Raw genomic sequence first — 54,618 nt, forward strand, 5'->3', positions numbered from 1 at the left:
ATTCTCTCTAAATTGGCATGGCAATGTCACAGATGCCACTTCAAATGAGGTTTGAACATATATTCATTCTGTAGCTCATTGGCTCATGTTAATCCTCTCCATTTGCCACTTGTCAGAGGCAAGTGTCATTGAGCGTTGCCATCACCGCACAGTATTTCAGCCTTACAGTAACTCATAGAAGACGAGTCAGTCTTTCAATCAGGCAGAGGTTTCAGATCAGCTTAAACTTTTCTGGCCATTGATTAGATAATAAATGATGCCAGAAATGTATCCAATTTGGCAAAATATGAAGGCTTTGTAGAATGATGTATAGCTCAAGAGATGTGGATGTGGTTTACGTATCCTCAAGCACTGATGGACTTCTCCACACAGATATAATAAGCAGCATAAGGCAAACACAGCCATAAAGCTGAGCATCCTGTGTCCTCACTGGGCTATACTGTAAAAAAAAAAAAAAAAGTGCATTACCACACTGTCAACTCTTGTTTTTAAGGTCCAGAATGAAACTAAACTTTTAAGCCCACTTGGACAATCTGCTGATGACGCTCAAGTGATGTGGTACAAAAACACCAGAACAGCTACTAAATGGACCGTGAGGCGGGATTATTTTGTCAGCTGTTCCCTGATTGTTCCTCTGATTGTGAACAATCCTTGTTCTGCTCATCCAACATCACACAATGCTTTCATCATTACACTTATAGAGCTCACCAGCTCCACTGAAAGGCTGCAGGGATGTAGGTGAGAGAGACTAATCAAGTTCAACCTCAAGATATCACACGGACATTGTGAAACAAATCTCGTTAAACATCATACCATATCTCTACATCATCCCGAGATACACAACCTGCACGTGCATGCATGCAAAAGCTTCAGAAAATTAGAATTTTTGAAATGTTGTGAAGCCTGTGAGCAGGTTCAGGCTGACGACCATAATGCGCTTTTACACTCATTTGACAAACTATCCTGGCTGCGACATACTGTAAATCCAACGCACCCCTCTGCTGGAGGCGGTCTGTTTAAAAACCCGTCAAAGCCCCGCCCACTCGATTGTCGCGGCTGCTCACCTGCGAGGACAACAGGTGTGCTAAATGCTGTAAAGCAACGGCCAACTCTTGCTGCTTCGGTCCACACAGTGTAAACATGTCACTTCAGGACTGTTTGCTTCTGGTTCTGAAATCGGCTGAAGGTTTCCCTGGACACTTAAAACTGGAAGTAGTAGCCCTGTAGTTGCAAATTGGGATATTGGGATTACGTCACATCGCATCATCGCCTGGGGTTTACGCTACAGCTTCCCTTCATCAGTGTAAGTGTTTGCTGCTCATACTAGCATATTATGAGTTGTTTGAATGTAGTAACTTGAAGTCGTGATGCTGTTGAGCCTGAACATCTGACTTTGTTGTCTCTGTTGTGTGTTTCTGCTCTTGTGCTGCTGCTGCTGCTGTGTACAATGTGCAATATTTTCGTTGGCATTGTTTCATTGGTATCTATGGTTATTTTCCTGGTTGTTATTTGCTACCTGCAATGTGTTGCCTCCATGCTCTAGATTTGTCGCAGTGAAAATGAAAACTCACATTTAATGGGTTGAATTGTCTATAGTCTATAGTACAGGGTTTACTTGTATGTTGGATTTAGGGATGTAAATATTGTTTTGCAGCATTTATTCCTGTAGTAATGGTTTCTTGTGAAACTACTTTATTGTCACGTTGTCACTTTCTAGACTGTACTTACTTTTAAGTAAAGCATTAAACATTTAGACTCAACGCGTGGGTTATATGTCAGCTTGGTTTATTATTTTTAGCTGCATCTAACTGATCTACATTATGCCTCATGCTGCTGCTAAACCCAGCTGCACTCATTTCCAATTTGAAGCTTACACTATATCCATGTGTAATGATCATCTGATGCTTATTTAGAATTTATTATGTTCATAATTGTCTGCTGCATAATGTATGTGTCTTCACCTGCTGCTGCGTACCAGGTCAAGATTTTTCCTTCTCAATTTACTAGACGGTATATTCCCATCAATAGTCGGAGGTGCTTTGTTGGATAATAGCCACATGACGGCTGGATAGATGGTATCAAAGTTGATGGCGGGCTCTGTATTTAATGAGATATTCAGTGCTTTACTACGGTCACTCTTTCAATCTCCGCTGTGCTGAGCTTGCTGTATTTGTGGGGAGTTGGGAGGGAAATATTACATGTACAAATATTGACTTTGGATATAATATGTGTTCCATGTGATTTGAAAGACGGCCTCAAACTGTAAAACTGAAGCTGTATGTGTTTCACTCACGTATTGCTTCCTTTATTCATCCTTTATTTTTGCAGTTTATTTATATAGCTATTGGCCAGTTTAATCAATCTCATGCACTCCAACCACATGAACCAAAATGTTCACTATGTCGCCTCAAACCAAACAATGAAGTAGTCAACAATCCTCACATTTTTCATTCTTTTGAAAACAAAAGCAGCTGGCAGCTGCCTGTTAACTGTTTAAATGTTGTCACCAAAGTGAGGAATTGTTGGCAGGTCATATCCTGAGATTAGACATCCCAAAAGACAAATGTGCAGTTCAGGCTTTAGACTTCACTCTCGGCATGAGATGAACACACAAACGCAGATCGTATTTTCTGCTACAACAAACATTCTTTCCCATGTTTTCACCGGCGGCCTCACGCACTTGATTCTGCTCCTCGGTTCCCCTGAGGAGCATATTACAGTTAGGTCATGTGATCTCTCGCTACTCATCATCTTCCCTTTGATGAACAAATGAAAATCCTGCGCCCTTTGAAGCATTTTTTTGTGCCGCACGCTCAGGCAATTAATGCGTACGTGAAAAGCCAAAGCGAGAATAGATGAGACACGATGACGAGGACACTGGGAGGAAACGGGGGACGGGTTTCAAGCTTCATCACCTTTTTCCAGGTGTCTCTGCCCGCATGATTTCATCTGTGAACTGCAATCAACTTCCGTAATGAAATAAGTAATTAACATATTATAATTGTGCTACAGTTTGATTTGACAGAAATCATTTTCCATATCTAATACTATGCTAATTTAATCTGTTCTTCACTCGCCAACATGACCTTTTGTGATTAAGTTTCATGGCAGATTTCTTCTGTGTGTGTGTGTGTGTGTGTGTGTGTGTGTGTGTGTGTATGGGAGGGATTTATTTTAGAGACTGAAAATGTACAGATGTTAGTTTATTACAGCAGATAGTTTTTTTTTTTTTTAAAAACAGCTTTTATGAGTGGAAGACTGGGAGATGAAGTAGCTGAATATTCCTGTACGTTGAATATTATCTCCTCCACTGAGTGTACATTAATCAAACAGTGGATTAGAATGAGGTTGGGATCGGTATCCGTGCAGACTCTGACCTTATTAAGCAGGTCAGGTATTGGCTGTCTTAAATGACAGACATTAAATGCAGTGAATTTTTGTCGGTGTTGTAAAATTCAGTTACGTGTTTCCACCATAAGTTGCATTTGTTCTGTCATGGTGGGCCACTGTAATGAGTTAAAGCTACAGCTGATGCTGTCTCATCAAACCAGCAAAAAAAAGTGCAGCGTTGGGCCTTTACTGTGAAACCAGAAGTGACAATGCCGCTCATGGTTTGCAAATGTTAACAAAAATGGGGTGAGAAGGGGGAAAAGTATGGAGTGAATTGATCTCAAACTGGTCACATTATATGTATTACATGATCTACAAATGAAAAATAAGATTTACAAACGATTAGTGCGTGTTCCAATCTACATACAGATATCAGTACATTTTAACTAGTTAGTTTTACAAATGCACACATTACAATCTGAGTAAATATAAATATTTTACATACAGATTTTTAACTTCATCTTCAAAGATCAGATACTTTTTGCTTGTATACCAATGTCAGAAAATATTTGTGAAATTATTTTATAATTAGCACAGTTTTATAAACTTGTGTGCATGGATCGCCTGATGCACAGGTGAAAATGATCAGATCTGCGAAGTTTGTTTAAAATCTCTACGTAAAATATTGCTATTTATTGATTCGATTTTAATGTGTGTATTTGTAAAACTATTTTACACGTGTTTAAATTGCTTGGTATTTCTGAGATTAACTGGCTTAGAGAATCCAAATCCAGACACGAAACCAGACAAATGATTTGGTTGTCTTTGTTTTGTTTGTTTGTTTTTTGCTTTTTTTGCCACAAGCTAAACAAACTATAACAAAAAAATGTTTTTCCAAATGATTTGTAAGAATTTTCTAACAAATGGACAAATGATTTCATCCTGCCGATAGGTGCATCCGATCAGAACAGAATTGTCCTTCTGGAGGGCCATTGCAAATCATGAAATTATTTTTGTCGTCAAAACAGATATTCTGCAAAAGAACCCAATTTTGTCACCGATACAAAAGCTAAAAACACAAGATGCAATGTGACTACATCTTGAATATTGGTGGGGCTTCCAGACAGCAGCAGAGTCCCCTGCCTCTCTTAAGTCCACTCCTCCGGGCTGAGAATCAAACTCCTCAGACGCCGCTATCTCCAAGAAAACAAGCTGCCTTCAGCTATCAACACACTAGCAAACATACTCACGAGAGACCGGAGCTCTGATGATCACATGAGACTCCAGCTATCATGATCACAAGTTTTCATGTTCGTAAGATTTACCCTCGAGAAAGAGCAAAAATAAATGTAATTTTACGTAATTACAAAAGGTCAAGCCGTCTGTGAGGGATGCAGGAAGTGGAGGGGAAGTAATCAGAGCAGCAGTCTGGCATTAGGAAGACTGACAGAGTATGTGCCAGCCAGTAACGAGACAGCGAACCGCAGAGCTTCTTGTTTTGCTGTATGATGGCTCCAAGGCCTCGGGGTGCACTGACAACATTACCATACTTTTCACCTCCTATATACAATACTCGTGTCATCATCGCCTTGGTGTGGCATCGCCCATTTGAGACTTGACACTGTTGCTATTTTAGAGTGTCACTTAAGGTTTCAGGCATGAGCTTATTAGTTCAATCAGACTCAGTGCGGCTGCTTAGTGTGTGCCAACTTAAAATCAAATCTGAGCATGTTGCACTTGAATGCCAACTTCTCCCCGTGTGGCGCCCGCAGTTAAGTGTAGCATTTGATTTCTTAGAGTAGAAGGTGGTTTACGGCAGTCACAGTGACGGATCTGAGAGGAGACTTTTAATTTAATGTTGTTCGGGGGGGAAAGTGTTGCATTTTTAGGTAGATTTCTACATTGCAGCGAGCAGGAGTTTTGAGGTAATATTCGTATTACTGAGGCACTAGTGTCTGATGTTGTCATGCGCAGTCTCACTGTCCATTTTGATTTGTGTCTGCTTAGCGTTATTCCCCAGGGATTTCCTTTACTGCCACAATACTTCCTTTCATCTTCCCCGTTTCTCACTCTCCACTTTTCTGCAGTCATCACCACAATCACCACCTGGCTTTTGATTCTCATGTGAATACGACCAAGCCAAACAACTGAGGTGAAAATAGATTTGTTTTGTTGCTGAGGCAATGAGCTCCAGTCAGCAGGCACATGATGTATTTTTTTTGTTAAAAACTGTGAAAACAGCTTGATTTTATGTTCTCACAGGGATGTCCATGTCGTGTTAAGTTCTCCTCTACATTCTGACGGAATACCTGCAACAAGGTGTATGCCATGCACCATTTACTTTAAACATTTCAATGTGTTTAATAACTGTAACATAAACCAGATCAAAGCATAATTACAGTAAATGGCCTTGCTTTAAAAAAAGAATAATACAAAAATCAAAAATCTGTGTTTAGGTTTTCATAGAATCCCAAACACAGCATTATTATTTATGGACTTTATATCATTTATAAACTTACCGACCGCATTGTTCAGGACACTGGAGGCCTTTGTGTTCTTCTTAAAGAGCAGCCTGACATCCCACCAGGTCAGAATTGATATGCCAGTTATAGAAGGAAGATTGAATATGATATCAGAGCAAAGTGTGGCTATGTACGTGTTCCAAACCCAACTACTGCCTGTAGGTGTGACTGACAAAATACTAGCGCACCAAACTAGGGCTGCAACTAACAGTTGTTTTCATTCTATTTTAATTTGCAGGTTATTTCCTCAATTCATAGTTCAGTCTGTAAAATGTAGGAATTGGTTCATCCCAGTTTCCTAGAGTCCATAGTAAAATATATAATTTTATCTGACCAACAGTCCCAACCTCTTAAATCATCAAATATTACTTTATATAATATATTTTCCCTTGAAGAAATTATATAAATAATTGAACGATTAGCAAAATGTCTGCCAATTATATTTCTGTCAATCAATTAGTCAACACATTTTTTCAGCTCTCCACTAAACTAAATATGAAATGGTAAACAGGGTGGGATTGCAACCAAAACCCATTTTCTGTCCATGATAAAGAGTCAACCGGAGACAAAGTTATGTTACATTATAATTTACAGTTTGAAATGTATGACTCACTGACCATTTTAATCCTGTTTGGTTTCCTTTCATTTTGCTTTTACTTTAAACTTAAATGTAAAACTGTGGTGGTTGTAGCTCAGTTTGTAAAGTGAGTTATTAATCACAATTCACAATCTCCTTCTGTGTCCTTTGTATCAAAGAGTCTTTAAGAAAGACATTAAATCCTGTATTTCCCCCAGAGTATGTCTAAAAAAAAAAAAGTGTGTCTCCATACAAAAGTATCTGCCGAAGGACTATAATGTAATCTAATATTTTCAGCGTGTTATTGCCCTCTGCAGCGGTGAGAGATCTGCAGCTCAGATGGAGTCGTTTGGAAGATAGTGGAGACGGCTGCTCTTTATTTCCATCAACTACTGCAAAACATGCCGGCTAAAGTTCGACGCCACTGGACTTGAACTGTTGATGCGGTGTGTGAAATGCTTTGCGTCCATTATCCAGACTTCATTTTGAATTCGCATTATTGGCAATGTCAGAAAAACAGGTGCAAGCCAACAAGCCAATCAGCATTTGTCAACGGCAGAGCAGAAAGATCTTCTCCAGCCAACTGTAAATGTGTCTATTTCACTCCATCATACAAGTGGATATTTCAACAATTCATTGATTACGTAAGCAGCATTAACGCAGAGAATGAAAGGGAAAATGAACATATTATGCATTTATGCTCCAGTCCATTTCACATGCTAAATCATATTGTTGATTTAAGGGAGCAAACATTATGCTCTGATGGATCCTCAAACTGTCAGAACAGAGAACTGTAAATATCTCCGCATTCACAAGTTGAATGTGTTGGCATCAATCAAGCGACGTATTCACATCAGTGACAACATGTTAAAGCATCTGGCACGTTGGTGATCAAGAAAACAAAAGGTGTTTCTGAATATATACACACCAAAAAGAATAAATACTGTGCTATGTCACTTTAAATTTCATACCTTGCAGTAGAACAATGCATCGCAAATGGATCATTACATAAGACATACGACAATTTATGTCTGTATTGTATCTATTTTATTGGAATTTTATTTTTTTTTCTTTTAAGTACAGTGTCAAGCACAGAGTTTGTGTCTGGAAAGAGAAAAGATCATCCGTTTGGCCTGACAAAAGCTTGTTATTCTACCCAGCACTCAATCGCACAACATCCCCATGAAAAGAGGATGATGCTGGAGAATCCTCCTCCTTGCTGCTTTCCCCTTCCTCGACCTCTGATTCTCTCTCTCTCTCTCTCTCTCTCTCTCTCTCTCTCTCTCTCTCTCTCTCTCTCTCTCTCTCTCTCTCTCTCTCTCTCTCTCTCTCTCTCTCTCTCTTCCCCCCCCCCCCCCCCCTGCAGTGTGTGTGAGTGGTATCCATCTGTCAGTTGTCAGTGCCAGGGAGTGATACAGAGAGCTGTCACTTCTCGTCAGCCCGCATTGGTGAGGCCTTTTGCAGCTGCCCTGCCTGACTCGGGGCCAGAGGAAGTGTGTGTTTCTGTGTTTGTGTGTGTGTGTTGAGGAAAAGGGAGAAAAAAAGACAGAGAGAGAGAGAGGAGCAGAAAGGAGAGAATGGTATTCAGGAGGCAGTAAAGCAATTAAACTGGAGACAATTGAAAGGAAGCTGGAGAGAGATTGGAACCAGTGCAGGATACGCAACAGATTGTAAATATCACATTACCTTAATATGCTCACCACTGTATCACTATGTGCTCCACAGGACATGTAGTCATCCATGACCTTTATCAACCTCTGTTGGTGACCGACGGGAACTACAACAGCCTTCAGAGAAACCCTGAAATAAGACGGGAACACTTTGCATCTTTTTAAGGATGTTAAAAGATGAGGAGTCTTGTTCGCACACCTGACATTTCTTTTGTGCAAACATACCCGATTTGAATTTAATTTGAAATGCATTGTTAGCCTAATGTCTCCTGGCTTCCGTTGAGATAATACAAGGAAGCCAATGTATTAATGGACCCACAGAAAGTGATAGTACACTGAATACATGTAATGCACTGACTCTATAAAATTACTCTGAACACATAATTCCTTTATGAACTGATGTAAATGGTAACAGTAACAGCTATTTTATCTACGATATCCCTTCATAAAAATTGGCCGGTGCAAATGAGAGTTGAGCAAATTTAGTGTAACCCATGATTCTCAATACTGTTACGTGAGCAACAGGTGGAAGTGGAGACTGAAATTCCACTGGTTAGTTCTAAAGAGATAAAGTTAGAGTTTTTCATAAGCTCCAGGAATTATGGATCCAGTGGAACCAAATTAGGAATTATGCAAATTAGCCCTAAAACGCATAAAAACAAACAAACGACCGAAAACATTTGAGATGGATGCTTTCAAAGCCCGACATCTTTGCACTTTGCGAAATACATAAATCTTCCTCATTTTTACAATCGTATGATATGACGTCTTTGTTTGAACCAGCAACAGACGGAACTGAAGACGGACAGAATTAGTGATTTGTCCGTTTCACCTCTATTTTGCAATTTAATAAAAACAGCATGGAAACAGACCAGTTAAGTTAATCAATGATTTATGCTGAAAAGATCCTGCTAGTGTCACATGTTACTCAATCATGAGATTTACTCTCTTCTCAAAAATGATAAACTGTGTACTTTCTGTACATTTGCTCCAAATATGTCCCTACTGAACATACCCTTTACAGGTCTTGCACTATAAAGAGACCTTTTCCCCTGATGCGCGTTATTCATCACTGCACTGAGTTCTGGTTGTAAAAACTCAGTTGCTCCGATTGTAGTGTGTTCCTGCAGTGTTACCAAATGATTCATAAACTCTGCTGAGTCTGCACTTTGCCTGAATGTGGACATTTTTCTCCTGAAACGTTCTCCACAATAGCGCCGTTCTGAATTATAGCGTTGCTGAAGGTGGCAATCATGTTGCCAAATTAGTCATCCTAAATTTGACAAAAAAGGATAAAGTACAGAGAACGACAACAAGGGTCTCTCTCTCTCACAGAAAAGAGCTTCAGCTGTCCATGCACTGCTTTATGAATTCAGTTGGACTGCACATTTCTCTCTCTGGCTCACTGAAATGCACACAAACTCTCTCAGTGCGAATGCAGATCAATACAACTGTGTTTTAAACTCTATCATATCAACACGGAAGCTGCTGCCGCAGCTGCAGATTGTCTTTGTTTCTTTATTGAGTTATTTGAAATGACTCAACCGAGAGATGAAAGATAAAGTGAAAGAAAGGCTCTGCTCTTGGATCCCTCAACACTACACAGGACTCGTCATGCTCGTCATTCCGATGTTCCTGGAGGTCGCTTCCTCTGAAAGGCTGGGAGGGAAAGAGAATATTCACTGATGTCAGAGCGTAAAATAAAATCACTTCACAATGTAAGATGGAGCCATTCACATATCATTATGTTCCTGTAAACAAACATTTGTCTTGATTTACTCGCAATATCTTCCAAAAAATGACTGAGCGAAGGGTCTAACATGAAAATAACAATACGCCTACAAGCACTCAAGCACTCAAGTACAGCTGTTAGGAAAGAGACAGTACAAAGGCACACAGAGTAGGATTTTCCTCAAAAATCAATGTATAGAATCCCTCTCAATCACCAAAGTGTGTGGTGGTGTCTGTATATCTGCAGAGACTCTGCCCTCTGCCTGTATATTCTCTTTTGTTGTCATTTTGCTGTTTTCGAGACGTCTCTGGGCAGCAACCTCTACTAAAACGTAGCGACCAGGTGCCAGATCGAAGCACCTATCAAAGAGGAAGCAATGAAAATGGAAGACGAAGCGCAGAAAAACCCCACAAATATAGCGAGGCGAAACACCAAGCGGACGACTGGTCCAAAACGAACTGAGAAAATAAAAATGAGATCAGATCAGATGAAATAAATACTGAATGCTAAGTAGTTTCTAGTATTTTATTGATCTACCATCAAGCATGTAAAGTAATGAGGAACGGTTTCGTCAATAAAACTCTTTTTATTGCCAACTAATAATCACTTTCCCACCAGAGCAGGGATGAACAAAAACAAATGCATCTATCCTCATAATAAAGACAATTATGTTGCTTGTTCACATGATTTTACGGCCTGTGTCCCATGTTGCACATGAAAACAGCTTTGGACTTTTTTTTTTTCCCCCAACAGATGCCAGACTGTGAAGTTACTCTAAATGAAGACGTGATAAACACGAAACCTAATAAACTTGTCAATGTCGTCCCATTTTTAGAAAAAGTTAAACACAGCACACTTTGTTCATTTTCAACTAATAAATATCTTCAGCAGCAAAGTATAAATGTCATCTGAGTCATGCAGCTGTTGCCAAGAGAGAGTGGTGTGAACAAGTCAAGGACTGATGCTAAATAGTCAAAGACGTATTGTTGTTGACTGTGTGTGCAGTCCTGGATGGCTCATAATTCAAAGCATGCTGTATCCAGCCTCAGAGTCATTTTCCTCGACCAATAATGCTTTTATTTATATGCGGGTCCTCCGCTCAGTATGGAAGAGCTACTTTAAAGTATGTTGTTTCAGTGTTTTCCTTTTCCCCACAGCAGGAACCTATTGTATGACATGCCTTTTATACATTATTGTTGCTTTAGCTGTGGCTGACGTTCAGCAAGCTTTTAACCAGGAAGTAGGTCTGAGCTGAAAACGTCCCGCTGCTGAAAGCTTCTGATTCATGGGACAATTCATTCATATGTGCACTGAACACCTCTATCACCAAGTCAGGTAGTTTAATTCCTTTAAAAGTATTCTGATTGTCACGTGAACGTTCATTCGTAAACCGTAGTTGGACAAAATACAATTTTAACTTCAGAGTGACTTACTATCTTTTCATGGAGCTTTCAACCACGTCTCATTGTCTTGCTCAGTGGTTTGAGGAAATCCCATCCTCTAAGGGAAATGTTTGATGCTGTTGTGAAACTTATTTTTATTTTTTTTTCAAACGGAGTCTTTAGATTCAGCTGAAATATACAGAATCATGTTTGTTTTTTTATTCTGGTGCATCAGATGCCTTTATTAGCTGGCAGTCGGGAGATGACAGGAAATGACATCTAACAAAGGACTTGAACCAGGAATGTTGTGGTCCATAATCACCACCTTAACCGTCGGGCACCAGGGCCCAGTGTGTCCATTTTTAAGATATAATATTCTGACTGAAACTAATTGACTTATCACATTCAATCTCTTGAGCCTCGGGAATTTCATTTTTATCTCTGATGTATGGTTAGTCTATAAAATCACTCACACCATCAACATCCACAAAATCCGGAAGAAATGGAAGTCCCTTCCTTCAATATCCAAACTTCCCCCGATTTTTATGAAAAATGACTGAAAATGACGTTAAAACGGTGGTTAAAGGAGAATCAAGAATACAATCATTTATTTTAATTTATGAACTGTTAACTAGTCAAACAACCTCAACTGTTCTATAAATCCCATATGCATCCTGTCACTATATACATAGTGAACAGTATTTTGTAATGCTTGTTGTATGTATGCATTTATATGCTGCTTATGCATTTTTATCTTAGTAAGTAAGTACTTCTCTGGATTTCTCTGATCCAAGTATGTCTAAGAGTGTGTGTGTTTGTGTGTGTGCCTGATACGTGACATTAGCAGGATAAATAAAAATCAAATGTTTCCAAACAAGAAAAACATTGCACACCTTTTTTAAGAAAACTCTCTTCAAAGCTTCACCGCCAAAGCTAGAAATTCCTTCTTGAGGCATCAATGAAATCAAAAACAACAAACATCACACTTATGCTCCTGTTTAGTAACTCAAATGTTGTGTTTTTATGCTTAAAAGGAGCTATGCTCAGACTCTAAAAAGTTTCAAAGCACAAACGGTGTAAGAATGTATCCGTTTTTGTCTTTCTAATCTTGGCGTGCTCAAGGCAGACGCTTGCAGAGTTTGTTTTTCCTGCAACGTGAATTTCTGACAAAAGGTTGTCAAATTGTGACAAATCGCTTTACCCTGAATTTACCTCGTTTTTGTTGGGTTGCGCTAGAAAGAGAGGATTTAAACTAAATAGTTAAAGTTTTGCCAGAAATAATAAATACTTTTATGCCATGCTCTGATGCAAACATTTTGATTATACCAAGTCAAATGTATAGTTACAAATATACCACCACCATAGAATAGACAACATTAAAAAAAGATATACAGCTAAAGTTTATCATGCAACAATGTGGAGTTTAGTGATTGTTGTTAATTGTTGTAACCATGTTTTTACAAATGCTCGTGGTGGTTGTTTGTCGACAGCGGAGGTTTTTAGACTCTGTTCCAGACGATGCCGACACACCACCCAGGAGAGAGAGAGAGACGGAGAGAGATGCGAGGAGCTCTTGCCCTATATAGAAGTCCCCGAGGGAAGGGTTGAGAATCTTTGATTCTCTTTGAGTAGGCATTTTGTCATGTTTTATATCGTTCAACTAATAAAACACAAGTCCTTGACTAAAGACTTGGACTCCCTCTGGATGTCTGCTCTACATTGGCAGCAATTGTTTTCCTTAAACGCACTCCTCCATCTCTTCCCACATCGGCACCTAGCCTACATAATGCACGAAACATGTTCATATACCATTAGTTAGGAATATGCTCATGTGAATGATGCCATTTCTTATTTCTTATTTACTCAAGTCTTTTTTTAGCTCGGAAAGATCTGAAAACAAACTCACTGAAGACATTTCCAAGAGAGTTAGTTACTTTTTAAACATAAATCTCCTGCTCTAATGATGTCGGGGGGGGGGGGGGGAATAAGACATTTAAAGTTTTTGAGGGGAAAAAAATGTACAGTGCTAGTTGTACTAGAACAAGACTAAGAGTTTAAAGCCATGCTAGCAGCTTTCTGAGGTTATGTTTAGGGTCAGCTGTGCTTTGAGCTACATGCTAATGCCAGCATGCTAACATGTTCATAATGGGCATCGTTGACTTGGCTGATCTTTTATCCGGAACACCTTTTTAATCTTTCCCATATTTACCGTCTTAGCTTAGCGTGTTAGTATGCTAACGTTAGCTGATTGACCCTTTTCTGAGCCCTGCAGAGCTACCATGGAGCCCACACGGTCACTAACTGCACTCACTGAAGAATTATCTAACTTTTGGAAAAACAAAAAAGTGATTTCAGAGAGAAGCAGACAGAAGGGTCTACCACATGCGTTTGAAGGATACATCCAGTGTGTCAAACTGATTCAGCAGCCAAAACAGATTGAAAAGATTAAGATCGTAGCTAAAGCCAACAGATCACAGCGTAAACGTCAACCGCCACATCACGACAAACAAGGCAATATCTACAACACACTTTTGCTTACGAAACATTTTAGGGACTACAAATGCGAACCTATTATCCTGAAGGCAAGTGAATCCGCAACACCACCGCCAACAGTTTTGCCCACGGCTGTCTCGCTATCTCTCAGACATTTTAAAAGGTGAGCGGAGGGGGAGTTTTATTGTTAAGTGGGCTTGGACACGGTAAAGAGCCAAGAGCTGGTGTTTAACAGCACTATTAACGGCAAGATGGAAGATCGATACAGCAAGGTAGAGAGGAGGCGCATCTCTGTCACTGTGATGTGTTATTAGTGCCCGACAGTGGAGGGATCTGGCTTCTTTCCAGTCCCCGGGCCTTGTTGTGTGCTTTGCTCCACAGCAATTAAACCGAAACCCCTCTTTCCACTCTGTGCTGCAGATTCAAAGCCTGTAAATGACCGTTTCATAAATTACAAAAGCATTAACAAGTGTCGGCGAGCGATGAGATCTTTGACATAACAAATAATACCTTTAGCTGAGAGATTTATTTTGGCACCATCGAGGTAATATCCTCTGTCTTTTTAACAACGACAGTATATGACTGTGATACCTTCAAGGTCTTGGATAATGCAGATAGACTCTCTCATGTTCATGCCCATTGTCAGGTTACTCTTTATTTTGTCACATATTCTATTTCCCCACCTCTCATTCCTTTTAACGGTCAAATTATGTATAACCAATGCATCTCTGTTCAGAGTTTGCTTGAGGTGAAATTGTGAAGTGTTGTGGAGTAGACTAACTGAACATTTAGAGAGTTTCACATGTTAATATTGTTCAAAATGAATGAGAAGTGCTTCAAGCTGGATATTATCAGCAGATCTACACTTGTTTAAATGGAAACCTTGTTTTTCTGCGCTGTTTGATCCACTGGTTAGGGAAACTTTAAAAGCTGCAAATCACTGACTTTTTTTTGTTTTGTTGTTGCCTCATGTATGTGCTCCAAATTACGACGACCAGCTGTTTAATTTTCTGAGATTCCTGCAGGATACCAGGTCAGGAGAATGAATGTAGGAACGCCCTCATCATTTGTAAGAATCCAACATAACAGAATGGTCTCATATTTAACTTGCATGTATGGAGCAAAGACGCAGGAGTGAGCTGTTTTTAAATACTGTCTCATCTGCCTTCTATGTAAATTTGTGTGCACAGTACACAGATGTTGTCAAACTCATTCAACTTTGACTTCATTTTATACCTGTGGCATATGCGTTTGGGACTGTGGCACAAAAATGATCGTCTGCTTTCCTCAATGTCACGATTGTTAAATTTTCTATTGTCCCTGACTTTAAGAACTTATTACAACTGGTCTATTGTCTTACCTTTGCAAGAACTGCTGAAGAGAGCACAAAAGGTAATGTGGAGGAAGATGGTGAATTACACAACCGCACAGTTCAAGAGCAAGATTAAATGAATTTTCAAACCGGTTCATGCTGACCTCCGGTCGCTCAGGCAGGTTTACATCACAACGAGTGTAACCCCACGCATAAATTATACTGTGTTCATACAGTTAGTCTTACCACTCACATACTCTACTTAATCATTAATAAAAAGATGGATATGGATCTTTAGATACCTTGATAACACATATTCAGGTGCTTCGTCTAACTACAGTAATCCTATTAACATTCATCATTTTTGTCATTTATTATGTTTTAGACAAATTAGCTTTGATATTTCTATGTGTGGGATACATGGAACGCACTGTGTGGAAATCGACCAAATACATGGGTGTGTTTTACAACTTAGAGAGTAAATGATAATTATAGCAACAGTATTACCTAAGGTTAAGAACATATATTTAATTTAATTTCCATCTGTCGACACTGGAAAATAAAACGTAAAAAATGTCAAATAAAGGCGAAATACTCCAAGTGCTCCTGTTTGAAAAACACTACATTTTAAGAGTTTTTTGTACTTTGGAGTACCATTATCTCAGTGTACATGAAAAATGTTCTTGTCTCACGCTATAAAAAATACAATAAAACCTTTCAGACTCTCAAGGATATGTCTGACGATATTTTTCTTGCCATTAAATCCCATGTATACCAAAGCCAACACAATTAATCCACAGGATGCGAACGCTGACGTGCTCCTTCATTGCCATGAACACAGCCACAGTAGTTTATTTTGAGTGACTCCCACATACAATAAATATGCACTTGAGTCCCAAAATGTATTAATCTGCATCTGAAAATAGTCCCCAATAAATGATCCATTTACTCTTTAAGTAATATAAAAAACTGCAGTGCCCAGCTGTGTTTAGAAATGACTATTTAGCCTTTTTGAAACTATATATTGTTGATATTCTTAAAGCTGTAGGTTCTTACTGTGGGAGGTCTGAGGCTGAGAGCCACAGACGGGGTCGGGGAATCGGAAAGAGATTTGTTGAAAATAAGATAAATGTAGATAAAAAATAAATAACGCCAGCCTTTTCCTTTTTAAAGGGGCCATAAAATGCTGCTGGTTCTCTGTCCATCAAGTTGAGTACTTCAGTAACGAGTGTTCACCTTGTATTCTGAGTGCAAATCCTACCTGATTAGTAGGCTAGAGACCAGCAGTGGAAGCCATACAGTACGAGTGGTTGTACAAATGATAAATTAAATAATCCAAGACACAAGAGCAGTATATTATAAGGCTACATTTGTGCTTTCACAAGACATAATTGAAAACATTATTCATTTTTGGCGAGGGTTTCAGGAAGTAAGTGTGTGATTATCAATATGACTTTCAAAGTAGCTGAGGGGATTCAACTTACATTCATTTTATGTGACGTTGTCACCAAATTGCTTAATATTGACTTTTGCCAAACGACTCTTTTTAACAAACATGTAAGTGATGGATGTCTAAGATGACTGTCTGGCTTTGACATCTTTGTGTGTGAGCCTCTTTGGTCTATTTGTAATGGATTGTGTGTGTGTGTGTGTGTGTGCGGTATTGTTGTCAACGATCTAGTTGATAAAATGTAAGGTTGTAACATGGTGTTAACCCCGCAGAAGCATTATGCAACAAATCACTGGATTTTGTCTGTTTGTTGTTCGTGTTTTACCATCTTAAAGCCGCGTCCATTGATTTTCCTTTCCTCTTCTTTAGAAGTGTGTTGTAACTGAGAGTGCAGTTACAGTTCGAGTTTGTCCTCCAGATGTCTCTGTGAACTCCAGATGCTCTCAAACGCTGTCTCATACGTTCATCCTTCTTCATTCCCACTAACAATTAGGTAATGAAATATTGATTTTTAGTTAGATTCATATTGATGCTATTAGCTTTGCATTGATAAATCACTGATGCTGGGAGCCAGACCAGGAGGACATTACCGTGTGTTAATCTGATGGATATGCCTTCTTCTTCCTGCATGTCTCTCTCTACCTAGAGTGTCACACTTCATCTTTACTGTGTTGAAAGCAGCTTCATAATGATGCTCTCACAAATGTATTTTGCTGTTATCTTCTAATTCTTGGTCGTTCTATTTAGTATACAGTTCTTGATTAAGATGGACACTTTAAAAAGCTATTTAAATATGAATTGTAATTGTCCGGAAAAGGGTAAACAAAGGTAACTGGAAGGAACTATTTGCATAGAGAAAACCACCACTTTTTAAGCTTGACTTATCCTTAACTTGGTTTTCTTATGAATAATAGAATATTGCATTTAGTGGTTGCTTGTATTCAAAGCATCCTATAGGAGTATACATTACACCGGTGCAGGCAGGAATCACATCTTTGACCCAGGCAATTTGAATGCCATGCTCTAACAATTGAGCTATACACGACAACATTTCCAGTCACCTACTGTGACTGCTGGGAAATCTCCTTATCACCAGTGTCCACCTGTCTGAGGCGACGCTCGGTGCTTCAGCCTGCTGTCTAGTCATTACTGTCACAGTGGGGCCTCAGTATCAAGAACTCAGACTGGAATACATGTTAAGGACCGGACAAAAATTACAAAACAAAACGTATTTATGTTGCTGGTATATGGTGGAAGAAAAGTAATGTTATAAAGACATTGTAAATACAGTATGTCTGTCATTTGATGCAGAAGGTCAACATCAGTTTACCCCTCATAATGTGTAACTTCTTAGATTGTTTATTGTAATACATTTTAGATGCTTGAGCAGGTAAAACTATACAGCATTTCACAAAAAGAGAAACTAAGAATTAAACAGTTTTGTGTATGAGGTTTCCTGTTTGTTTTTGTTTTTTCTTTTCCTTGCCTGAATTGAGGTTCCAAGCACATTGAATGTTTTCTATTGTAAAGATGGTAATGCCCTTTTGAGGCACATTTCTGATTCTGTGCTTTACAAACAAAATGTATTTGATTTGAACAGAATTTAGTTTTTCTTAGTTTCTACACTGGCGATCATCTCAAGACCCTGATGGGGTCCGTACCCCAGGTCTCAGTTTACACTACATTAGTTTCCTCTTTAATCTGAATTGTCACCCTACAGTACTCACCTTATTTAAACCCTTATTGTAAACTATTATTAATTAACATACCCGGAACAAACTAATTCACATTTTTTTCCTCTATAATTTTAGAAATACTAAGGCTTTAAGTGCATGCAGAACCCCACCCACATTTAGAGAAGCCACATGCCAAACTCTGTCAAATGTTCTGACTATTTATGAACATCACAATTTAAATTGATCACCTTACTACATTATGATATGATGTATAACACTGCTGGAGAATACTTTCCTTTATTTCTATCTAAAAAAACCCAAAAGCAATATGTATTACGTGTGTGTGCAAACTCATTCCCCCCCCCCCCCCCCCCCCCCAACATTTCCAGTAATATTAACAAGGGCATGACTTCACTGTGTTAAAATCTAATTTTACAACTCGGTCCAAACCTCAAACAACCTTTTTACTCTTTGACATTTAGCCTAGCCCTAAACTAAATCCTAATTCTGGTTTATCTGCTCAACCTGAATTCTAACCTTAACCCACTCTGATAACAAAGTAAAGACCACCTCCCAAAAAGGAAGTCACTTTACAATACTGTCTTCACCATCGAGGCTTAGATCTCAGACTAGTTCTCATAAGGACAGCAGTCCAACAACAACAACGCACGCACATCATACTGAGGACAGCTGTCACTCCGATCGGCCACCGGTCCGTCTCGACAACAGCCAGGCGTTTCCCTGTCAGGCAACATATGCCACTGCGTTTCTGCTGCTCCCAGCCGCCTGACAGTATCTACTCCCAGACCCTGTGGCCAGCTCCGACTCTCAGCCCTGTTGCTGGTGGCACTGCGAACATGATCTCTGATGTCTCTCAGGCAGCTAACTGATGCTGTCACTGCACCAAGATATAACACGACCCGCTGACAAACGCAATGTGACAAGGACATACAGACACACGTATACGCTCAGCGGAACAAGTACTCGTCGATGTGCTAGACTACAAAGTACCACCTTTTATTGAGAATGTATTTTCTCCTCTGGGTTTAGGCAGCCAGATATGGTCAGCGACACATATGCTTACAGTCACAAAAAATATTCAGTTAACATGTTTTTCTGTCATGTGTTTAAAAAGCTAAATGCTGAAAGTTGCCTGTGGTTTGAGATTTACCACCGTGATAAAGTCTCAATTATGCTTGCAGGCATATAGCTGTCTGGTGATGGGGGGGGGGGGCCTCATCAATAATTGAAAGTTTGTACAATGTCAAGCTGTATACAGTTTCAGCATATAGAGGAGGTTTTAGTGCAAACACTTTAGTGGTTTTATGGTCACAAAGATGAAATGACATACAGTATAATGCCACATGAAGAAGTGGTATAGCCGGCAATCCCTCCCAACAACAACAAACAGGAAGGTGGAATTTGTAACAAAGCAGCTCCTCTATTTAGACCCTCTATTTCTTGACATTGCCTACCATCTACTGGTAGAAGCTGTAAACTGCAGCAAGCATGAGAGCTGATTTTATTATCATTATTATTATTACTATTTAATCACGTTAAATCTCACCTGACTTAAGGACAGGAGGAATTCAAAACAGAAACAATCACACAGATCTCCAAAATGCCTAAAATGAGAAGTTTTAATTCATCCAATGACATGAGTTTGGGGTCCATTTAATCCATTTCTTTTGTGTAAATTACTGGAACAATTGTCTACAAAAGATAAGTATTTACTAATTAACTTTGTTAGTCAGTCCTGGGGGCTATTTCACAAGACCTGGAGTGGATTTAGCCGTGATTTTTCAGTTATCCTGGCTGAATTTAGTTGTGACTGGGTTTCATAAAAGCAGTGGCACATAAGTTACCAGAGACTTGAATAGTAATCGTGCTTTATCTGTTCATTTAGCAGCCACTCTGATCAGAAACCAATGGGTTGATTTTATTTGCAGTTATTCTACGTTCTTGTGGATGTACTTTGTCTTATTTCTATTAAAATACCGCACGTATGTTAAGTACTGTTATTATTTTAACATTGTGGTCATTATCATCAATTGGTCAGCATCAGTTATAGATCACTGGACTAATAACTAGCATAGTGTACTGTTCATTCTATACCAGGTGGGTCAACCTCACACAAATGGATTGTGTGTCCCCGGTACAGTATGTTCTAATTGAGAGAAAAAGTCCTAACGAATTGTGTAAAGGGAAAGTTACCGAAAATGCCTTCTTAGCCATATTTCAGTGACTGTACCAGCCTACATTGTTGTGCATGCTAGTTTTGACCATTCTGTATGTTTTCCTTGAAGCAAAACAATCAAAAATACAAAAGAACCCCAGCAACCTGAGCAACCCCACTACTCACTTTAAAGGCAAAGTGTACAACTCTTAATTTGTGCAAATGTCAAAGTACAGTTAATTAAGAGCTGTGGTTAGTAAATGTATATTTTTAGGCTTTTGCATTCAGAGAGTCTGCTTTTGTTGCCACGCTTTTTCTCACAGTTTTAACACATTGGCCGCGTTTCCTTTTTTTCATTTTATATACTTTGCTTCTCAGTAAACTTCCATTACCAGCTGTTGCTCACTGGGTGTTAAGTATGCGGAACGCCTCTTCTCCATTTTAGTGTCAGTAAATCTGTTATCGACCTCGCGGTCTGCTGCAACAAGCTCTGAAAGTGCATATATTTGGATTACTTACACCTGGCTTTACCTTCTTGCACCTCCTCACCCAGAATGCACCGACTGTAGCAGGTCAAGTCTGACCTTTTCTTTTAGCCGGGATTTCTTAATTCTGCTTTCGTGAAATAGCCCCCTGGGCTCTGCTCTGATTTAAGTTTTAAATGTGAGAAGAGATTTGATAAACTGACACAGCATTTATAAACCAAAATTATAGCATTTAGTTCTTACTTTTGTTTTTCATGAGGAACAGAGTGATGAGTACAAATGAATCTCTTGTAATGAAACAGGGCATGGGGGAAAGCTGCACTGTGTTGTTTGAAGGTAAAATGAGCATATTGAGCTCCGATGTTGTCAGAAAGCGTGGCCTAAAAATACAAACTGGTGTTCTTTGCTAGATCAAAATGTAAGCAAATAATCCTCATGTATTCTCTATATAACAGCTTTCAACTGTCTGGATTCTACTTAAATTAAGTAAAGTGTGACTGCTATATATAGACCACAAATGGCTTTGTTTGGGCTTTTTGGCTTTTGACCAAGCAATGTGTGATGCCTCATATGGTGATTCAACCAAAGTGTGTGTGTGTGTGTGTGTGTGTGTGTGTGTGTGTGTGTGTGTGTGTGTGTGTGTGTGTGTGTGTGTGTGTGTGTGTGTGTGTGTGTGTGTGTGTGTGTGTGTGTGTGTGTGTGTGTGTGTGTGATATAAAAACAGCACTACCATAATATAAATCTACATTGACCAACTTTATTTGTGTATTTTAACAGTCAGACAAAATGTGGAACTGGTGAAAATAGAAATTTTGATTTGAACTTATTAACTATGTTTACATAGTCACACACATCAACCCAGTGAGAGCTCACATTTAAGCTTCAGGTTTGCATAAAAGTTCAGGCTTGCATGAAAATCCCTGCCTCACTGTTTCCTGTCTCACTGTCTCTTTGCAGACAGCTGTTGGATCACAGACTCAGTAAAAGTCCTTACAGACCCTGCACTCTGCCCTCAAGTGGTTCACTGATTTTTTTTTCTTCTTCTTTTTCTGTTGTTACTACAAATATCAAGTACCTTGGAGTGTTACAATCACACTCTTAGTAAACAAAAAAAATGACCTTAAATAAAATGAACATTTACAATATTTATCAAAAAACTGTTTTCCACACAGATCAAAGTCAATACTCCAACAATAAAATGTGTATTCTCAAGATCACCCAAGAATCCATAAGTTGATGGCTTTTTGTCAAATGCATAGACTATTTCTCTATGGAGGATGAATACACTGAATTTTAACTAAAATATAAACTTACTAAACAAATCGGCAAACATACAACACACGAAAACAAATTTCAGAATGAGGTGAACTTCAAAAAGTCAAACAAAATATTTTTGCAGTCTGGTAAGTCAGGGTCACATCAGTAGAACTCGTTATTGCTACATTTTCTACTTCTAAAAATCACAGCATTAAATTGCTACATCACCAGCACAATGTGAAATGAGTGCAAATGTTTACGCTATCTTTCTGAGAGGAGAAAAAAAGGACAAACTATAGCATTTAAATTTCAAACTTGGAATGATAAAGCAGGACACCACTTCTCATTGTTCGTGTCATTTTGACACATTGACGTGATTGACAGACTGGCTATGACGATGTCTACCAATTTAGGTTTTTTCTCTGGTATTCTCACATTTAAATGATTGTCTCTTCTGGATCTTAAGTTAGGCAGTAGCTATGAATTTGCCCTGGATATATGTTGAGTGAAAACGGCTGCTTTCTCTGTTTGACATGGATTCAAAAGTGGTCAAAAAGGGCAAGGCCGAAATGCTCGACTAGTTGTAGATTTACAACAAGTGGTCTAATCTGCGCCTGTGAACTGGAAGTGAGCAGTCGGTTAACTTGGCACGAACAGATCGTAGCAGACGACAGCAGGCAGCTGATACACTGATGATGCCCTGATCCTGTTCTGTCAGAATGATGGCAAGGTTTAGTAGTATTTGGCCAAAAAAAGCATACAACAGGTCCTATGTGTAGCAGCTGTAATGTTGAGGAGAAATATTTTTCCAGTTGTTTGAACTGACTTCAGCCCACTGCTTGTGACTGTGGGCTGAGGATGTTTTAGACCACATTCAGTGTGAGGACAATAATATGAACAGAGCACCCTTAATGTGTGTGTGTGTGTGTGTGTGTGTGTGTGTGTGTGTGTGTGTGTGTGTGTGTGTGTGTGTGGGGCAATGAGCTAACAGTGCTAAAGGCTGGATTCTGGTCAGTTCTAGCTCTAATTAAACCGCTCCTGTAGCGGCATAGTGATGAATGACAACTGTCTCAGATCAGGATTTGGATAATTGTGTAAATATGAGCTTAACATTGAAAGTGACAATAAGCAGAATGTTGAGACAATCAAATGTGGTACTAACCTTAAAACAAAAAAATAAAAAATTGTACCCATGTAAGCTCCGTTAAAAAAGCAAACTGCAACGTACAGTATAGAGAGAGGTAATTGTGATGTTCAGGTCACAGCTTCCGACTGTTTCTACTGGCATCCTGGTTTTTTTAAATGTATTGTTTTTTACTAAAAACCAGCGGATATCTGTGCTCATTTAGCCAATACAATGTTGTCTTTATCCTTTATCAAATGTAGCTTAACATTTCATTTCCACATCCCCACCCACCCACCCCCCCCTCGACAAATATCTCAAACAGTTCTACCTCGTGTCCAGAGAACATATCTTCATGTGTGTTTTGGTAACTAACAAATCTACACTCTTAACAAACAAACAAAAAAAACATGCGAAACACTTCAAATTAAACAACCATATTACAAAATAGGAGTCCACCTCATTGCATTGCATATATTCTGCATCATCCAGTGACTCGGTCCTTTAGGAGTTATGGCTGGTTCCTTTGAAGAACAGCGGGCCTCTTTTGTTCTGCACTACCATGCGGGTTGGAAGCAAACGGGAACACGGTGTAGCTTCACGTTCCTTTATGAAGAGACCCTGAGGAGGAAGTGGAGCGGCTGTTGACCTGGAGGAGACCAATAGGAGGCACACCAGTTAGATTTGATCTGACAACACTGAGACGGAATGTGTGTGCAAGCAGTGTACATGCACAAGGTATCGATAAATGACCTAGCAGTGCATAGCCAAGTACTGAAATGTTGACAATTATACACATCTAAAGGGCAACAATGCTATCTGAAGATCATTTTTTCAATCAGACAATTTATAATAATATTTATAAGTTGTATTTTGTTCACAACAGCCACTCAGGGTTTGGTTTAGGGTAGGTAGGTATGTTTGTTAGATTTTATTCTAGAATGATAACATACCTTTTGTTTTATTCATTCAAAATGTACAGCGAAATGTAATTTAGCATTGCATTGTACTTTTGCTATGTATTTTTACAGCGAGTATTTTTCAATAAATTATCAACTAACTTCATTTAATGACCAAATAACGATTAGTTGTCTGCTGAGATTTGCAAAACGAGATGTGCATTTTATCAACACTGGCGGATTGTTGTATCCAGTACAAACTAGCAACCACATTTTACATATATGTTTTATGTCCATTTAGAGTTAGTGCCCTATATGAAATGCCATATAAAAAACCAGTTTGGGGATATTAGTGTGTGTTAATACCTCTACACTTTGATTATAATGAAATGTCTGATATGATGATGTCTAGAGCAGGACTTATCACACTATGCTATATTTTATGCAGTAGTTTCTGTATTAGTGGACATACAAGGCATCCGAAATGTACAATAAAGCTCCGCATAAAAAGGCTTCATGTTGCGCATATCATGAACAGAGTGAAGCTGGTTCCTTCTTACATAAGTGTTTAAAGACCAGAAGACAAAAACAAAGAAGAAATGCAACAATCTTTCATACGTTGGCAAGCTATTATAGCACAAAATATGTTCTACTGCCCACACAGTGTTATCCATATTAGTTTTATCTAATTTGTAATTCCTCACACCTACGTACATTGCTATTGCCAATCTGTAGTGTTTAAAAAGTTGCCCACATATTACTCTAGGGGGAAGGCGGAGAAAGCAAGAACAGTTGTAGGTAGCATCAGGGTAGGCCTGACTGACAGGCCGATGACACACCATATGGAGATGCTGGTTGAGTTTTACCCCGAGGGGGACAACAATGTTTTTTTATCATTTGTTTGCCTCATCTCTGTCAGCCTCTCTTACGGAAACGATGAAGGAAAAGACAAGCACGCACGCAAATTAAATGAAAATCCGCAGACGCACGTGTGCACAGAAGTGACGGAGTGTATTGAGACGCAGACGAGGTACAGACACGCACAAGAACAAGCACACACACACCGTTGGTGAAGCTATACTGCACATACATGTGAGGGAGAAAGGGACATCATTTTAGAAAATTAGAGTTGAACTTTTCAGGCAAAATCTCAAAAAACATTGTTCCACCACCAACTAACCCGCATTTTCTTTACTAAATGATCAAATGACACTAGATGGCAAAATGTAAGATATAATGCCGTCTAATGGGGATAAAGGTTTGTTTACATTAGTGATGTTTCTGTACATAACTGGGTTTCATGCAATCACTTAACTGACTAAATGTTGCCACACTCATCCATTGTATGGCATTTATCTGTATTTTGTGCTGAAGGTATTCATTTCTTTAAGTGTAGAGAAGGTAGTCTTGGCATGAGTGGGCCTTTTTAATTTATAAGAAATAAAGTCAATGACTTGTCTGTTGGCTGAAGACGAGGAGATAACTTCTATCAAAACTAAAAATATCAAAGAAAACATACTTGTTTGGAAGCTTCAGAGGTGGAGTGGACTTCTTTGCCAAAATTTCCATTTAACTGCAACATTGCTGTAACAACAGGAGTATAAAAAGAGCTTGTAAACAAATATCATGGTCAAGTCACATTCCGATTTTTAAAGTGAAGGCCTACTGCTGACCACCTTCACTGTAAAACATAACATTAATCAGCGCATTTACAATCAATCTAACAGAAAAGCGAAGCTCCTCCTCACCTTGTGGATCAATCCTGGGATCAACAAACCCCCAGTGCTGGTAAAGAGCAGCCAGATCATGGGGACTGTAGTTTTTCAGGAGACTCAAAATATCAATGTCCATTGGCATTTCTCCTGTCGATTCATTCTTTACCTGAGCAAAACGGACCGGCTCTAAATAGGCTTTGTGACCCCACATGTTCATGGCAGCCCACAGATCAGGAACCTTAGGACCCGAAGAGGAGTCACACGACTGCCTTCGGGGATGGGGTCTATCTGCGGAAACGTTGGATGAAGTCCCGCCATGATTTCTGGCCAACATGAATCCCAAACCCTCCTGTGGGAAGTGTCCCTCCACCGCGGCTCTGTGGCTTCTGTGTTTGGGGCTGCTTGTCGGCTTGAAACTAGGGGAGCTCTTGCTGGGCACACTACTGCTCGATGAAGTAGCTTTGGTGCTGGAGCTTTTACTCCCCCCCTTCTCTGCCCGGTTATGTTCACCAGACTTCTTTTGAGGTAGGAGTCCCATCCTCCCACTAGACTGTGACCCATCTGAAGAGCGTGAGTCCTTAGGCTGATGCTTGGACTTTGGGACGCCTGATTGGTTCTTGGGAGCTGAGTGCTTACTGCTTCTGCTGCTGCTGCTGCTGCTGCTGCTGGTGGTTGTCAAACCTGGAGGCTGTGTGCGCTGAGTCCTTGGAGCAGGTAAAGCAGGGCAGTCCTTGCCTTCGAGGAACGGTGGAGGCCCGGTGCGTCTCCACTGGGTAGCACCTGCCTTCGGACTCTTGTTGCTGTTCATGCAGGGTGCCCACTTTGGCGCCATGGAGCTGCTGCCGTCCACCCTGTGTGCAACCCGCTGGTGGATCCACAGGACTTCTGGGTAGTTACTAGTGTGGGAGCAGTATGGGCACTGATGTCGTACCAGACCCTCTGTCTTTATTGGATCATTTACGGGGCCTTCTCCTTCACTTACGGGTAATGAAGACAGATTAAGAAGACTTCCAGCATCAGTAGTAGTTTGTCCCTGCCCTTTGACCCCAGTACCATTTGACTTCTCCGTTTTAATGTTGGATTCTGCTGACCCCGGGCCAGGCGGACATGTGTAAGGATTCCAGTATGGCTGACTGAGCAACAAACTCCTGTTTTTGAGGTAGTCCATGTATCGTGAGGCTTTGGAACCACTCTGGTTGCTGTTGTCCAGAATGGTGTTGTGTTTGCTGGAGGGACCCAGGACGTCCTGGTGCTGCTTGTGCAGGTGAGACCTGAGTAGTGAGGCGTCGGCAGTGTGGAAATCACAGTGCTCGCAGAGGTAAGCTTTTTTATCTGTAGGTAAGAGCAGAAGAAGGAATGTAAAGTTTGTACCTGATATATTTAAGTGGTGTGTATGTATACAACATAGCCACTGGCATGATTACATTAGCAAGAAAAGCATTGTTCAAAGTCACATTGGTTTATGGACAGACCATAGAAACCATACTGAGTTTCATAATGGAATAAACCTCTGATCTAAAGTATATAAATAAATCATCTTGTTTCATTGCTGACACTGATGTGGCAGGTTTTGACCAATTTTAATAAAAACATTTTGCAATGAAACTTAATAAATCTGTAAAGACTGTTCTGAAGCCTAGGTGGCAACGCCTTAATGGATGAGCATTCACAAAATAAAATCTTTTTGTATAAACGAGTGCATTTACATTTGCTGTAATTCAGTTATAAATTCACTAGATGTCTCCCTTTTCCACAGTACAATGTTAAATGTTGAATTTTCACATCGATGACTTCTCTTTCAGTAATATCAGTCTATATTGAAGTGACACATCTGCATGTCCACAAACACGTCCTTTTGATATCTTAATGTAAACAAAAAGGGTGCAATATGCAATAGAAAGCAACTGCCGTCAGCACAACCTTGGCCTGGTAACTGATTCCCATTTTCAAGGATTTTGAATTGCTGTCTTATCCAAACGGTAGCACAGATAGTGTAGCGTGGTGTACATGGCTTACCCTCCTGGTCTTGACTCCTGCTGCTGTTGTTGTGTCTGGGTGTGAGGTGAACATCTTTGACTTTCTTGGTCTGCAGTGCCTCGTAAAACGCATGACCAAGTCCGTTTAACAAAATACGGTCTTTCTGAGAAATCCTCTTGTCAGCACCTTTAGTGTGAGCCAGGCTGTTTGATGAGTGATCAAGGCCTGTTTCACCCTTAATCTTCTTAACGTTGGAGCTGGAGGTGTCAATTTGCTTCCTCTTCTTCTCCTGCTTCCGCGGTACATACTCGCCCTTTTCTGTGTCGTACGCCACCTCAGCATCTGCCAGCCTCTCCTCCCATCCCAGACATTTCTCGGTGGCCTCCACTAGTCGTCCCCTTGTGGCCAGCTGCCACGCTTGGTAACTACAAATTGGATCCAGCTCTGGAATTCGCCTGCCCAGGCTCTTGTCCTCGGACGTTTCCCTCGGTCCAGCACGCGTGAGGTTCAGGCTTTCCAAAAAATGCCTCTTATCAACGTGCTGCTCAGAAGCTTCTATGTCTTCCTGTGGCGTCTGAGGGTGGCTCTGGGCCGGTTTATGTAGCTTTTCATGTATTCGTAATGTCTTGCGGTCGTTGAAGAAGTTACCGCAGCCAGCACAGAGCTCAAAGAGGCACTCTTCATTGGTCAGCGACGCCGAGTCCTGAGGAACTCCGTTGATGGTGGCAGGCGGCTCATTGCTTTTGCCACCTCGTAGCTGGGCTTTGACCCGGTGAATGCGCATATGACTTTGGAGGAACCATGCCTGGCGGAAACGGCGTCCACAAATCCGGCAACCATGATCCTGTAAATTGCGGTGCCTTTTCATGTGGGCTTTAAGGAGAAGTATCTGAGGGTAAACCTGGCCACAAATGCTGCAGGTACAGGACCCGTCGTCGGCCCCGCTGACCTCAATCGCATCTTTACCCTTAACTTTGTTCTTTGTTCCTTTCTTCTTCACTTTCCTGTTGACATTGTGAGCCTTGTCGGATGTGCTGACAATTTCAGGAGGGTCGGGTGTCTCGGAGTTATCTTTCTGCTCTTGATCCCCACCCCCTCCCTTGTCACTGAGGTTATGGCTGAACAGGCCTAGTTTATGGCTTCGAATGTGGGCCTTCAGACTGCCCTTCTGAGCCGTCCTGTGCTCACAGTACGGACACTTGTACGGCTTCTCCCGCGTGTGTCGTCTCATGTGCTGCGACAGCGAGCTGAGAAGAGGAAAGCTGCGGCCGCACACCCCACAGGTGTGGCCAGAGGTCTCATCCACCGCCTCCGTCTTTATGTTTGCGGTGAGCTTTTGTGATTCATCCTCCCTCTCTTCTGTCTCCATTACGTTTCCTGGAGCACCGGTCAAAAACCACAGCTGTGTAATAAATCTTCTAACTATGCAAAGTTTGTCTTCCAAAAGCTAGTGAGTGCTCAGGATAGGCGTCAAAAACTTGCAAAACGTCACAGCTTTAGTGTCCATCCTGATATTCTTTTTCACGTTGCATACTTATGGCAAGAATACCTGGAGAAAACGGCAAAAGAATTGAAATTAGGCTTGTTATAATTACACTTTCCAAATTACCAAATTCACAAATTACACCGAAAAAAGTTAGTAAAAACAAATATTATTGCCAAAATACAATTAGTCTTAAGAAGAGTTGATAGTAATATGACTAAGCCAAAATCGCTTTTCAATGATAATGAATCTCTCCCCCCCCCCCCCCCCCCCCCCCAACAAAATATTATTTCAACACATTGTTCTGTATTTACTTTCTTGTGTCCAAATGTGGACACAAGGGCTTAATTTAACTGCTTCACAGAGCATACATCCAGATGTACTCAGCACATTGAATACATAAACCAAGAAAAAAAACAAATGCATAAAAAAGGTAATCTTCACATTCGACAGTAAAAAAAACAATAAGACCAATAAAACTGATGAAACTCCCCAAAAAATGCGTACAACCTTCAAAACGTAACCATACAATCCTTGAGGCAATATGTGCCACAATTTGGTAATATCTGTAAAGGCTGGAGCTATGAGCACCAAACTGTTCGGCTGCTTAGTTTTAGATACTTTAACTACTATGGTTTAAAATTCAACATGTAAGTGATTATCAGACTGCACAGTCTGATAATCAAGGATTTACAATATTGAATAAAGTGGTTCCAGTACAAGTTCTATCTAGATAAAAGCTGTAGACTGTGGATGATATTTAAATCATAAATTGGTGACATTTTTGCCTAAAACACACTTCTTTGTCTTTCCGAATCAAAGAACTCGAATCAAAGAACTGCCAGAAGAGTCCGGACTTTTTCTGTCAATCAAAATATTATCTTTTGTTTTCTTTTGTTTCCTTTTGCTTTTACTAGTTACACAGAAAACCAGAGATTCAGAGACTGGGCAGAAGTTGGGCAGAAGTTACATTTAAGGTGGTTTCCTCTAGTGTGTGTGTGTAAAAACAACAAACCGGAGGGTCAGCCCACTGAGGCAATTTGCATCACACTGATTTTAGAATAACCTTTGTCCCTCAGTGGATGAGCGACGCCTGTCTGTGCGTATTAGAGCGCGGGTCAGTGTCTCAACATGCATGCGTGTCGGTCTTTGGTTTCCTATGCCTAAATTGAGTGTGTGAGGTGAAGCATGAAGAGATGTATTCATTCCTGGCCAACAAGGATGAGCCCTGAGGGGGCAGTCCACTCTAATTCACGATCAATAATCCATTATCAACAAACTTCATTTTAGAAGCTCGCATACAGACACAGGCCCTAATTCTGGGGCAAGTGCTTACATAAAATCCTGGGTATCGGTAACAAGGTACATGTTTATTTTTGTGTTCTCTACATGAGAAACGATACATGGTACAGACGGGGTCTGGTGTGGTTAAACATGTTCCTCGGGGCAAACATGACTATTTGTTGGAGTGGCGTACAGCCAGCCAGGCAGTCAAAAGAAAAACCTGCCATTGTGTCGGCCGCACCAGAACTGTCACATCGCCTCATGTCTGGCCCTCCACCCCTCTTTGGGGGGTCGAGAGAGTTATTGTTAAAGCAAAGAGGCCTGGGCCTGCACGTCACTGTCTTCGAGCACATGCCTGAGCTAAGAGGCAGGACAAAGGGCGACTCACATTTGTCTTGTCAGTCTCTTTGGGTGTAAGGGGAGAAACTAGGTGCACATAAAACATAAAGGCTAGAAGAAAGAGACGGTCACTCTGGCCGTGATTTTTAAGGGATGAGGTCGTCTAATTATCTGTATCTGCATCCACAGTCGCATCTGTCTGCATGCCTGTCTGCCTGCAGCCATGTGTGCTGATCCGCTCACGCTGGAATGAGTGTTGTATTTGGAATATGGGAGGAGTTTAGGAGTTGTTTTTTTTCTTCCTGCATATGGCAGGTGTTTGGTAGGCAGACGCCATCAGATTAGTGTATGGGCAATGTGGCACACTGTCTCCAAGAGGGGGAGGATGTGCAAGAAAAAACTGGAGGGTGGCAATTAAGGGGTTAAGGTTAAGGCGAATGTAATGAGTTGCCACAATGGGGATGAAGTCAGAGAGCTGAGGGCAACAGATGGGAATAAACGGGCCATCAGTATGGAGTTAGCCGCCTCTACAGTATGAGCTTATGCCTTTGTCAAAGCCTATGTGCTTACTTAGTTTGTGCTATATTTGCATCTGCAGTATCCTACTTTTGCTAAATCATACACAAATGCAATTGTCTAGTGTCTGTGTTTACTTATTTCTAACAAAATAATTCCAACACTCCAGTCGTCTCTTTTTTTTTTTCTCCCCTCTGTTTTCCACCTTTTCTGCCTTCATCCCATAACTACTGAAAGCCCTTTGGAGAATCTGTTAAGTAATGCAGATAGCCAAACATGTTGCTCCAGGGGCTTAACTCATTTCTTTTAGAATCCCATGCCCCCTTTTTCTCTCTCTTTTCTTTGGCAGATGAATAGGCATGTCCAGTCAGCTGTCCTCGCATTGATTCATCCTGACGTCCCGACCAGCTCAGCACAAACTCCCTATGGTCAGGGCACTGATGCTGAGAGTCTGTGTGCTGTGATGTGTGTGTGCGTGTGTATGAAAATATCCACCGCCGGTGTGTCGTATGTGTGTGCACTGCACTGAAACTGTGGGTATAATTTCCTGCCAGGATCTGGAAATAGCATTTCCCTCTGAATCTCACTTTGCAAGATACTATAGCATCCAACACACCGAAATACCTCAAATATCTTCTTTTTGTAAGCAAGAAATGTCCACTTGTATTAATATCTGCCAAAGTCAGCAACTTTAGAAGCAAGTATGTGTAAACGCCATCACTGTGCATGTATATGTGCCTGCCTGAGAGAGAGAGAGAGAGAGAGAGTGTGTGTGTGTGTGTGTGTGTGTGTGTGTGTGTGTGTGTGTGTGTGTGTGTGTGTGTGTGTGTGTGTGTGTGTTTGTGTGCTGTAGTCATCCAAATATTCTCAACAACCAGCACCAAGCCTGTGCCAACATACCCCTGACTGGAGATAGCATGTGACTGTCCTTATGCTAGTGTTCAAAGCCATAGTCACTCGCTAAGCCTCAGCTCGCATCTACCGTTCTGTGTCCAATAATCCTGTCTGTTTCCACCAACTGCAAACACAACAGAGGCATCGAACTAAATTAATACACAAGCTGAGAATGTTTTATTTGCTGTAGATGTAGTCCAAATACAAAGGGACGATGATGTCAGAGATTTATTTTTTGTTTTATCTTAAAGTCCTTTGAGCTTAACTAAAACTCAGAAACCTGTCTATGTAATCATGCACAAAATCGAATCACTTTTAAGAACATGGTCCGCTAATAAATCGTTATAATATTCAAGTTCCTGGAGGCTTTGTGTCCCAGAAAAACTATTTAAGTCCCCACTAAAGAAACTATATTGTTAATGATTCCTAATATTCTAATGGAACATGTTACTAGTTACAATTTACAGTGGGTGATGTGTAATGTTTCAAATTTTTATGTAAACATTACAGTATCCATTACCTTATTGGATGTTTACTATCTTGCACTCACTCCAACATGTGGTGGAAGTAAGCGTCGGTGTAGTTCTTGACCGAATCAGTTGTGTAATACAGCTAAATGTCTATTGCATTGCCTGAAATGTGCATAAATCCTTTATTAAGTCCGACTGGAACAAGTCCTTCTCTTCATGAAACGGTCAAAGACCCGACAGGCTGCCATATTGAACACCTGTGCAGAATGATGCTCCAGCAAAGGACAAAAAACAAAAATGTTTTGGGTCAAGTATGCAGAAAATGTAATCTCTGCTGATGCGGTTGGAGATGACTCCTTCCAGATGTAAGGGAGTCAACACACACTCCCAGGTGCTTGCATAAGATGACATGTTTAATGAATATCCAACACTAGCTAGCATGCTCAACATTCAGCTCTGTGAGCAAAGTACGCTTCCATTTGAAGTACACAAAGAGGACAATTACTCAAATAACTCCAGATGACTACACCCAGACCACACTGTTAAGTCCTTACAACATCATTGTGACCACAGGAAAAACATGTTGGTGCAGGATTATTGATTATTGATTTATTCTTTTTGCCCTTTGCTCTATTTCCCTAGCATAAGACGCACTGTTCTGTGTCGAACATGTTGACAGTATAATGAGCACAATGTGATTTGACTCGTACCTCAACACGACCTGGTACCAACGTACGACCTCCTCAGCATGGCTCACATTCAAGACTGACACTGTTCCTGGAACGAGTTAATCGTATGATAAACAGTAATGCAGCACAGCGATGTGGGCAAACAGCCTAATGTACCTACGAGATTAGAAAGCCATGAGCTCAACAGCCACGAGCACTGACAAACTTGCGCACGATCGAGCCCATCCCCCTCCTTGTCCAACTCTGCACTCGGTTACACAACATATACAGGGATTACTCTTCATAGCATGAGATGAGCTGCTCAATGAGTGGCCTTTTATTATGGATGCCCTTTAGTGCTATAAAAACGCACACAACGGAGAACGGAGACTGACAAAGAGAAGAGAGAACCTTGGCAGAGCTTTTACCTGTTGTGGAAATATGAACAGTTAAAAAATGCACAAGATGTCTCACGCAAGCCCAAATACAGACATTAAAAAAAAAAATGAACTGAAAGGCAAAATTGAAGAGATGTGATCTCTGGAGACATTTTCAAATGACATTAATGTATCTGCTGTGGTAGGTCTGAGGATCCACTGTGGACCTTGTCTCTTTTCAGTGTGGATTGGCTAGTGTGGGAGACACTGGAGTATAATCTGCTGGCATTAACTTGCTCTCTAAAAAAAGCACTCTCGACAGGGATTAGATTATCATGGCAAGGTCAGCTCAGACTCGCTCCGACTGTCCCCCTTTACGTCTCTCCATCCATCACTCTGCTTCCCCGTCTGTCACTTGATCAGTTTTTCTGTCATCCTCTGTGCCACCTACTACCACTACTACTACTACTACTACTACTACTACTACTATACCCCTGTCAGGTGTAAATGTTCAACGCAGCCGTTCGTTGCAGTCCTACCTCAGTAAAGATCACACTGCCAATGCAAAAGAAAACATAACGGATTAACACGGATTAAATATACAGGACGTTGTGGTACAGTGTCCTCCTCCAAAGCTTGATGCCACAGAAAAAACTAAAACTTCAAATACCCACACCATGTTTGTTGATTAAAATGAGATTATTTTACAGGAGAAAACAATCTTGCTCACATGGCTTGACCTGGAAAAGGAGACCGTTCTAGTCGGACTTGATTTATTCTCAGTGGAGCAATTTGTGAATTTAAAACCCTGATGACGCCTTCAGTTTGACACTTTAAGACAGATTCTTAGGTTTCCAATTAGGTTTGTGCGGTAATAGAGCTGCCGCTAATGATTACTTTTTTATTACACATTAATATGCTGATTATTTTTTCAATTAGTCATATCTTTTGTTCTACAACAGAGCCTAATTTGACACAGTTAAATGGCTTTTTTTGTCAGACTAAAAGCCACCAAAGGTATTCAGTTTACCACCACAGACGAGTAAGAAAGCACACAAATATTCACATTTAAGCATTTAAACAGACTGGAGCATGTGAATTTTTGCTCAATTTCTTTTATATTTTGATCAACTTATCAATAATGTATTAATTGTAACAGCTTTACATGGAAATCAAGTAATGAACCTTGAACATTGCATGTGTTTTCCTCTGTGATTTGCATAAGAAGCTTGTATTTTGTAAAAGATATTGACTTTGCCTGTTGGGGTTGCTCTTTTGTGATATGTGGATCTTTTATGCATGTGATCAAAAAAATCTCAAATTACAAAGAAGCTGTTGAGTTGTAGTACAGAACAACGCGTGTAATTTCCCTATTTCCTGCTATGATTAAGGTAAGGATTGAAGGGTAAGGAGATACCTGCGATTTTACCCTCGAGCAAAAGAATGACAGCTGGCAGCAGGGCCTGGATTAGGTTTCCCAAAGGGAGTATTGCATCTTTTACACCACCGCTTCTTTGGAGCAGAATGGGCCGATAAGTAACCCGACTCCCTCAGACCCATCCAATCTCGTCTCCCTCTGTCTCGGTGGGGCCAAACAGAAGGGATCTGTGGACGCCTTACTCATCCCTCCCATCTTCCATCTGGACATTTTGCCAGTGTTTGCACTTCATAAAAACAAGTAGTGTTTGAATCCACAACGGCAGGGACATTGAAACGGTTCCTACAGATTTTCATTACAGACTGATATGCTAGATTCCTGGTTATTAATAATGATAAAATGCCAGAAAGTAGAGAAAAATGCCCATCACAGCGTCCTGATGTTTGTATTTGTAAACGGAGAAATGCAGATGAAAAGCTGAAACCACTGAAGTGTTGTCCGTTTCAGATCTAATTAAATCAAATTTATTTCCATAACGTAACACAGCAGCTCTGTAAATCCAAATAATCTTTCAGTGGTGTTTCCTTTCCCATCTGTTTAATGTGTAGTCACTTTAAGTTGTTTAATATTTTTGGACTACTCAAGGTCAAGGTAGCTTAAACAACACACCCCATACAGACAATGACAACATGGGAGAGACGGGTAGCATATGTTAACACTGCACTAAATCCAGTATGTGGTCCATCTGTATGCTCTGTTGTTGGGTGATAACATCAGAAGAAGAGGATGCACACTCAGCAAGAACGTGCACATGTATCCACAGTGCAATTCTTACTCAACAGTTAAATACTTTTACAATTGCAGTGAAATAAAATTAAGTTTCTGATGACTTATGCATGTCAAGTGATGACATGTAGCTTTTGAAGAGATATTAACTTTGTTGATATAACTGCTGTAATTTACTGGCATGCCTGTGACTTTTTCAAATCGGTAGCTTATTCATACGTGCGTGAGAAATAGCCGTTTGTATGCACGATCAATTGGATATGAGCCATCGGACACATGCTGTGTTTTAACAACAATGCGTTCGCAGGAACAACAGCATGACTTTGACCTGTTTTGAAGACACACTCCTTCAGGGCTTTTCTCCCTTTACAATGTCCTCTCAAAGACTCTACGTGTAATTTGTTAATCGGTCATCTCCACAGTTTCTTGAGGATTTTTTTTGTTCTATTAAATGCATGTTTGGTTTGTGACTTCAGGTTTTTATAGCCTCATTATCACCTTGCAGAAGAAATGTCTTTGTAATTATCTGGTTTATTATATAATGCGTTTCCTCATGACACCGACACTCTTGTAGCGGTCCCATAATGAGTTTGGCACTGTCCATTGGAAGCCGTGTTTTTGTTGTTTTCATTCACTCCAGATTAAGGAAAACCAAATGTCTCAGCCCATTGTCACATGAGGGAGCTGCCCAAAGTGGAGATGGCCTTACCCCTCACATCTTCCTGTCTGCACCCCTCCCCCCGCCCCGTCCAGCAACAAGCCCCTGTCCAGACCCCGGCCTCCTGACCTAATCTAGATGATTAAATCATTTTTCTTTAGCACAAATGTTGTACCCCCGCTACTCTTGTCTAGTAGTCGTCGCACACCCTCCCCTATTGATCGTCATGCTGAGGAGATTACCCTAATAGCTGGGATTACCTCCCCACATGTTGGTTGGCCACATACACGGGGGGAGGAGGGGGGGAGAGAGAGAGCTGGGGATGGTGCATGTTGTGCATGATGTGCAAGTGTATGGAAGGAGAGGTGGATGAGTAAGAAATAGAAAATCTGGGTTTGTTTATTCTCTAGTGCCAGAACATAAAGGAGATATAACCTCCATCATGTCTGATTGCCTGTGGGGCGTAATTAGGCTTTTTACAGCCTACATAAATGCTAACATTGATGATCAGTCATGAGACGACACAGGACAGACAAAACACCCTGAAGACCTATTCAACACATTTGTCGTCTCGTGCTCATCCCGGCTCTTAAAGGCCAGGGTCAACGCCTTGCTTGACTTGTGATGAAACGATAAGTTGATTAAACGATTGACGGAAATGGACATTTTGATAATTAATTAATAATTTCAGTCAGTTATTGAGTAAAAATGATCATTATCCGCTTATCTCTGTTGTAAATGAAATGCCTTCTGGTTTTATACTACTGGTCGGACAAAGCAAGCAATTTAGAGATGTCTCCATTAGATATGCAGCAGTTATTTCACATAATTTAATTTAAAAAACAAACGTTTTAATGACTTAACAATTTATCAACAATGAAAATAACTGTCAGTTGCAGGCCTGTCGTTTACTAATCACCTTGTTGTTGTTGTTGTTGTTGTTTTCTTAAATCTACAATCCCTAATAATAATAATAACTATACAACAATCTCGCGCTACTGGTCAGCGTCTATCCCATCCACATGTTTCACAATGGCTCAGTTGGACATCTCTGGCTCGGGTGGCTGCTGGCTGTGAGGTGTTTTTAGTTTACCGTTTATAACAAAGTACCAGAGGGGGAAGAAGCTAGAAATCAAGATGTTATACCCACAGAGGGAGAGAGAGCGAGAGAGAGAGAGGGAGAGACTGGAGGCCATTGAGACGGTGCAGAGAAAAGGAATTCCGTTAATCCGCCTCTGATCTGGTACAATGGCAGCCTTGTTGTCTGTCCCATTTGCACTCACTTACCACAAGTTTGCGTGCGTTGACAAAATGTTCGCCGATAGCCGGTCCCGCAGCGGTGCCAAACCGCAGTAAAGAATATAACAATAGCCCGATAATGGTGAGGATGGTGTGGGAGACTTTTCGCTAGCAGCAGCCCGCTCCAGAGGACACTTGGCCGAGTGTTTCACTATAACTGACATCCATAACACGGACGGGTTGTTGTAGCCTAGTTAACTTTGCCCACACAAACTCCCCAAAACAGAGCACCCACACTTGTACATATGGACCGAGACACCACAGCATCCCGCTCCTGTTTGCACACACTACCTTTTGTTAGTTACCCGTGGTTTGTCTTCTTACCTTGGGGGGGTTAACGTTGGGCGGCAGGTCGCTCCTGCAGGAATCCCATCACCGATATAAAAAAAAAAAAACCGACGGCGAGCTTCGTTTAACGGATTAACACTTCAACAAATCAGGATGACCATCCGTCAGCTGTGGGTTCATCTCTCTTTTCTTCTTCTCGGTATAGCGTTTAAACTTCACTGTCTTTCAATCACAGCGGTGCACCTGGACCGCAGTACGGTGCTCCTCCTGCGCAGCGGCAGCAGTGGTTGTCGGGGACATGAGTGACGCGAGAGATAACGTTATTAACGTTAATAACGAGCCACGGCGCGAGTGATCTCTGCGTGCGCGCGGCTCAGCCTCATTCACTGCAACTGTTGTGAGTTGAGAGGTGACCAGTGGGCGCGCGCGCGGAACACTTATCTTAGATTAACGTTAGTTTACTCGAGAACATGTAGCCTAAAGATAAAGGTGAATGTGTGGTTATTGCCACCAATAAAGGAAACAAAGTTCAATCAAAGACAAAAAAAGTAGCAAGTAAAATAATTGGTAGGTTTTAGACCACATTGCTTCAATGCCGCGTGACTTATCATGGCAGTTATAAAAAATGGTAAAATAAGCAGTGGTGGAATGTAATTAAGTAGGTCTACATTTACATACTCCTTATTGTACAATTTCGAGTTAGGCTACTTTAAACTTCTACTTTACGATATTTTGGAAGCCAATATTGTACTTTTTACTTTATTTGACAACATTAGTTATGACCTTGCAGATTCAGATAATTGATACAAAAAATGTGAATCAACAAATACATCCTGATTTATTATTATGGATTAAGCTGTAGTGCAGGGATAGTGATGCTTCCTATTAAACATCACAGATTATTGTAGGCTAACATGATACATTATTCAAAAATGGGCTATTCTGTATAATGAGTAACCTACTTTACATTTGCACTATGTTGATGCTAATACTTACTAAAGCCCCTAAGTAAGATATTTACACAGATTTTTACCTCTACTTAAAAAGTATGATGCTAAAAACAATAAAAACTGTCTATCTCTAAAAACCAACCTTTTGTTTTATATGGAAAATCCCCTCTAACATCAACTCAGTAACATTTAGGGATAACTCTTTCAGTCTAATGCAACATTAACAACATTTTGGAAACGTGGTGTTGATTGACCTTAATGGTCCATCTTTGCGGCTGTACATTGTGGCCCTCATTGTGTCATACTCAGAAAGCGTTTCCATTACTTTGTCCTCTCCAGGGACACTAAATATTAGACACCATCTCAGTATAACACAATACAATTCAATGGCACCACAAACTACAGTTGCCAAAAAGTTACCGTTACAAATAGTTGAATTAACACCTCTGAAACTGCTTCAATAAAAACTGAACATTAGGTATACAACCTTCATGAAGGTAGGATTTACTATACTGTAAAACGAATGAGTGTAGATTTTACTAAAATACTGATTTAGTGAAAAATACACTAAAATCATTTTAGTGTATTTCTTGTATTGTTGTGCAGATCAGTTTTAATTTGTGTTATCAGGATTAGGATTATCCGTTTTCATTTTACAAGACACAACAACAAGATTTATGGCAATAATAAAGGGGCAACAGTAACAGAACCATCACCAAAAGTGATGGTCAACAAACAAAGTCTCTATTGCAAATCTGTTACACATCAGGTATAGCTGGTCATAGATTCTGCTTTTGATTTTAAACGTAATTTACGTTTTTTCTTTTTTATGTATGATATATTCTTTCACTAAACAACTTGTCCCACCGTAAATGGGCTCAGGCTGCTTGCTGTTAGGTCGGACATTTGTCACCAGAGGGCACACTTCTGAAGAAAGCCTGCAGACCTCCTCCTCGTCCTGACACACTCAAGTGTTATGTTCTCGTTTTTACAATGGGTGGCGACAAAGCCACATCACTACAGTACATTCACTCTTCTCACAGATGTCCCTAGTGGCACAACTCAGCTGGCATGCTCAGTTATGCAGCATGAATCCAAGTATGGAACCCATTTATAAAAGTGGAACCACAGGAGATTCTGTATATCTGACCAGCTCATTTTTGTTTGGCAAAACCCTAAATTTATGACACCACTGACCCAATTGTTGGTTCCAATTAGCATATTTAATAATATAATAATAATAATAATCTTATTTTACATTTAGATTGTTTTGTACTTTTTTGATTGATTGTTGTCAGAGAAATAAGGGCCGCAGATATAACTTGTATGTGATGAGCCTTTGCATCACTAATTTAATGTGACACTGCTTTTGCCCTCGGCAAGAGTAAAAAAAAACATTCATAAAGATTTTAAATTTAGTGATTAACATGGACTGACCTTAACCATAAAGAAGTAACCTCTATCCGTTCTTATATTTTATATAAATCTGTACCCAGGCTTCAAAAACTTCTTTGAGTGTCTTTTTGCAAAAAAAACTGTATTTCTGTGGGAGTACATTATTTTTGTTCAGAGTCACAACTTTATTTAAAGGTTCTGATGTTTCCCCGCTTTCAGAGCTATGCTATAATAAGCTAACGGTGTCCTGGCACCAAGTGTACATAAAGACGTATAGAGTTAAGGGCGGTAGTGTCGATCTTCTTGCCTAACTAGAGCAAGCAAGAAAGCAAATGGCTGTATTTTAATAGATGTCAGTCTCAATTTATTACCTGGCAACCTCACAATGACAACAGGACTCCAGGAAGTTATTTCCCCTGGCTGACAGTCCCACACACAGTATAACCCCCCTTATAACCACAAGTTATCATTTTAACACTTCCGTTTTCGTAAGAATTACGCAAACTAGATATGACATGAAGATTGTGTTCATAGCTAACCAGGCTATCTGTTTCTACCTCTTTCCTCAGGAGCTGTCTGTCTCGTGTCAGTGCTTAAAGTTGCAGGCTAAAATATCAAATTCATATTTGTGTATAAGTAGCCTATGTAGTTGCAGTACGGTGTACTTATTAACAGGGTGAATGAGAGAAAAAAGCCAAACTGTTAGTCTTAAAAACCACAATGTAAAAAAATAATTTTACAATATGTCTGTGTGTTCATATGAGGCAATAATTAATCGGGCTGTTCGTAGATGCAACAAGGACCTAAATAAAGCTGCGCAACAGAGGAAAACATTCAGGTTGGAATGAACGGGTTGTTTCTGTGGCATATTGTTGCCAATGAAAACACAAACGCATGGGGAGCTGCATGGTTTGTTCAGCTAGATTATGAAAATGGCTCAGTTTTGACAGACCAGCATTAATCAACTTCCCCACTCTTCCGCCTATTCCGAGCTAATTTCATTTAGCCATTTACTGCTGATGTTCTTTCCACTATCAACTAATTATAATTAGTCGTCTCTGCTGCTCAATCTAATCTTGAAGCAACGCCCCAGATATAAATAGAAAAAAAATTGGCTTTGATGCACTTTTTATTTTCTTTCATAATTCCTTCATTTTTTTTTTTTTTACATACATTTAAGGTCCAGGTGCCTTTTTAACATTACCGTCAATATGTTGACCACATTGTTACCTGCAGCCTCTGTGCAAAGACCTAGGAAGCCTAATCAACCCTTTAATGTGAAGTGTTTACTCTGGATAACGAATCGTAGCATGTGCTCTATTCAATTAATGCAAAGGCAAAGAATAGTCAGCAATACGTATAAATGTTGAAATTGTAGTAATGCCATTCATTAACCTTTCCTGACAGACCCTGAACTAAATTTGATTTTTGACAATAGGTTTTTGAGACACCTTACAAACTGGGCTGGTCGAATAAGGACAAGAAAAACAGTGATTTTCAGTTGAAAAATAAAGCAGAATTAAAAATGTAACAAAGTTGAACTAGGCAAGCACCCAATTGGCCTATTTCTTACTTATTCATTTTGACATGTAGCACTTTTCAAATGCGATGTTACAAAGTGCTTTACAAATGACTAAAATCGGACAACAAAACCGAACCCAACAAATACATGTTCTGCTCCATAAAACAGCAGGTATGAGTTACAATTACGAAGAAGTAAGCTCAAAGTACAATACAATGCAGCACATGCTGATTTCAGAGTTGGACCCATGACAACTAATGTGGCCATTTGGATTTATGCTGTTGCCGTAGTGTGAAATAAAGGTAAAATGCCAATATTGCAGTAATGGTTCGAGTGTAATTTTCCATTGCATGATGCATTCAAGAGTTAGGACACTTAATGTCGACAAGTTAAAGGATAAATAGTTGCAACCCAGTTGAATAACTACAATAATGAATTACTTTTTTTTGGTTTATCTTTTAAATTTGATGACAATATGATGAAATGTGGAGGAGTGAAAAAAAGAGTCGCACTCATGTAATCAAAAAGAAAATATCTTTGTCTGGAGTCAAGACCGACACAGAAGTTAATTCTCTTTTGGGTATTTTTCTCTTTGTTGTGGTTAGTTTTTTTTTCTTTTATCTTTCCACTTCAATCTCTGATGTTTTTTAGTGTTTCAGTTGTGCCATTGCAGGTGACTTCCAGTCTGAATATGCAGATGGCAAATATGATGGGGTGGAGCATGAATTCAGGGTGGGTGACATGCACGATGTTGTTGTTGTCTGCCCTCGAGATAATCCGATGTTGTGCAGCAGAGCTGGTGACTTCAAGAATCCAAACTGTTGCACCCTGACGATTTCCCTCCTTTTATGATATCCAGGTAAGATTCATTTTTTTTCCATATAGCTTAGAATATACATATAGAAATATGACAAACTGCTGAAGTGGATTTGAGTTTAAACAGGCACATATTCTTTATATTTGCTTTAATGTTTTATATCTGACATTTATTTAACGGTTAACTGTTGGGGCAAAGTACATCACAGTCTGCTATCTCTCTGTAACTTTAAAGACTTTAGATTTGGTTGTTTATTACACTGTTTATCAATCACAAGTTAAGTAATAAATGGAAACTTTAATTATTGTAGTCCGAACAAGATAAATACCCCTGAGCTAGCTACTGCATCTAGCACATGTTGCCTCAAAATGTATTCTTGTCTTTGAAGTTAACAGCCTCAGATCTCCGCCTCAGAGTTCACAGCTTCAGATTTTTGATAATGAAAACATACTGATATTAATATGAGAGAATTAAGCAGTTGGTGGTAAATAAATGGATTTTAAACCTAGTTTCGAACCCTTAACAAAATCTAATCTACAGTAGCCTAAAGAAATTCCTTAAAAATTGACCAGTTTAGTAAGTGAAGAGTGAAAAGACACCAGTATCTTAATACAAATCCTCTGACCCAGAAATAAGCCGATTGTTAATATCCTTAAAGTCGAAATCTGTCATGTAAGGTGTTAGAATAATTCTTCTTAATTCATGTTGTATCTAAAACTCATTTTCGAAAGTTTATCTGCTGAATTAGTAACAAAACGAGCCAGCTATCTGGTATATTATAATCAAATATATATATATATATATATATATATATATATATATATATTTTTTTTTAATATGGTAGGCAGACCTTTATAGATCACTATAAATTATATCGGTGTGAATTTTAATATGTAGATAATATTGCATGATCAAAACTCTGGAGGGCTCATAACATACTTTTTCACTTCAAAGGGTGAAATTAATTTAATAATTTTATATTTTTATTTACGTTTCCTTTCAGAAAAGTTTAAATCTTTGATATCCAAATTGGCTTATCTAACTCTGTGGGTAACACTTCAGTGTAATTTGTTTATCTGACAAGGCTAATGTACTTATTTACTCATAAACTCCAGCGCCTATTATGTAATAATCGTTTCCTCCTTCCTTGCAGGGATAGATGTCTGTCAGCTAATAGACGTGCCAGTACCAAACAAAAGAAATTAAGTTCTGGTCTAAGGAGGACAAACACTGCAAATAATAGCTGGACAACCTTAACCCTCAACAGGATTGCCTTCAGGTTTGCAAAATGTCAAACACTGACTCCAAGAGACTTGAGCTCTTCAACAGATTCCTGAATGGTTGCAGCGGTAGCCCATTCTGTAATAACTCCTATCTGATTTTCCACAACACAAGCTTCGACAATGGTCTGGAGATTTTTGATGACGATGGATCCCCCTGGCTAAGAATAGTCATCTCTGTGGTGTACTTTGTTGTGGCTACTGCAGGAGTTTTGGGGAACCTGCTAGTGATGTTCCTACTGTATTCGACTCACACTATCACCACAGGCACCATCAACTTCTTTGTGTTCAACTTAGCTTTGGCTCACTTGCTGTTCTCCATGGTCTTGCCTTTTTGGGCCATAGACATTGCAATGGACTACAGCTGGCCTTTTGGCTTGGCCACATGCAAGGCTGTGTCCTTACTCACTGGGCTCAATGTCTTTGCTAGCTGCTTTTTCCTGACAGCTATGAGTTTGACCCGGTACTGCTATGTGGCTACTGCTCTCAAACCCAGAACCTCCCTGTGTAGTAGATCTTGCACTTCTCCAGTGGCCACAGCTTTTATCTGGGTTTCAGCACTCATAGCGGCAGCACCCCGAGCTGTGTTTGCAGACCTGAGACATGTGGGCAGTGGTAACGACACAGCATGCCTGCTTCGTTTCCCAGATGGTACAGCCTGGCTTGGAATAAACCAGCTTCTGCGAGTGGTCCTGGGATTTCTGCTGCCATACGCCATTATCATCCTCTCCTACCTGCTCCTGCTGCGCTTTCTCTGTCGGCATAACTTAAAGGGCAGCAACTCCCTGAGAAAGGCTGATATTTCAAAGTCTGTGGCAGTGGTGGTGCTTTCATTCTGCGCCTGCTGGTTCCCCTACAATATCCTCACACTTTGGAGTGTCCTGATCCAACTTGACATCGTTGATATCAGCTCCTCATTCTATTTGGCTCAGACATACTTTTTTCCTCTGGCCAACTGCTTAGCTTTCACCAGCAGCTGCTTCAACCCTGTCATCTACTGTCTGGTGAGGAAAGAATACCGTGTGGCTCTCCATAACGTGCTCTTCAAATTGAGCATGGCTATCATGTCCAAGATGCCCTATGGCATTAATTCTGAGGAGGGGTCGGGACAAACCGGGCAGCTGGCCATTCCACTCCATAACATCTACAGCGAGACAATCGAAAGTGACACAAGGCGATATGAACCCCTGACAACACTTCCAATAATGGTGTCCACCCTGTAAAACCACAACGCAATGATCAAATTCTTTACCCCTATACTTTGTTCTTTAGTAGCAAGGATACTGTGTTTATTTCAAGAGTTTTGGTAGTGTGCTTTGATTGTGTAAGGATTTGAAGTATGTGTAATTCAGATAGTTTGTGAATAAGCTGGATCTTAAGCACATCTAAGCTCTTGTAGGTCTTGTTTTACCTTTCTAAATAGGCTGTACAATTTGTGTCTTGTATAGTGAAGGCATACAAAAAATTAAAACATATGCACTTATTCATTACAAATGTGTTGCCCAAGATGTCCCTCCTATTCACTTTCTTCTCCAATTCTTCTTGTTGTTGTCTTATTAAAAAAAACTCATGTAAAAATGTCTACCACTGCAGTTTAGAACAATTAATATTGCTGCACTGTATGTTTGGATTGCGGTTGTCTTGTCCAGGTATAAACACATTTGTGTCATTTATTTGAATAGAAATTAATAAATAGAATTGTTCTACCCTGCACGTTGTGCACCACTGTGTTTTTGCAAGTCACCCAGACCAACAACAAGTTAGCCCCTCCTCCATGTGCAGTAAAGCTTATACAAATCTATCTATCTATCGTCTATCTACGCATGTGTGTGCATGTGTGTACATTTATTTTTCAGAAAAAGTCATAGTATATCATGTCGAAAGTCATAGTATAGTATGTCGAAAAAAGTCAGAAAATGTCATAGTATAGTATGTCATAGAAAGTCATAATATAGCATGTCGAAAAAGGTCATAGTATAGCATGTCGAAAACGATCATAGTATTGTATGTCAAAAAAGTCATAGTATAGTATGTCGAAAAAAAGTCATAAAAAAGTAATAGTATAGCATGTCTTAAACGATCAGATTTCCAGATATAACCACGATCCATGGAAACCTGCAAGGCGAGAAAGCATTAAAAAAAATATATAGTATGTCATAGTATAGCATATCGAAAAAACTCCTAGAAAGTTATATGTCGAAGGTCATAGTACAGCATGTTGAAAGAAGTCATAGTATATCATATCGAAAAAGTCATAGTATTGTATGTCGAAAAAAGTCATATTATAGCATGTCGAAAGAAGTCATAAAAAAGTAATAGTATAGTATGTCGAAAAAGATCATAGTATAGTATGTCAAAAAAAGTCATAAAGACGTAGCATCATACGTCTAAGAAAAAATACAAAAGTCATAGTATAGTATGTCGACAAAAGTCATAGTATAGTATGTCAAAAAAAGTCATAAAGACGTAGCATCATACGTCTAAGAAAAAATACAAAAGTCATAGTATAGTATGTCCAAAAAAGTTATTAAAAACATCATAGTATATGTTGAAAAAAACTCCTTAAACGTCATAGTCGAAAAGTATGTTGAAAAACTCATAGTATAGCATGTCGAAAAAGATCAAAGTATAGCATGTCGAAAACAATCATAGTATAGCATGTCAAAAAAAGTCATAATATAGCAGGTCGAAAAAGATCATAGTATAGCATGTCGAAAAAGTCATAAAAAAGTAATAGAATAGCATGTTGAAAAAGATCATAGTATAGCATGTCGAAAAAGTCATAGTATAGCATGTCGAAAAAGTCATAAAAAAGTAATAGAATAGCATGTCGAAAAAGATCATAGTATAGCATGTCGAAAAAGATCATAGTATATCATGTCGAAAAAGATCATAATATAGCATGTCGAAAAACTCAGTGTTGAATGTCAAAAAAAGTCATAGTATAGCATGTCGAAAAAGTCATAGTATAGTATGTCGAAAACGATCATAGTATAGCATGTCGAAAACGATCATAGTATAGCATGTCGAAAACGATCATAGTATAGCATGTCGAAAACGATCATAGTATAGCATGTCGAAAACGATCATAGTATAGCATGTCGAAAACGATCATAGTATAGCATGTCAAAAACGATCATAGTATAGTATGTCGAAAAAGATCATAGTATATCATGTCGAAAAACTCATAGTATAGCATGTCGAAAACGATCATAGTATAGCATGTCGAAAACAATCATAGTATAGCATGTCAAAAAAAGTCATAATATAGCATGTCGAAAAAGATCATAGTATAGCATGTCGAAAAAGTCATAGTATAGCATGTCGAAAAAGTCATAAAAAAGTAATAGAATAGCATGTCGAAAAAGATCATAGTATAGCATGTCGAAAAAGTCATAGTATAGCATGTCGAAAAAGTCATAAAAAAGTAATAGAATAGCATGTCGAAAAAGATCATAGTATAGCATGTCGAAAAAGATCATAGTATATCATGTCGAAAAAGATCATAGTATAGCATGTCGAAAAACTCATAGTATAGCATGTCGAAAACGATCATAGTATAGCATGTCGAAAACAATCATAGTATAGCATGTCAAAAAAAGTCATAATATAGCATGTCGAAAAAGATCATAGTATAGCATGTCGAAAAAGTCATAGTATAGCATGTCGAAAAAGTCATAAAAAAGTAATAGAATAGCATGTCGAAAAAGATCATAGTATAGCATGTCGAAAAAGTCATAGTATAGCATGTCGAAAAAGTCATAAAAAAGTAATAGAATAGCATGTCGAAAAAGATCATAGTATAGCATGTCGAAAAAGATCATAGTATATCATGTCGAAAAAAGTCATAGTATAGCATGTCGAAAACGATCATAGTATAGCATGTCAAAAACGATCATAGTATAGCATGTCGAAAACGATCATAGTATAGCATGTCGAAAACGATCATAGTATAGCATGTCGAAAACGATCATAGTATAGCATGTCAAAAACGATCATAGTATAGTATGTCGAAAAAGATCATAGTATATCATGTCGAAAAACTCATAGTATAGCATGTCGAAAACGATCATAGTATAGCATGTAAAAAAAGTCATAGTATAGTATGTCGAGAAAAAGTCCTAAAAAAGTAATAGTATAGCATGTCGAAAACGATCATAGTATAGCATGTCGAAAAAAATGTCATAAAAGAGTAATAGAATAGTATGTCGAAAAAGATCATAGTATATCATGTCGAAAAAGTCATAGTATAGTATGTCGAAAAAAAGTCTGTTTTTGCAAGTCACCCAGACCAACAACAAGTTAGCCCCTCCCCCATGTGCAGTAAAGCTTATACAAATCTATCTATCTATCGTCTATCTACGCGTGTGTGTGCATGTGTTTACATTTATTTTTCAGAAAAAGTCATAGTATATCATGTCGAAAGTCATAGTATAGTATGTCGAAAAAAGTCAGAAAATGTCATAGTATAGTGTGTCATAGAAAGTCATAATATAGCATGTCGAAAAAGGTCATACTATAGCATGTCGAAAAACTCATAGTATTGTATGTCGAAAAAAGTCATAGTATAGCATGTCGAAAAAGATCATAGTATAGCATGTCGAAAAAAAGTCATAAAAAAGTAATAGTATAGCATGTCTTAAACAATCATAATATAGCATGTCGAAAACGATCATAGTATAGCATGTCAAAAACGATCATAGTATAGCATGTCGAAAACGATCATAGTATAGCATGTCGAAAAAGATCATAGTATAGCATGTCGAAAAAAAGTCATAAAAAAGTAATAGTATAGCATGTCTTAAACGATCATAATATAGCATGTCGAAAATGATTATAGTATAGCATGTCGAAAAAGTTATAGTATAGTATGTCGAAAAAAGTCATAGTATAGCATGTCGAAAAAGATCATAGTATAGCATGTCGAAAAAGTCATAGTATAGTATGTCGAAAAAGTTATAGTATAGTATGTTGAAAAAAGTCATAGTATAGCATGTCGAATAAATTCCAGACAACATCATAGTTTATTAATTAAATTAATTTTATATAGCCCAAAATCACGAATTTGCCTCAGAGGACTTTGCAATCTGTACACATTCGACATCCTCTGTTGGACAGAAGTGCAATAGATGTCGTGTACAGAATGAACAACATAACAGAAATACAACACATTCAATACATATGACATTATTAAAAGTTGTGATTTTGTCATTATTATTCTGCTTACTACTCTCATATGAATTATTTGTAATGGCAGCAGTGCATGTAGTGGATTAATAATGATAATAAAAGCAGTAATGGTACCAGTATTAATAACAATTAAAGTAGCAGTGGGTGTCAGCAGGGTCGGCGCAGGAGGATCGGCCGCGGTCCAGATATAACCACGATCCATGGAAACCTGCAAGGCGAGAAAGCTTTAAAAAAAATATATAGTATGTCATAGTATAGCATATCGAAAAAACTCCTAGAAAGTTATATGTCGAAGGTCATAGTACAGCATGTTGAAAGAAGTTATAGTATATCATATCGAAAAAGTCATAGTATAGTATGTCGAAAAAGATCATAGTATAGTATGTCGACAAAAGTCATAGTATAGTATGTCCAAAAAAGTCATAAAGACGTAGCATCATACGTCTAAGAAAAAATACAAAAGTCATAGTATAGTATGTCCAAAAAAGTTACTAAAAACATCATAGTATATGTTGAAAAAAACTCCTAAAACGTCATAGTATAGTATGTCGAAAAACTCATAGTATAGCATGTCGAAAAAGATCAAAGTATAGCATGTCAAAAACGATCATAGTATAGCATGTCGAAAAAAAGTCATAAAAAAAGTTATGGTATAGCATGTAGAAAAAAAGTCATAAAAAACATTTCTTGGGTGTCGAAAAAAGTCATAGTATTCTATGTTGAAAAAAGTAATTGTATAGTAAGTCATAAAAACGTCATAGTTTAGTGTGTCGTCTACGGCCCTCATATACATTAATGTAACCATACCATTTTTTCAGTCAAATTAAAAAAAAATGCTTAAGTTGTTCACTTGGATAGTTAAAATAAAGATTTTCATTTAGGGATTTATTAGTTTATTTAAATCACTCCGAAAAATCACCTGAAAAATGAATACATTCCCTTAGTTCAAACAAAACAAATCATATCAATCAAGTGTACTTACACTAATAAGAATAATTACAAGCGCAATCATACCTACATAACTACCATTATAAATAAAACTACCAACATTAAACATCCACCATACAACATCAGGGGACTGGAGGGTATGGCTTATCCATGGGGCATGGCTTATTTCAAAGAAATGTCAAGTAAATGAAGGTATTACATCCAGTAGGCCCAATTCAAGTCAGAAATCCCACCAACTATATATTTGTGACACAGTAGATCAATTGTGCAGAATAATAGCTGCCAATAAAAATACTTGTTTCATTCCATTATGATATACATCCATTTTAGAAACTAAATGTGTTGATGGGTGTTAAATACACTTATTTAAAATATACAAGATATCTCATTTATTAGGTCCTGCTTTAGCTGCAGCAAAGCGGCGGTTACTCTCTCCCCTGGGTCAACAAAGGTTCATACATCTTGTAAAATCTCATTATTTTGTAAACATAAAGCACTTATTCACCAGTAACTTCAATAATATTCCTCACCAAGCTTTACCCAAGCTTTACACTGGATCTTTTGTCACGTTTTTTCCATTTGGGCCGAGAATCCAAACTCATCTTCCCTTTTTATGTAACATAATACAAGAGAAGGCGTAAATTAAACCATTTATATGGATGAGAAGTGGGCCAAGAACCAACCAAAATATAAGCAGTGTAGTTGCCTTAGCAGACGCCTCATACCATGTTCTTTTTTAATTGTATTTGGCTTTACTGGCCAATTGGCAAAGATTGTGTTTCAAACTTTTTGTGCATTTGGCATTGAAGATATCAAAAGTTCTTGCTAGCAAAACCTCTGTGTTCCTGAGAGTCTGACGAATACCTGGAACACAATCAATCTCATCCTGTAATTAAAAGGAGATGTGCATGAACATTATGGTAATGGAACTTAAATACAATAGTAAACAGGACAAACTTTAGAAATGGCACTGGGATGGCAAAAAGTTATACATAGGCAATTCTAAAATAGTAATGAACCAGCAACCAGAAAAAAATATTAAAATGATAACTTTTTTTGTTAGCATTGTCTCTGAAATAAAGGGAGGCTTTCAAGCCACATGAAAAAAGTATCCTCTCAGGTTGTGGTATAAAGATTTCAGAGGTAGCAAACTGTACCACTGCAGCTAACACAATGAAAGTTTCAAGAATAAATGGGCATATCATAGATTTGTATATCTTATAAACATCTGCCAGTGTATGGATTGCAGCTTCTCATAAAATGAAAACAGATGTGCAGTATAACATTTCAAAATACTGTATTGCAATGCAGCCAAATAAATAAAACACACCTTTCAAAAGGTAACTTAAAACTGCAATCCAGTATTGTTGAAAGCACCACTGCTATTTTGGTTACACAAACATCGGCGAGATACTTTAAGAACGTCTCTTATTTCCCCACAGGACAGAAATGTGCTATGCTGGGAATTTATTCAGCTCTCATCCCATGAACGCAGACTCACCATAGCACTATAGCTCTGGATTGCAGCATTAAGAGTTAATAATATAATAATCCATTTTTTACCACAAGTTAAACATGCCTGAAGGCCTACCCTTGATTTGAATACATTTTACATATAAGAATAAATATACATTAAGCTATTTTATACATTTCTGGTAACATAAACATAAACCTTTGTATCTTTTTTAAAGGCAAGAGGTTAAGATAAATTATATCAACCATGAATTTTGTAATATAAATTATTCTGACTAACATACAGAGTTAACCAACACACTGCTTATTAATTCATCACCCGACTACAAAATAGGACATTTAATATACAAAGTTTACAAGTTTTTTTTTTGTATTGGCATTGTTATTTTGGGCCCTGTGGCACAGACTGTAAGGCAGTCAAATTGTATGCACATATACTACATATCCCTGCTTGGAAACTCTTCTCTGTCGCTCCTGTTCTAGTTTTCTGGTCATTTCTCTCAGTACTTTGATGTTGTGTATGCAAAAGGCTGAACGCCACTCTCTTTTGAAAAAAATGGAAGAGTCAGCAGGTTGGATATAAAAAGATGCGTTCAAATAAGAAAGCCATGTCAAAGGTTTTCTTTTTTTGTACATTAGAATAATATCTGGCAACAAATCGACTTACTCTTCCTCGCATTTAAAAAGCACATGCAGAACTCTTGCACATCTATGCTTCAGAAACATTTAACACAACAGATGAGTAATTCACTACTTGCTATAATATGATTTGTTTTCAGTTGCACATAATGTATATAATCATAGTTATTAAAAAAATATTCAAACAGCACTTTTTCAAGCCAATGTTACAAAGTGCTGTACAACAAAACGTGAAAAGGTTAAAAAAAAATTAGTGACAATGGCAGACATGAAAGCCATGATTTGTTTCATTTGATCAGCTGGAGCCTTGCTATTGCTGCTTGAGAAACTGTAGCTGTCACTATCATCGTTCAGATTTTTCTGATAACATAACTTTTCTCTGAAGACAATGTTAAATAGATATAGTATAGTTTGTTTCACCTAAAAGAGGGGAGGGGCAACTCCAGTGAAGTAGCATTGCACTTCCATTAACTTAAAATACCCTGCATTTCCCATAATGCAACCAATAGCATCTTTTCATTGCCTGGTTAATGCACATCTACATTACTACCACTGTCCCAGATGCAATGCAGACATTGTGTTGTACATTTGGAGTCTCCAAGCCCAAGCTGAGATATTGTTGTCTCAGACTTGACAAGGCTCCTCCAGAGCCACAGAAGATATTATAAAACGGTTTTCAAAATCGGTCGAGTGCCCCCTTAAAATCAATGTTTTCTTACATTTTCAGCCGATTTTTCTTTTTTGAAGCACTTTGTATCACTGTTTTGAAATGTCATATATACTCGTTATGATTAATATTATTATTACAAAGTGAACAAAACACATTATTTCAGATTATTTTTGTAAAGTATTTCCATTTTCTAAAAAGGTAGCTTTAAGAAATACTTCTTCTATACACTGAAAGATAGACTAGTTCTGGCTTTACACTGTGTGCCGAAGGAAAATGTTACCGACGAGAAGGTTTAGATTGTATTTAAAGCAGTTAGTTGATTGTAAGATACATTTGGCATCTATTCAGATTGATGGCTGTACTAGAAAGGATGCAAAATCATAATGATAACCACCTTTTGTCAGTGAAAAGAGTTTTGCAATGACAATATGTTACTAAATGATTTAATCAGAATCAAATAGTAATATAGGTCTTTGCTTGGGCCCTTCTTCTGAGGACCATAGATGGCAACTGATCAACTGATTTAACAACATGCGTGTTGCTTGTCACAGGTCACCATGAGGGGATATTGTGCTTGTTAAAGCCTTTTCTAAATTGTGTCTGCAGCCACTGAAGTGAGAAGCTGCTTGTAGCGGGTAGAATCATGACTCCATCTTCATCCCCAGTGCTTTACGCATCTCTTCTCATTTTTCCGATTAAATAAAGAAACTCATTAGGTACAGTATTGCCATTGTTGTGGCACTGGCTTATATTTCAGTCATTATGTGCAGACAATTCACTGCACACGTTGGTCCTCACGCTAAACTGATTGTCAAGTTCTGGTACAGGCAAAGTTTGAATATGTGCAAAGTTGTTGTTTTTTTTAAGAACGCTGGGAGATGAAGCCTCCAGTGGTCCTGCTGGATCCACTGCAGAGCTTCTCTTCAGGGGTTTTTGTAGGATCTGAATCGTCTTACACTTGAGTGACCTTCAGGAACTCTGGTCACTTTGGTATTCGCAGTCAGGATCCTGGATGGCCATACCCCTGGTTGATAGACGGAAGGGAGAGAAAACAGATGAAATAACTACTTACTCTGTTTACAGCTTAATTCAGTTTAAAGGAATAGTTTGACATTTTGAACAAATATTTTATTTTCTTTCTTTACGAGAGTTAGATGAGAAGATCACCCTCCAAAATACTACTCTAATGTTTGTAACAGCTTCACATAACGACGAGGAAATACGTCCAGTGGTGCCACCTGGCCATTCTGCTCTGAATAATTCTCCACTTTGAGAGGGTAATTGTCACTAAAGAAGACACCAGTGCTGTAACCTTGTATCTTCAATATACAGAATGGAGGCAAGACGAGACAATTTAGAGATGGTTTACAGGAAAATATGCAGAAATACATATTGGGTGACAGGTCTGTCAATCACTAGTGGATCTTACACAGTCAGTCGTCGATATGAAGATTGTTTTACTGGTTAAAAGAAGGGAAGCAGTGGCACAAACTCATGCTGAGCCAGGACAACAAAGTG

The 54,618-nt window shown here is 39.0% G+C and overlaps 2 protein-coding genes across 2 annotated transcripts; one reads left to right on the forward strand and one right to left on the reverse strand.

Annotated features, from left to right (window-relative positions):
* Positions 1 to 23,723: 23,723 nt before the first annotated feature.
* Positions 23,724 to 29,145, reverse strand: LOC306708310 (zinc finger protein 516-like; the record flags this gene model as incomplete). The annotated part of the gene is made up of 4 exons (XM_079176115.1): positions 23,724 to 23,834; positions 25,604 to 25,668; positions 25,833 to 27,131; positions 27,816 to 29,145. The coding sequence occupies 4 exons, from the start codon at positions 29,143 to 29,145 to the stop codon at positions 23,784 to 23,786; spliced, it is 2,745 nt and encodes a 914-aa protein (XP_079032241.1). The 3' UTR covers positions 23,724 to 23,783.
* A 15,043-nt stretch (positions 29,146 to 44,188) lies between these two features.
* Positions 44,189 to 45,403, forward strand: LOC306708769 (relaxin-3 receptor 1-like; the record flags this gene model as incomplete). The annotated part of the gene is made up of 1 exon (XM_079176698.1): positions 44,189 to 45,403. One exon carries the CDS (start codon positions 44,189 to 44,191, stop codon positions 45,401 to 45,403), a length of 1,215 nt encoding a protein of 404 aa, XP_079032824.1.
* Between the last annotated feature and the right edge of the window lie 9,215 nt (positions 45,404 to 54,618).

The sequence above is a fragment of the Pholis gunnellus genome (genome assembly GCF_910591455.1).
Source record: "Pholis gunnellus genome assembly, chromosome: 16".
Classification (NCBI taxonomy): Eukaryota; Metazoa; Chordata; class Actinopteri; order Perciformes; family Pholidae; genus Pholis; species Pholis gunnellus.